Source organism: Camellia sinensis, chromosome 10 (assembly GCF_055761805.1).
Source record: "Camellia sinensis isolate YWXY chromosome 10, ASM5576180v1, whole genome shotgun sequence".
NCBI lineage: Eukaryota > Viridiplantae > Streptophyta > Magnoliopsida > Ericales > Theaceae > Camellia > Camellia sinensis.
In genome coordinates, this window is record NC_138970.1 from 19,873,412 (window position 1) to 19,945,500 (window position 72,089).

The window sequence follows — 72,089 nt, forward strand, 5'->3', positions numbered from 1 at the left end:
TCGTATTGATGACTTGTTTGACCAGTTGCAGGGATCACAAGTGTTTTCCAAAATTGATTTAAGATCCGGGTACCACCAGCTGAAAGTAAAAGAAGAGGATGTTGAGAAAACCGCGTTTTGGACAAGGTATGGCCACTACAAATTTCATGTTATGCCATTTGGGGTGACTAATGCTCCTGCAACATTTATGGACCTAATGAACCGAATTTTTAAGACCTACCTTGATGAATTTGTTGTGGTTTTTATTGATGATATTTTGATATACTCAAATAATAGACTTGAACAAGAACAACATCTGAGGACTGTTTTGCAAACACTTAGAGAAAAGAAATTATTTGTCAAACTAAAGAAATGTGAATTTTGGTTGGATAAAGTTATCTTTTTAGGGCATGTTATCAACAAGGAGAGGATTTCAATAGACACACAAAAGATAGAAGCAATCATAAATTGGCCTACACCAACAAATGTAACAGAAGTTCGCAGTTTCATGGACTTAGCTGAATATTACAGAAGGTTTGTCAAAGATTTCTCAAAAATAGTGGTGCCTCTTATTGGTGTATGTTATGAGATTTAGGTGTTTTGAGATTTTTTATATAATTCATGATTTTTATATAATTTATGTATTTGGTATGCATTTCATAGCTGGATCTGTTTGGAATGTTTGTGTCTTAAGGTTCTAGGGTAATGTATGTTGATTTGTCTCTCAAATGGGTAGCTCATTGACTCTACTTCTTTAGGGGATCATTATCAGGTTGCTTCAACTTTTTCTTCTCCACTGTCTTTTCCTTTTTCTCAGATGAAAAAAATATCATCAATAATTGTTTGTTATTTTTGTTGTTTCTCTGTTTTTTGCTTTTTGGTTTTTGGTGCCTCGTAATTGTGAATGGTATTGATATGTTATTGTCATGATTGTTGGTTTTACAAGAACTAGAGTGCGAACTAACTTATTGTGCAAGTCCAGTGTTCGATTTTGTGATTCTTGGCCACGAGTAATTCAATATGCAATGTGCTACGCGTGTTTGTCAGTGTGCTAATTCCAGGAAAATAGTTTTCTATTTAGATCATGGAAACCAATTTAGGTCTCTGGCTGAAAAAAAATCTTCGTTGGGTGAGTGAACTCCAATAGAATATGAATTGCTTCCTTGGATCAGGTATAATGTTGTTTGAACATATGTTCAAATGAATTGCCTTGATCGATCGCACAACTTCGCGTGGCCTCACAATAACGATTATCATGATGTTTTTGATTGATATATTTTATGAGAAACAATGTTGCAAGTTTTTCACAGGGTTACCAAATAAACAATGTGGCTCTCAAATTATATGACTAGTTTTGTTTGTGAGAGCATATGCGTGTGTCAATCTAATAGGCTAATTCAATCATGCGATAGTTTATTTTGTTTTTGTCATTTTGCTAATCGGTTAGTTCTTAAGTGTTTACACTTGCTTTTTGTTTCAGTTTCTCTCCTTATAAATATGTTTTTTTTTTTTTTTTTGTACAAGGTTTGCAAGCTTGCATTATGAAGGATACAAATGCAGAAGTGGAGTCAGGTGATGGCGATATTTCTCATTTGGAGTCTCGTTCTACTAATCTAGATGACTTTCTCAGTGGTATAACCACCGGAACAGAAGTAGATTATGTTCCAGATCTTCAAGAGCAGGTATTTACCATTTCCGTTTTTTTTTTCCTTTAATTTTTTTGGGTCACATTTACATTTTTAACTTTTTTGAAAAGTGAGAAGTGATCTGTTGTTATTGCTTGTATTAAATATGGGAATATAGCAAACTTATCTGATTGTTTTTCTAATCTTGTATGTCCCACATTTCAGTGATTTTTATTTTTATTTTTTTAAATAATAAATTTCATTTCTATAGTTTCAATTTGTTTCTTGGTACTAGCAATTGCCTATTGCATGATGTCAAAAATGCAATGATATGACGGTTTTTGAGTGATTATTATTAATTTAATTCACTTAATTTCAACAATATTTCTCAAGTTTAATTCATTATATTTTCTTCAATTTCTCTTCGACATTGATTATTTCTTGTTTCACATTAGTAAGCAGGCCTGGCCCTAAGCATAAGCAGGCGAAGCTGCCGCTTAGGGCTCACAACTTTTGATTAAAAAATAGGTCCCCATCTAGGTCCAACCCTTATATTAAATCCTAAAAACAAAATTAGTCTTACTAATCCTCAATCAAATGGAGGGGCTCCAATCTATGTCCAAAATTCTAAAGGCCCTTTTAATTACATTTAGTAAGAAAAAAGAGAGAGATTGAATGGTGTCCAAAATCCAAGATCAAATGGATTAGCTACGTTATTTATTGAATATGATATAGTAGATAAGCTTGATTATGCAAGTTTAATTAGTAATTTTGCAGCTAAAAATGTGTGGAAAATAATGTTTTAAGTGATACTTTGCAGCAGCTGGTTCAATTATTTTGGAATTATAACTTAAGAATTTATTTGGTGGTTTTTTCTTCTTGTAAACTAGATTTTGCTAAATTATGAAGCAACAAGACCAAATTTTAATTTTTGTGAGTTTTGTAATGATTCTTTGAGATATGCAATGCCACCTATTAGAGCAATGGTTACTGATCTGATTTGTAATTATTTTATTTATTTTTTTATTTTTATTTTTTTTTGGGATAAATGATTTGTAAATTTTTTGTCAATTGCTTTTCAAATTGTTTTCTGCTCCATAACTAAGTTAAATTAATTGCTTTAGTGATTAGCATACTTTTGTCTTATTTTATTATTATTCACCTGTTATTGGGAAGCGGGTGGATGGGGGATGCATACTTTTTTTTGCCAATGACAAGATCCAAAAATCTGATAATGTTTACTGTACTGTAGAAGTTTGTTGCTTTAGGAAACTGAGGAATTTCAGATGTTATACTGCATAAAATAAAACATTGTTGAAGCATTTGACGAGTTGCTATTTTGCATGCCATAGTATGACTGTGCAATGATATGGTGGCTGCATTCTTTATTAGTTTCGAGTGTATTTCCGTACTTGGGATTGCTCTGTATATCTGATGGTATATCATTGTCTCTGTCACTCATTTCATTTGTTGGGTAGTATGACTAGATTTCTAGCTCTATAATTCTGAAACTTACAAAGGAAACTAATGGTGTAGTACATGTAATAAGTTCACTGAAACTTACAAAGGAAACTAATGGTGTAGTACATGTAATAAGTTCACTGACAAACATACGCAACCCCTTCGCAACTGTTTTTAAGTTTCATTATTAACAGTTTATGTGCAGGTAACTTGGTTGAAGGTCGAGTTGTGCAGTATGCTAGAGGATAAGAGATTTGCTACATTAAGGTGTGTGGTATCTGCATCTTTCCAAAGATTCTTGTTGCTTTTAGTTAGACTCATATTTTTAGGTTGAAAATGAGACAGTAATTATGTCAATTTGATAAGATAAATTTAGTTGCACAAAGTGGTGGCGAGAGTGGGAGTGGGAGTGGGAGTGGGAGTGGGCAGTGTTTTTAAAGGCTCAAGGCGCACTAAGGCGCTGAAGGTCTCTCGGGGCCTAGGCGCAAGGCGAGGCGCGGGCTTTATTGAAGTAAGGCGCACAGTCTTAGTAAAAAATAGAAAAATTAACATAGCAGTGTAATGGAAAATTACACCCAGCGTAATGTAATGTAATGTGTCAATTTTAAAAATAATTAATGTAATGTAATGTGTCAATTTAGAAAAATAATGTAATGTAAAAAAAACAGAGACCAATAGCAGTGTATTAATTAATTATTTGTAAAAAAAATTTAGTGTATTTTTTTAGTTAATCAATCAATAAGATAAGTCTTATTTTGTATTTCTATTTATTTATTTATTTTTTTTTTAACAGAGACTCAAAGGCATAATTGAGAAGAAAAAAAAAAAAACAGAGCAGAGCAGAGCAGAGCAGACTGAATCAGCAAAGAAGAGAGAAGAAGAAAAAAAAAGACCTGAAATGTCAAAGAAGAAGAAGTAGAAGAAGGGAGGGAGAGAGAGAGATGATCGAAGTCGAAAAAAAAAAAAACAAGCAGACAACATAGATTAAGGTAGAAGAAAAAGAAGGGGGGGAGAGAGAGAGAGTCAAAGTCGAAGAAGAAGAAGAAGCCGAAAGAGAAAGAAAAAAAAAACAGACGACACAGATTAGGGATTCGAACACACACCTGGAAGTCGTAGCGCACCTGGAAGTCGAAGTCGAAGTCGAAGTCGTAGCCTAGTCCAAGTCGAAGTCGAGAGAAGAAGAGACGACACAGATTAGGGATTTCGTTTCAGTCGTATAGGGGTTGTATTGTATAGAAGTTGTAATCCTCTGTGGTTAGAGCCATTCGAACACACACCACAGCCGTTAGATCAAAATTAGGGCGTAAACCATCAATCGCACCTAGGCGCGAGCCTTGCGCCTCTCTCGCCTGCTTCAAGTCGTGCCTAAGGCGCGCGACTTCTTCAAAGCGCCTCGCCTAGGACTAGTTCAGGCGCATAGGCTACGCCTCGATGCGCTTTGCGCCTAGGTGCGCTTTTCACAACACTGGGAGTGGGAGTGGGAGTGGGGATAGGGATGGGGATAGGGGTGGAGGAGCGAGGGCATATAGAAATTTCTAAGGTTGGGAGTGGCTATTGGAGTATGTATATATTTTATATATTAAATACATAAATATATTCTAACAAATATTTTTTACTGCTAAGTGTTTGGAATGTTCTAAATAAGTGCACTTTTTTACTTTTTGGCTAAAAAAGTAGAGAAAAAAAATGTATGTTTGGGGTAACTTTTTAAATTTTTACGAGAATATGTATAATAAAATGTTGTAGTAAAACCGAAATGACCATTCTACACTTGTTGACTTGTTGACTTTTGGCTTTTTGACTTTTGGTTTGTTAATTGCAAAGGGCAAAATAAAAATTTTGCCCTATAGCTTCCAAAATAATAATTTAAAACCTCTAGATTTCCTCCACAAGTTTTTCCCTAATAGTGTGGACTTTTTGGCTTTTATAGTAACTTTTTGACTTTTTAACTTTTTTAGTTTATGCCAAACCAAGCCTGTTGTAATATATGTGTTAAAATATGAATAAATATTAGAGATTGATATGAACTACAATTGTCATTGTTTAGGATGTAAATATTATGTAAATACAAAGCACTAAGATAAGTTTTTTCTTTTATTTATTTTGAGATTTGTATGCTTGAGAGGATCTATCTCAGTTCGAAACGAGTTTCTTCCTTGATGGGAGCAAGTTTATACAAGTTTCTTACTTAGAAGCGCGGAATCGAGTTTATAATTAAGAAATGTCACCCACCCCAGTATGAGTTTCCTTCTACTAAGAGAGAAACAAGTAGTTATCCAGTCTAAGTGCCCAAGCTAGTGTCTTGGATGCCTGGTATGCATTACATGATTGGCTTGTCCAGCAGCACTTTTATGTTTGTCTACGTTTTTGTTGAAGTTCACAACACTAACTTTGTTGGAGGAAATTGTTGATTTAAACTTCTTTGTGCTAGTAGTCTATGTTATCATACAGACATATACCCATTGTCTATTTGTTTTAAGGGCATTAATTTCCCATGGATGGCAGTCAATCTTTACAGATAAAACAACTCCTAAAATGAATGTAACCATTTGCTTCCTGGCATAAATTCTGTTAATTTTTTTGAGATAGATCCATAAGAGTGCTTCTTGTTCTTTTCCAGAGCCGAGGAGCTGGAGGCAGCACCAATAGAGATGGTCAAGCAAGATAATCGATGGCAATTGAGTGCAAGAAAATCGATGGCAAGCTTCTAAAAAAATTCATAAGTTTGCAAGCTTTGAAGAAGAGATTTTATCTTAAGATGGATTTATTTTTTTGCAAATTGTTGAGTTTACCCTGGCTTTGCAGGAAGCTGGATGCTTTTCTATTGTTCTGGAATATGTGCTTGCACTTGTTGCTGCTGCTGCAACATTTGCTCTTCGAATCACTATAATTGATATTGGGGTAGGCCCTTTCTGTATTGGCCAAGTTAATTGATTCTTTAGCTCTCTCTACACTGCTCCTGATAATGAATTAGACTTGACTGATTCTTTAGCTTTCATTTGTACATAAAGTGGGCATTTTAGTGATATCATGCGTTCATATATTGAACTTTGAATTTGCTTTTCTTCTCTCTCTCTCTCTGTCTCTCTCTCTCTCTATATATATATATATATATATATTAAAAATAACCTTTTACGGTATACAAAATTATGTCGTAAAAAGTGTAATAATTTATGACATGTAAGAAAATGCTGTAAAAGATTATATACAGCATACAAAGTATGTCAGAAATAAACTAAAAATAACTTTTTACGGCATATAAAATTATGTCGTGAAAAGTGTAATGATTTATGACATGCAAGAAAATGTCGTAAAAGATTATACATGGCATGCGTAGTAAGTCATAAATATATTAAAAATAACTTTTTACACCATGCAAAATTATGTCATGGAAAGTATGATGAATTATGGCATGACAAAAATGTCATAAAAAATTATATATAACATACAAAGTATGTCATTAATGTTTAATTTATTACTTTTTATAACTTTACCAGCATGCTATAAATGACACTCAACTTTTCACGACATGTCATATAGTTGCATTTGTGTGCATGCCGTGAAAGAGTTTTTACGGCATGCATTGCAAGCCGTAAAAATTCAATTTTGTTGTAGTGGGGAAGCTCCAATTGAAAAATATTTTGAATTCATTGAAAAAAAAAAAAAGTGAACTCACCAAAATATTCTCCCATGAAAGCAGCATGAAGAACAGTGGAACCATCAATGCTTGCCATCACACTATGATCACTGTGAATTCTTCCATCTTTGATGAGAAGATTGAAAACATCCTTCTTTCCACACGAAGCCGCAGTGAATAGAGGAGTCTCTTCTGAATTATTGCTCACCATAACCAAATCTCTCTCATACTTCAACAGCACCTCCACAACTTTTTTCTGACCGAACCTCACAGCCCCATGCAGCGCCGTGTCGCCTTTTTTATTTCCTAGTGAAGTGAAAATAAATGATAAAGTTATCTTTCGCTCAAGTAGTTAGGATTTTTCGATGAGTTACTAGTTAATATGATATTAGAATAGATAATAAATTTTATAATTAGAAATTTAAACCTCATTAGCTAGTCAACAATTAAACAACTTCGATTTTCTCCAATAAGTGGATTGGACTGTTGAGTTTCGTCTGTGGGGCACCCAATAAAATTATTTGGTACAGTTTATGGAGTTTTATTTATTTATTTTTAAATTTTGAAAATTAGTTTAAATAAGTTGAAGAATTGGAAAAAAAATGATTATTTAAAAGTTGGAGGAGAGGTATTTCAGTTTGTCGTTTTTGATTATCTATTTTTCAACTTGCTAGAAGTACACAAAATAGGCCATTCAATGATCAATTCTGCTCATTGTGTAGAATTTCTATTAAAAAAATTTCTAAATTGATCTAAAAATAATAGGATATAATTTTTGCCATCCTTATAAAGACAACACAATTATATGGTTATGGTTAATAGATTAATCTGATTTTTATTTTTTTATTTTGTATTTTTTAATAGATGTATATTAAAATTTAAAAGAAAATAAGCGGAGTAGATGGTCAAAGTAATACTGGTGGCGAGATTTTTGTCCATATTCGAATCACTAATCAAAGAGAGTTTTGCCACATGTGAGAAAACATATTTGAATCACTAATAAAAGAGAGTTTTGCTACATGTGAGAAAACTTATCGAAAAAAATTAAACTCAAATTTTTCAGTGAGTTAATAACGATTCAACATTTACCTATTGCGAGGTCTTCATTCGTTAGTATACCACCCCCAAGAAGCATCTGGAAGGTGAACAAATTGTCGTACATAGTGAGAAAATGGAGGAGAGTGTTGCCTCGCGCATCTATCAATTGCACGCCTTCCTGCCTGAGAAAATTGCAGAGGAGTGTGTACGACTCTGATGAATTGCAATTCGATGCAGCAAGCTTAAAAGCTCGGGAGCGGCTGATGATAGAAGGAGGAGTTGTGTAGCTATTGGTTGATGAGATTGCCATTTTTAGAAATGGAACTTGTAAGATTCCAGAAAGCTTTTATGTATATTCAAATTGTATAAAACAAAGATTACAACCAATACTAATAGTAATCCTAAACCTAATCTATAATAGGAAATAACCCTATACAATCAATCGCATATTCACAATTAGCAACCTACATAATTGATACCTAATACCATAATTACATAATACCATAAGTAATATTCTCACACCCCCGCTCAAACTCTAGGTGTTTTAGCAGAAAATACTGAGAGTTTGTCAAGAAGAAACTGAAATCAAGCAGTTGTGTGAGTCTTCATAAAGAAATCAGCAAGTTGCAATGCCAAAAAGACAAAAGGAAGTGAGATGGAGCCAGACTACAGATGCTGACGGACAAAATGACAATCAATCTCAATATACTTCGTTCGTTCATGAAAAACGGTGTTATGGGCGATCTAAATAGCACTGCGGTTATCATAGTAAAGAGAGGTCAGAGAAGACTAAGGGACACCTAAATTAGTCAAGAGACAACGAAGCCAAACAATCTCAGCAGTGGCATGAGCCATAGCACGGTACTCAGTCTCGGCAGTGGAACGCGTAACAACAGTCTGTTTTTTGCTCTTCCAAGAAATCAAGGAATCACCAAGAAACATGCAGAAGCTAGAAGTGGACTTATGATCAGTGACATCACCAGCCCAATCAGAATCAACATAAGCTACCAAGTCCAAAGAACAAGTAGAAGACAACTGTAAACCTTGAAAGATTGTATCTCGGAGATAACAAAGAATCCGAACCAAAGCAGCCCAATGTGTAGAACGAGGAGCAGAAACGAACTGACTAACCACATGCACAACATAAGCAAGATTAAGGTGAGTGACAATCAAATAAACTAAATAACCCACAAGCTCGCAATAGAAAGTGGGATCATCTAAAGGGACACCATCAGTAGAGTTGTGTTTCACATTAAGCTCAGTAGGTGTATCAGAAACCTTAGTATCAGTAAGACCTGCACAATGAATAACCTCGTTAGCATACTTGGCTTGAGATAGAAAATAGCCCTTTGGAGAAGAGGCAACCTTAATACCAAGAAAAAAACCGCAATGGACCTAGATCCTTCATTTCGAAGGTACGAAAAAGATGTTGCTTAACCTCAAAGATAGCAAAAGAGTCAGAGCTAGTGATGATCATATCATCCACATAGAGTAAAGCAGCAACAAAACCAGTCGAGGTATGTCTCAAAAACAAAGTAGAGTCGGAAGCAGAAATATAAAACCCAAGCTCGGTAATAGCAGACTGAAAGCGATCATACCAAGCACGAGGAGATTGCTTCAAACCATACAAAGCAAGCCGAAGATGACAAACCAACCCAGAGGAATGGAGAAAACTAGGGGGAGGATGTATATAGACCTCCTTAGTGAGATGACCATTAAGAAAAGCATTTTTAACGTCCATTTGATAAAGAGGCCAATGTCGAACAACAACAACAGAAATCAAGGTACGGACAGTAGTCATCTGGACAATAGGTGCAAATGTCGTATCATAATCAATACCATACTCCTACGAGAAACCCCTTGTAACCAAGCAAGCTTTGTATTGCTCGAGAGAACCATCAGAATAAGTCTTGACTTTATAGACCAATTTGTAACCAACCAGATTCTTGCCAGTAGGCAAAGGAACCAACTCCCAAGTGTTAGTCTTCTATGAGGCAAACAATTCATCCTCCATAGCTTGAACCCAATTAGGATCCTGACAGGCCTCCGCGTAAGACTGAGGTTCTAAAAAAGAATGAATAACAGACAAAAAAGTATGATAAGAAGCAGAAAAATATGTATTAGACCAACCCAACCTGTTTGGAGGACGACGCTCATGAGTAAGATGTCGGTGTGCCACAGGATCAAAGTCGTCAAAAGCAGAAGGAGTAGCAACAGAAGTAGAGACAACTGGCAATGGAGGAGCCTAGCGACGAGAATAGACCAACAACGAATGGGAAGAAGAAGCCGAATGAGGAGAAGTAGGCAGAGGGGAAGCAGAAGGAGAAGATAGAACAAGCTCAGGAGGAACAATGGAGATGTACTCATCAGACGAGACCTCAGAAGGAAATGGATCAATATGAACCAAATTTTCTTTGGAAACTAGGGCGGTGAGGGAAGGAAGCTGAAAGTAAGGTAGATATTCGAGAAAGGTAACATGGCAGGAGACATAAAGGCGACAAGAAACAGGGTCATAATAGCGATAACATTTCTGAGTGAAACTATAACCCAAAAAGACACATAGGACAGACCGGACACTAAGTTTGGTCCTATCTTTACAGGGTAAAAGGACAAAACAAGCAAACCCAAACACACGAAGAATGAAGTAATTAGGAAGTTGATAAAACAGAGCCTCATAAGGAGATTGACTAGAAAGAAGGGGGATAGGCATACGGTTGAGAAAAAAAGCAGCAGTAAGAACTGCCTCACTCCAAAACGGAGCCGAAACAGAGGTAGAGAGAAGGAGAGACCTAGCTGTCTCAAGAAGATGACAGTGTTTACGCTCAACTCGACCATTTTGGACAAGTGTATCAGTACAAGAAGTTTGGTGAATAGTACCTAATTTGTCACGACCCGAACCCGCCCTATGGGTTAAGGCCATAACTGGTCAGTATTCATGAGATTACCTACGACCTCAAACCAAATAAGACAAAACTCATCAGAGTAAAGGGGCCAAATGGAAGCAAATTTAAAACTTTGTCCATAGGGCCGTGCTTATATGCACATCATAACATTCCACATTTACATATGTTAATAACTCACAACAGAAAGTATAGTAGCATAAGGTTCTGTACAGACAGGATCATTCAAATCTAAGTCAGCCAAACAAAACTATACACAGATGTATACCAAAGTCCTCGCCAACATGACGAAATGCACAGAATAGCAAAAGGGCGAAGACGTGTCTCGTGCATGAGATGCAAGGGCTGACTTTTCAAAACTTTGATTGTTCCATATAGACTTCACTGAGGCTGGGTCTGGACCTCTCTAGGCTCACCTACAAACACATGAATGAGCATGAGCAAAAGCCCAGTAAATAATATCAAAGAAAGAATATACATTGGAACAATATACCTCAAACGGCCTTGGGCCCAGTTTATATTTCTAACTAATACACACATACGTAGACATATGTAAGTTAAGTAACTATGGTTCCAAACACATCATACGGCCTCTGGCCCAATTCATTAGTATCATTCAGGTCAGACCGGCCTTTGGCCTATTCATACTTTCATGTCAAACTGTTATTCGTGTCAAACTATAATTCGTGTCAGACTGTTATTCGTGTCAAACTGGCCTTTGGTCCATTCATTTATTCATGTCGAAACGGCCTCTGGCCCATTCATTCATGTCAAAACGGCCTCTGGCCCATTTATTCATGCTTGTCAAAACGGCCTCTGGCCCATCCATTCATTCTTGTCAAAACGGCCTCTGGCCCATCCATTCATTCTTGTTAAAACGGCCTCTGGCCCATTTACTCGTTCTTGTCAAAACGGCCTCTGGCCCATTCATTCATTCTTGTCAAAACGGCCTCTGGCCCATTCAATCGTTCTTGTCAAAACGGCCTCTGGCCCATTCACTCATTCTTGTCAAAACGGCCTCTGGCCCATACATTTGGCATAACAAACATTGTCCACCAATCAAATTGACAAAACTTATAAACTTACATAAAAGTAAGAAATTGGACAACAATATATTTCAGGTATCTTTGTCAAGATATTACTCACAGTGATCGGCTGATTGATTTGCCCTAGAGCTCGACCCTACATATTCCATGAACACAAAAGGGTCACAAACAATTCTATCCGTTCTAAATTCACATTTTCCTCTTTAAGCTTCATTCTTATCTCTTTAACTCAATTACAATACTCAATGCATGCCTAAGAGTACTTAGAAGTGAAAGAGGACGGAAAACGAAACTTAGAATGACTTTCCAAAATTTCAGAAAACAGGGTCCTCGCTCGAGCGTGGACTTCCCCGCTCAAGCGGACCCATGAGGTCTACAAAAGTACTGGACGCATTGAATTTACGCTCGAGCGTGAAGTCTGGCGCTCGAGCTGAAGGTTTGTCTACATAGCTCCCGGCTCAAGCATGAACTTCCCCGCTCAAGCGGACACCATGTCTGCAAAAAGTTCTGAGAGCATATATTTTCGCTCGAGCGGCGGTTTCCACGCTCGAGTGGACACCAAAAATTTTGGGTTTTCCAGTAATGTTCTTGAGTCGAAATTTGACATTCAAAGGTTCCAAAACACATGATTTCAGTTCAAAAACATGCAAACACGTTACATTACATGAGAGTATAAAAGTATGACACCAAATTGTTCAAAGTCATCATTTAATTCCCACATAGATCAACATTTCTTTCGTATGATCAAAATCCAAACATTCAAACTTCATTCCAATTCCATAACTTCTTCAATCATGCATGCATGTCAAATTTTGACTTCGTTTCTGTTAGAAATGGTACAAATGATGCTCCAAATCATGAAGCTATACAAAACTACTCATGCATGTAAGGTTTGATGCTCAATTCTTCATATTTAACATGCTACATGCTAGAACACCCAAAATTGTAACAATTATGCACATGCATGTTCATTTTAACTTCAAATTCAGCTCAATCTTAGCCATGAGCTACCATACCACTTGATTTCACAAAATTACATACTCAATTCATAAATCAAGAATTGATTACTCACCTAGGAACTTCAAACACTCAATGTTCTTTGAGTTTTAACTTCCAATTTCACAATCTTGAATCAAAATGCATAACTCCTCCTCCTCTCTCTCTAGAACCGGCCCTCTCTCTCTAGAACTGGCCCTCTCTCTCCCTCTCTAGAGAAATCTCAACCCAAATGGATAAAAGAGAGGTATTTAGTGCATTGTCCCCTTTTTATGTAAGTCCCACTAGTCAAAATTATTAATATTAAATAATTGGGCACTTAATTAATCGTTTTGAATCTAATTATTTTGACCCGAAACAATTTTCAATTAAATTTCACCGTAGGCTCTAAAAATTATGCCAATCACAATGGCGCAATCAATTTCGGTTTTTATGGCCGATAAGGCCTTCAATTTAAACTCCAAAGCAGGTAATCAAACAGATATTCCTCCGGTAAACAGATAGAAATTCAAAACCACATATTTTCACATAATGACACACAACATCATGTCAAACACATAATCACATTCATAATAAGGACCAATTAGCTAATTACGGAACAGGGTTATCACACAATTTGGCCAAGTATTCACAGAATTCAGTTTTAAAGTATTTCTCGCCCAAGTCAGACCGCAACAATTTAATAGTAGACCCAAACTGTGTAATGACCATAGATTGGAAAGTACGATATATCTGGTAGAAGTTAGACTTATAAGTCATAAGATAAACCCAAGTATAACGGATATAGTTATCAACAAATAACACATGGTATGCAGAACCCCCTTTGGTAAGAATAAGAAAAGGGCCCCAAACATCAGTATGAACTAAAGAAAATAATATATCAAATATAGAGGTATTTTTATGAAAAGGTAAGGCTGTCATTCTGGCAAGTTTACACCCTCGACATTCAGTAAGTTTACTAGGAGAAACTTTACCTAATATACTCGACTGAGCTAAAGACCATAAGCGATCAGCAGACAAATGCCCAAATCTAGAATGCCACAAGTAGAAAGGACTAGACAGAGAATCCAACCAAAAAAAGGAAAAGGCATTCGAAGAGGTTGTTATAGGCAGATGCAAGCTCTTCACCACATAGAGGTCTCCAACTCTACGGTCGATCCCAATCTATTGCTTAGACATCCGATCCTGCACAGAATAAGTAGAAGAAGAAAAGATAACATCAAAACCAGAGGCATCACGCTGACTGATAGATAATAAGCTAATAGATAACTGATGAACATAAATGACAAATAGAATAGAGACAATAGGCATAGCAGACAGTAGGACAGATCCAACAAATATAATAGACATACCAGACCCATTAACAGCATTGACAGTAATAGGAAAGGGAGGAAGAGTACAATTTTAAAGTAAGGAGAGATGGGGAGTTATATGATGAGAGGCACCCGAGTCAAAAAGCTAGACAAGCGAAGAAATACCTAAAGAAGACCCAAGCAAACCTGAATGAAGAGAGGAAACAATGGAGGCAGATGGGATGGCTGGGAGGTAGACAATGTATGTTAAAGCTGACTAATCCGAGCAGTCGAGGAAGCCAAGTTAGGATCAGGAGCCGGAGCAGATGCAGTAGAACTAGCGGGAGGTCGAACGGTACTCAAAGGAGAAGCGCAGAACTTGATCGAAAACTACTGAAAAGACGGGGCAAACACAGACGAAGCAAACAAATATCCTTTTTTAGGACAATGATACTTCCAATGGCCTTTCTGATGGCAGAAAGCACACTCATCAAAAGTCAGAGACATCATAATAACTAGAAAAACTGAGGGATTCAAGTGCAATCAAACAGAATAGCCAAACCAGGGGTTCAAGTGTAATACTCAAAAATCTAAGGAGCAAACTGTAATAATCAGGAACTTGTTGGGTCCAAACAAGAATAAAAAAGAACTTGTTAATTTCAGGACCCCCACAGTGGGTCAACTTCAAATAAATCAAATAAGTTGACCAAGAGAAGCAACTAGATGATGTCGAACAGATGGGTCACCCCTCAGAAAAAGCAAAACCAGCAAAAGAAGAGACGAACCTCATCGGAGGGGAGTCCTGTAGCGAGAGAGAAAACCAACAATTGTTAACAAGAGAGAAGGGGCTTTGATCAAACCAGACCCAGACGAACCAAATGATAAATGAAGCAAGAAGCTTCAATCGACACCCAGGGCTGAGAGTAAGAGAGAGAGAGAGATCTCGAGCCAGATTGAACCAAGAAGAAGACTCACGGCCAATGACTGTGAGACTCTTTAACTGACGGCACTAGGGTTTCGCAACCAGCTATGATACCATGTAAGATTCCAGAAAGCTTTCTGTATATTCGAATTGTATAAAACAAAGATTGCAACCAATATTAATAGCAATCCTAAACCTAATCTATAATAGGAAATGACCCTATACAATCAATCGCATATTCACAATTAGCAACCTACCTAATTGATACATAATACCATAATTAATATTCTCACAGAACTCTGAAACTTTTTTGAGTTTCATGTGGATAGGAAAAGAATGAATTGCTAATTATAGGAGTCTTGAGAGCAAAGTAAAGGTTGTCAAGCAATTCTGTTTATAAAAAGGAGGAGAATAAAGAAGATATTAAGTTTTGCAAGAAAAGAATTCTAAAAAATACATAGTTGGGAGTACTGTCCAAACAAAGTACACTTTGTGATGAAATGGTGATTAGTAGGAAGTTTATGCAGCGATTTGGACGTTTATTAGCAAAATGATAATTTTGTTGAATTTTTAAGAATGTTAGATTAAACTTGAGATACCCATAACAAGTTCAACTCCTGACAATGAATTGGATTAGGAAGGATAGAAAACCAATGAGAACCATGAAGAAATAAAAATGGCCAAATAAGAGTCCTCCTCATGATTTTTAAGCAACAGGTATCAAAATATATGTATTAATATTCGCCATAATCAACTTATTTCATTGTCAAAAGTCTAAAATCTTAATACATATCAGATTATAACAGCATGACAAGTCTAAGACTCTTTTATTCTATTTCTAATTTTGAGAATGCATGCAAGAGTGCAAACATGAGTGCACTTTCTATGATCACCTTCCATTGTCATCATTATCATGTACAAGTCTTGAAAATTAGTAAGTGTTCAAATCTTGTTTATTATTCATGTTTATCCAAATAAAAATTGTAAATAGGATAAATTATATTGACACTTCCTTAAGTTTATATTTATTATAGTTCTTCCCTTCACTTTTTAGAAATTACATTTCTCTCCCTGAAGTTTAAAGTTTCATTACAAATTCTCCCATAGCAATTTAATTTTTTAAAATATCAATTTTGTCCTCACTGGTTAAATTACATTGACACCCCTCACATTTTAAAAATTACAATCTCCTCCCTAAGGTTTAAAGTAGTATTACCAATTGCCCCCTCAGTTAGTATTAGTTTCATTGGAAAAAAAAAATTAATTGGAATAACAATTATTTGAAAAAAAAAATTAATTGAAAAAAAATTTTGTTAGTAAAATTTTTAAATTTCTGTTTAAAAACCAACGTAAACTCATTTTTTGAATTTACATTTTTTCTCAAATTTACAAACTGAGACAACAATTTATAAATCAAACAAGTTTTTATGACAGTTTTTAAAATTTTTGTAAATATAAATTGAAAACTAAAAACAAAATGGTTACCAAACAGACCTCAGATGGTAAAAATGTCGTAAAATTAAAAAATAATTAAATAAGTTACCAACATAAAAAATGACTTATCAAAAGATTCTTGGGTTATGTATGGTTTGATTTTTAGAAATTTTTTTTAAAAATTAAAAATTAATTTGGTTAAGAAATAAAAAATAAAAAATAATTATCATTTAAGGGTAAAAAATAATTATGATTTTAATTTTTGGGCAGGTTATATATATACGTATGACTGTTTCAATTTAATTTGTAAAAAATTATTTCTAACCACTCGAAAGATAAAAGTTATATAAAAATGATAATTATTTTTTATTTTTTATTTCTTAACCAAATTAATTTTTAATTTTTAATTTTTAAAAAAAAATTCTAAAAATCAAACCATACATAGCCTAAGAATCTTTTGATAAATAATTTCTTACATGGTAACTTATTTAATTATTTATTAATTTTATGATATTTTTACCATCTGAAGCCTGTTTGATAACCATTTCATTTTCAGTTTTCAATTTATATTTACAAAAATTTTAAAAGCTGTTATAAAAACTTGTTTGATAATTTTTTTTAGTTTATAAATGGTTGTCTCAGTTTGTAAATTTAAGAAAAAAATGTAAATTCAAAAAATGAGTTCACATTGGTTTTTAAACAGAAATTCAAAAAATTTACTAACAAATTTTTTTTTTAAATAATTTTTTTCCCAATTAATTTTTTTTTTCAATGAATTTTTTTTTCAACTAATACTAACCGATATGGCAATTGGTAATGCTACTTTAAACCTTAGGGAGGGGATTGTAATTTCTAAAATGTGAGGGGTGTCAATGTAATTTACCCAGTGAGGGTAAAATTGGTATTTAAAAAAATTAAATTGCTAAGGGAGGAATCTGTAATAAAATTTTAAACCTCAGTGAAAGAAATGTAATTTTCTAAAGGTGAGGGGAGAAACCGTGATAAACATAAACTTTAAGGGGTATCAATGTAATTTACCCTTGTAAAAAATAGCTTGAAGCTGCACTGCAACTTGGCCATGTTTGGTCAATTTAAGGATCTCTTCAGACTAAGGTATTTGTCTCGACCAACTTGTCCAAATTTAAGCTCAAGTTTATCCCAGATAATTTGTGTAGGATTGGTTACTCAAATTCAAAAACACACACACACAAATGTCTTTAATTGATCATTGCATTTTTTGAAAATTAAAAAAATATCTATATATATATATATATATATATATAAAATTACAAATATGAAAATTGTTTGAGTTTTGTATAATAAGCATTCATACAATATACAAAGTGTACGAGCACGAAATAATGTTCCCGTATAATCCTGTTGATCAAGTCTGCGCTCCTCCAAACGTCGTCGCTTTACTCCCTGAAAACACAAACGTGAGCTAGCCGGCGGGTGTATGCCAGATACCTCTCCGATGCCTAAGTCAGCAAAATAGACAAATAGATAAAAGCTCTGTGTATTCCGAAAGTCAAAGTTGTGTTGCCTGTACATAGGTTATGTTGTGAGCTTTTATAGGTTCCGCGTGGCACAATCCTAGTAGGACTCTTATTTCTCTATGTAGAGTCCTCCTAGAAATCACACTCCTGAAAGATAATATTTATCCTCCAACACCCTCTCTCACTGCTTAAATCAAGTGAGATGGTTTTACCTCGGTGGGATGACAATATAACCGAGCTAACAATATCTCTTTGTCATACTCAATCCAGTACCTCCATATGCAACACATAGCTCGGCTTTTGTTCACTTGCATCTTGGTTGCCTGTTGAGACTGAGCTAACTACAACAAGTTTTGACCGAGTTAACAAGAGCAAGGTTCACTATCAGAAGCCCAAACACCTCGGTTCCAAATACTATGATCGAGTTAACTACCACTCCGACCGTGGTGACTGTAACCATATTTGGACCGAGCTAACTACAAGGTCCTTTCACTCAGCCCTTTTTACTGCGGCCCACAGAATGGCTCATTACCACGCCTTGGCCTAGCTCGGCCCTAATGCACATAAAAACTCTCTCTCACAAAGTATTAAATTTAAATTTTTTATTACTTTAGTCCACGCAAATTACATCTATAACTTGAAGGGCGGAGTAAGTTTGGTTTGATTGGTTATTTATTATTTTATTATTTTTTATAATTTATTTTTTCCTGTCCTAATCTCAATTACATTGGGCATTAAATTTTAGTCATTTTATTATAATAAAACTCAATCAATTCTTCATGCATAACGTTGGAGAAATTTGAATTATTGTCCGTCCTAGTGAAGTTCGAAGGTTTTGAACAACGAGTAGCTCTATTGATTAACTAGGTGATTAGGGATGGAAATTTAAACCCGGTCCGACGGGGATTCAATCCCCCGACCCTGATTAGAATGGTTTTTCCCCGAAGAATACTCCCGTTGGGACGGGGACGGTATTCGAAATTAAATCTCCAATCAGTTTCGGGCCGGGGACGGGGATCAGTGTTCAAGCCCCGGCCCGTCCCAGGCCCCGACCCCGAACCCGAATTTTCCTAAAATAAAATTACCATTTTACCCCTCTATATATATATATATAAACCAACCCTTTTCACTCACACAACACAACACAACACAACACAGCAACACAGCAGCATCACCGCCTCTCTCTCTCTCTCTCTAAAACCCTCCGCCAATCTCCATCCTCCCATCACCGCAATCCCCCTCCTCCCCCTCCTCCCATCACCGCCGAGATCTGAGTTCTTCCTCCCATCACGCCGAGATTTGAGTTCTTTCCCGACCTCCGTCACTATCTCTAACCGTTGCTCCATCGTCTCTTTGGGCATCAGATATCTCTCTCTCTCGATTTGTTATGTATATATATATATATATTAGATTTGAGCATCAGATATCTCTCTCTCTCTCTATGTTGTTGTTGATGAAGATGATGAACAGATCTGTTAGATCTGAATTTTTTTTATTTTTTTTAACATTTGAGCTCATCAGATCTGTTAATGGTGATGATGATGATGATGATGAACAGATTTGTATGATAATGATGAACATATCTCTCTCTCTACTATGTTGTTGTTGTCGTTGTTGATTATGAATAGATCTGTTGGATCTAATTTTTTTTTTTTTTGCAGGGAAATTTTCGGGGTCGGGGAAGCCCGATCCCTGTTAGGGGGCGGGGGCGAGGGTAGATATAGGTTCCCCGTGGGGAATCGGGGCCAGGGCCGGGGACGGAGGAATTTCCACTGTCGGGAATCGGGGACCGAGGGTGTGATCCCCGGCCCCGCCCCACCCCGCCCTGTTGCCATTCCTGTAAGTGATTGAGGTTGAGCTTTTGATTTTATATTTTTCTTGCTGATCAAAACAAGATAAGACAAAATAATTTATTTGGATCAAATTTTTTAGTAAATTTTTATAATTGAATTTTAGTATTTTTTACAGAAATATTTCAATCAATATTCAAATTTTAATTGTTTTTATGATTTTTCAGTGTGAATTTTGTTTTCTTTTTTAATTTTATATTTTACTAAAGTTGAATAAAAAACAACTAAAAAAACTCATCCACACACATGCCCTAAAAAAAATAACACCAATTTTGTTTGGACGGACTAGATAAGGGGAAATTGTAATCCATCAGACTATTAATCCTGGAATACGTTGTCCCCGGACTATTTGGTTGGACTGGATTTGTATCCTATGTTTGTTCATGGGATTAGATGTCTGGATTGGACTATTTTTAATAAATCTAATGTTTGTTTGGGATATTATGGAGAATGATAAATGCTCAAATGACTATTTTATCCCTTTCAATTATTTATTAAGTAATAGCAATATTGAACATAGCTTTAATATTTTAATTATTTTTCCCTAGATTAAATAAAAATTAATTTTATTTTATTTTTTGCACAATTAAATAAATTTATTTTTAAAAAATTAAATTAATTAAATATCAATAAAAATATATGTTATTTTTTAATTAAAATTTTAAATAAATTTATTTTAAATAACAATAATAATTAAATAATTAAATAAAATAAATCATCTATTAAAATTTAAATAATGAAATTAAATAAAATATAAACAAAATTTTAAAATAAAACATCAATAAAATATCTATAAAAAAATTATTTTAAAAAATTAAATAAATAAAACAAAATCAAAAAAATATATTTTATTTTTAAATTAAGACATTTAAATTTTATTGAATTTTACTAAATATAATACATAATTAAATATTAGAGGATAAAAATATAATTTTATTAACTAATTTCATAGGATGAGTTATTCCATAATTTCTATCTCACTCCCAAAATAGCATAGTCCCATAAATATAAGACTAATAATTTGGAGGCACTATAACAATGAACTGTTAATTCATCCGAACTAATAATCCAATCTCATGCCAATACTTCCAAAACAAACATCTCATATAGTATTAAACAGCCAAATATTCAAGGTCTTGAAATTAGGGCTTGGCAAAATAATAATAACAATCTGCGAAAATCCACCCGTGCCCACCGTTCTGGATTGACACGGTATCCGGTTCGACTCAGTACGTTTTGACGGTGAACCCATCATAGGTATATATCTCTCATCAATTTATGTACGTACGTATACAATAATACAGTTCAATCGTTACTGAATTGCAAGTCCAAAAAGCTCTGATTTTGGGGAATTCAGAGTACGATTCTCTCTCTCTCTCTCGCTCTCTCTCTCTCTGTGTATATATATATATGTATAGACAACATATATATGATGGATTGGTTGTGAACAATTGGGATTAATATTGTATTGATTATCTTTAATGTTGTTTCAAATTCTGTTTCATCGTTCTATCTATATTCTGTCTATATCTCTTCAATTTATGACCAGAATGATATTGGGATTCGAATTTAATTAAAGTTGTTGTTGTTGTATAAGAATATCAGACATTGTTGCTTCCTAGTAGTGATTTTTAGTTTTAGGTTTACTGAAGGAGTTGTGGGTATACCGTGTTTTATTGATTTTGTTCTCTTTCCTCTCTTTTTTTGGATACTTTTTATAACCCAACAATTTTTTTGAACAATTTAAGATCATACACCATGTTCCAAGAAAAAGGAACCGAAAAAAAAAAAAAAAGTTTTATTGAGGAAACATTGTTGGGATTTGTATCCGAATGTGAACTAGAAATTGAAAAATGGGATTTTGAATTGTGCTAACACTTCCCTAGCTTTTTATTTTTATTTTTTTAAATTGATTGATTTTTATGTGCTTATGATATGATCATATGATTATGATGTTAGGGTTTGACTTCTGTTAATTAGACAGATGAACTTCTCTGGGTTTGTTTAGTGGGCCACGTTTTCGAAATGCTATAGATCTTGAGAAACTGACACTTGGATACTTCAAGTACTAGGCATGAAATTGTTTTAATGTTGATTAACAGTGGGGAATGCTGGACCGAAATATGATGCATTGGAGTTAAAAATCTGAGATGGAATTAAACTAGGCCCTTCATGATAATTTAGCATCATAATTGATAGTAACTTTTCTAGGAGTATTTAATGTTCATTTGGAGCAATATTTTTGAGCAATGATAGTTTGATGTGGTAGGGATTATTCCATCCTATTCCTAAAATATTGTACATCTTTAGAGACATTTTATAGTACTGTAGATATAGTTATAGGAGTTTAGATATAAATGTATGTGCTTAAACAATCATGACCTTAATAGCTTTAACCGGAGTTTATGAATTTGGTGTGCAAAAACTTGAATAATGAGAATGCTAGCGGCTCTAAGTCCTTGGTTCAGTAGGCAAATTTTTATTTTTCCGTTTTTCCTTATCTTATGTAATGAACATGTGACTTTCTTATCTTCAAATTGTGGATTTCAACAACAATTTGTCTTCTTTACATGTCTTTGAGCTTTGTATGTGACAAATAGGACTGCAGAGGAAATATAAGTTCCATTAAATCTTCACTCACATGATAAAATTTAAAACAGATGGAACGTTCTATCTCTTCTCTTGCTTATAAAGGTTCTATTGTTGAAGCAATTACTGAGGCCAAGAGGCAGAAGAAAATTTTTGTAGTTTACATTTCAGGTAATGTTTCGTAATATGATTATTCTTTCATGTTTGGATATAGTGTTAGCATGTCGCTAACGTATGCGTTAGTGATGCTTTATATGCTGTACTAAATCAAATTAGTATGATCTGATCAAACAGAATGTCCAAACATGGAAAAGAAAAGGTGCTGAAGATACACTGAATTATTCCTTTTGTGAAGCTTTTCAAGCTCTTCTTTGTGGATTGTGTGATGCTAAAGGCTTCTAGGAGTGATTTCTAGAATTTTCTTCTCCTTTTCATTCTTCTTAGTAATTTTCTGCATCATGGCCTTTTAACATCACTGAAACCAGTGTAAAAATATTTTTCCCACCATTAAACACAAGCTATAGGATAATTCTCTCTGTTATGGTTCCTACTTCAAAGTGAAATTGCTCATTGGATGGTGATACTAACATGTTGTGTCACTGTTATATCCAATATTTACTCCCTTTGTTGGCTCTATGGTGTTAAGAGCTTGAGGTTGTGGGTTTGAACCTTTGAGGCAAGGAATATCATTTTTTCCTTTGCTTTGTATTTGCTGGTGATTCTACTTTGTAAAATGGCTTTCTTTTGTGCAAATGATTTAGAATATTTCACCATTAGTAAATGTCTAGATGCTTCTAGATCTGAGACTTAATTTTGCTCAATGTTGCTTAATTTTTTTTTTCCCCCACTATTCTTTTCCTTCAATTAAACGATTACTTGATTTGTTCATTTAATGCCTTCAATTTTGCATTTTTAGGCGACAATGCAGAGTCAACCCATTTAGAGGAATCAACGTGGTTGGATTCAAATGTAGGCTTCCTTGCTGTCTTCTTCTTTTAATAAATATTCGAATGGAAAATTTTTGTGATGTTTTATATCGGTGCCATGCTCTTATAGTTGCATGCTGCTTTCAGGTTGCAGAGTCTATTTCGAAGTACTGCATTTTATTGCACATCTCAGAGGGGAGTACTGATGCGGCAAATTTTTCTGCAATATGTATCCTTTGCTGAATGACATTCCTTCTGTGCAATTCCACGAGAAAATTGCACTTCTGAATTCATATTCATTATTCGCTATACGTTAATTGGCATATTTGTAATTAAGATATCTCTTGGTGATAATAGGTTAAACAGTCATAATTTTAGCAAGGTATGATTGGATTTGGCCCATGCCATTTTCCTCAAAATTAGGCCAAGTTTGGGAACTTGTCAAAAAGTTACTCAAAAAGTTAAAAAGTTAACACTATTCACCAAAAGTCAACAATTACGGCTGCACAACTCCCAATTTGAATTTTTCCCTGCAAATCAATTTTTACAATTTTTTATTACACATTTTTCCATAAAAAGTTAACCCAAACATCCATATTTTCAACCTCAATTTTTTAGTCCAAAAAGACAAAAAGTACACTTATTTAGGACACCCCAAACAACCCCTTAGTTTCCTTTCCTTTGAAGTGGCCAAAACGTCTCTAGTATTTCTGCTGAAACACATTGAAGTAACTTGAACAACAAGCTTCTTAACACCAATCATGAATCTGTAACATAACTTGTTTAATTTTCCAAAATATTTGTCAAAACAATAATAGTAATTTAATAGTAAAAGAACGGAGAAGACATCTCGGATTTGTTTGAAAACTCTAGAGAAAGAGGACACAGGACGAACTGAGTAGAAGAGAAAGAGGAGAACTTCCTTCTCTTTCTTTTGGGAACAAAAAAAATAAAAGAGCAATAGTTTGTGTCACTTACAGTTGATTGAAATCTTGAGGCTGCAATTTTCACTAAGTAACTCCTCTTCCTTTTTCCTTGACTTCTACAACCTTTTCTTTCTTAAGGTTTTATTTGAAGTGGAATTCTCCCCTCCCTAAATTTGACCCTTATAAATTTATTTATTTATTTATTTTTCCTGGTATTATAATTTTTTCCCCTTTTTTTATCTTTCACAGTTTCTTGACCTTCAGCTTTACCTTTTTAAACTTTTACTTATTATTGAAAAGGCTCTCTTTATATTTGTTTACTAAAAGAACTTTAACATCTGAAGGATGGGCATTAACTTAGTATTATTATTTTTGATAAATTGCTGACCTTGTTTGGTTGGGATTTTATTCACCTTTAGAATCATATATACATGTCTTTGAACACAATGATTTATTTGACATTTGTTTATGAATTTTGCTTTGCATTAACAATTATTCCATATTTGTCCTCTTTCCCTGTGTAAATAGAGTATAGACCCGAAACATGTTCAGCTAACCTATTCTTGGGCTTGTATTTATGTACATAGGTTTCAGTGTATGTTTCCAAACGTTTAGTGGGTTTCCAATTTTTTCTTTTCTTTTCTTTTTTGCCATGTGGTGATGCTGGGGTAAAATTTCTGGCCACTGCTGTTGTTCTATTTTGTTTCAATAAGTATTTATCTTAAGCTTTTGCTATTATGTGAAAAATGAAGCACGTGTCCTTACATCATCCAGCACAGATCCCCAGAAATCCATCCCTTGTATTACTGCTATTGGATACAACGGTTTACAACTTTGGCAAAATGGTGTGGTTTCTCTATAGAATGGAAATTTATTTATTCATTTATTTTGGGAAATCATACTGGACAATTTATAATTAACTTCTAAATTGAATTAATGTGCAGAGGGCTTTGTCAGTGCTGATATTCTGGCATCTAGCCTTGAGAAGGCATGGTTGAGTCTTCATATCCAGGTAGGTTGTGCAGATGATTCTTACTGTCTTCAGTATATCTTCTAAGCCTGTGTCATACTCCTATGGCCATGACTCTGCTCCCAGTCTTAATTCCAGACACCCATTTGGAATCTAGTTGAATTTTTACTTTACAAGCGTATAGTTAATTGCATTGGAGACGCTCTGTGCCCAGATTTCTAATAATTTTCTTGCGTTCCTGCACTCACTCTATGAACTGGTCTGATAGAACAATAATGCACTTGCAGTTCACGACAAGAGGTAATCTTTTTATTACAAATTGCAGGAAACAACCGCAACTTTCCTAACTGCGGCACTTGCTTCAAAGAAATCTGAACCACAGGGTACTAACGGTTCTGATACTGCCTCAGTTGAGCAAGGAAGTTCTTCAAGCGTGGATGTTCCTTCGCCTTCAACAGATAAACATGATCCACATTCTGAAGCTAGACCAGCAGCTAGCGCGGAGATGGAAAATAAAGAGTCTGATCAGACTGATGAGGTAAACTCGGATTGCTGTCCTTGGGAAGTAGAATGTATATCATGTTAGAATTTCTCTCCACTACCATCCACCTCCACTATCACACACTCCACCTACCACCTCCACTACCACCTTCACTCCCACTCCACCTACACCTACCACTACCACCTTCACCTACTCCCAAAACTTCTCCTATATAATACATCCTTGTAATATACAAAATGTACAACAATCAATCAATACATCAATCAATAATAATACATCAATTTTACATGGTATCAAAGCAAGGTTAAGAATTTAGTGATTCCGTTTCACCGGCGGGCGGCAGCCTCGCCTTGGCCGTCCGCCGGACAAACCCAAATTTTCTAATTCTCTCTCTCCTTCCTCCATTCTTTTCACCCACATACCAGTGCACAAAAAAAAAAAAAAAAAAAAAAAAAAAAAAAAAAAAAAACCTCTTCGCATACATCAATTTTAACAGGTGGCTTCGCATTGGCCCCTGGGCCCGAACGGGCTGCAACTTCGATTCCTCCAGCACCGGCGATTGAGGAGGCCAGCTTCGGTGCTCCGGCGGCGGCGCTCCGCCTGTCACCCTTGTCGAATTCACCCTCGGAGACAATGGTAGAGGATTGGTCAGTGTGGTGGACTTCCACCATGGCAACACTAACTGCCGTGCATACTCTGCTTAGATAACTCATCTTTTTCTTTCTAGTTTCCATCAATTGCTTCTCTCTCTCTCAGTTCGTAGTTGAAACTGTGGGTAACTGAAGGACAAAAAAAAAAAAAAAAAAAAAAGGGAGAGACTTTGCAGAGAGAGATGGCGATCCAATGCCCTCCGGCTTTCTTTGCTCTTCTATAGCTCTCTCTGCTTGCTTGTCGTTGTTGCTTTAGCTGAAGACCCATTTCTGTTCTACGGTTGGACTGTCTCCTATACCACTGCCTCTCCACTTGGTGTTAAACAACAGAGAGGGTGACTCAATCTCTCTCTCTCTCTCGGGCATTCTCTCTCTCTCCACACATGAACCCCTTTCTTTTCTTTTCTTTATTCTCCACCCACTCCCAACACACACGGCCATACACCACACCACTTACTCTTGTTCCCCACCTTTTGCACACACCCATACCCCTTTTCATTTTTTCAATCAATCTTCACCTCTGCACCCACTCACTTTTCTTTTTTAATCACACCCATCCACCGCCCCAATTTTCTTTTTTTTATTAAACTTACTTGGTGCTCTATTTTTATTTATTATTGTATATTCATCATCCCCATGCTTATCATTTCATCACCATCTCCATATTTTTTTTTTTATTCTTCGATTCCCTTATTTTTCAAAAAAAAAAAAAAAAAAAAAAAAAAAACCCAAACAATTTACAAATTTGCACAACACCCATATTTTATTCATCTCCGGGCTCAACCCCGATCATCATTTTACAAAAAAAAAAAAAAAAAAAAAAAAAAAAAAAAAAAAACAACCAAACACACATCACCCACAAACACCCACCCACCGGCGGGATTTTTTCCTTTTCCCTTCTCTACTCTACTGCAGGTCTCTTCTTTTTGCCTCCGTCCTGGGCGGTCCTTGACGGTGTTGCCTCCGTGTTTCCCACTCCATTGGGCATGATCACTACTCCCTGCTCCTCCACTGCAGCATATGGCGGACCTCCAAAACGGAACATCACGGTGGCCTTCCGCTTCAGCTCCTTGTTTTCTGCCCTTAGCACGCTTATCTCTGCTCGCGCATCCTTATACATGCGTTGGAGCAGCGCCAGTTGGCCGTTCAAATGCTGCACCTCATTTGTTCTACTCTGCAGCCGGTTCGACAAATTTGTAACCGCAGTCATGGTTTCCACACATGACTTCAGTGTATATTGATTGGCTTCAACATCTGACTGCCCTGCCATTCTTTGCTCCACAGCCCGCATCGGAAAGTTCAACGGGGCAAACTCCGGGGCGCTTGGTTGAGTTTCCAGTGCCACCGCACCAGTTCTCTCTCTCGTTGACTCGTTGAGGTCGGGAAAGAGGGTGAGCAGCCCGCGGGAAGACGATGAAGCCATTTTCTAGGCACCAGAGTGTTACACAGTATCTCTCTCAGAACTCTCTCTCAGAAAACAGAGTGTTACAGAATCTCTCTCCAGAATTTCTCTCAGAATTTCTCTCGCAGGTTTTTTGCCTCAGCCTCAGCCTCTGTCTTATAGCCGAGGCAGCCACGCGCATCGCGCGCCTCTTCCCACCAGCCGACAACACGGGCGCGCAAGCCAAGGCGCCCACGTGCCTCGCCATCATGTCCGGCACGTCTTTTGATGAATTGGGCACGCCTTTTGATGGCACGCCTTTTGACAAAACTAGGCACACCTTTTGAGGGTGCAACTTTTACAACGGTCCGACATGACCCCATAAACTGTCCCGACATTTGATTCCGGTTAGCTTTTTCAACGGTCCGACATGACCCCATAAACTGTCCCGACATTGATTCCGGTTAGCATCTCCAACGGTCCAACAACACCCCATAAACTGTCCCAACATTGATTCCGGTTAGCATACAGTGTCCTCTACCACGTTATGACACCACCATACAATGTCCTCTACAACGTTATGACACCACCATACAGTGTCCTCTACAACGTTATGGCACCACCATCCAGTGTCCTCTACACCGTTATGGCACACCCATCCAGTGTCCTCTACTACGTTATGGCACCACCTTTCAGTGTCTTCACCAACGGTCTGACACGACCATCCAGTGTCTCCTATCTTTTTTTATTTTTATGTATTTTCTTGTTTTGTTCCTCTCTCCAAACTCAAGTTGGTTAGTTTCTATCCTCCTTGAGTTTGCGGGGGCTGTTAGAATTTCTCTCCACTACCATCCACCTCCACTATCACACACTCCACCTACCACCTCCACTACCACCTTCACTCCCACTCCACCTACACCTACCACTACCACCTTCACCTACTCCCAAAACTTCTCCTATATAATACATCCTTGTAATATACAAAATGTACAACAATCAATCAATACATCAATCAATAATAATACATCAATTTTACATATCAACTGAAGTGTGCTGATATTACTAGCCTATCATGTTTTGTGTGCATGTACAGGAGATAAATTCCAAACTAGGTGATGAGGCATCTACTGGATCAGTTTTGGCTAATGCATTGGAACATGGTGAGGTTGGAAGGTCCATCTCTTCAATTGAAACAGCCAAAGAGTCAATTAATCCTGTGAAGGTAGATCCAAATGACGCTGGAGTTGGCCATACGTCTTCTGTTGCTAGAGATGTATGTCCTGCACAAGAAGGAAAATTAAGTGTGGTTGATCATCATTCAGAAGTTACAACAGAAACTTCTCAAGTGATTGCTAATGCGGCAACTGATGCAGTACAAGACAAAGAGGCTGAAGCTGTAGAGGATGACAAAATTAAATCAGAAGTTACAACAGAAACTTGTCAAGTGATTGCCAACAAGGCAACTGAAGCTGTCCAGGATAAAAAGGCTGATGATGTAGAGGAAGACAAAATTGATGTTTTAGACTCCTGTTCAAGTAAATCAACTGATGTTCATTTAAATATCCGATTGCTTGATGGTGCTAACCTACAAGAGAAGTTCCTTCTAATGAGCACTTTGAGAATGGTAAAAGGCTATGTGGATGAGAACCAAGCAAGTTCCATTGGCTCTTATGATCTTGCCATTCCCTATCCTCGCAAGGTATTCAATGATCAAGGTATGAGCATCAGATATCAGCCTGCTTACTTTATTTACTTGAAGCTTAGCTACTATTTTTGACTGGCATTAAATTTATATCCCGTAGATCTGAAGACCTTTTTGCCAGCTTAATCTACCGATTCCTTTTTGCTTGCTATTTCACCTGCTGAAGTTTACTCTCGTTGAATCTTCTTCTTCTAAAAGCTCTTCTATTGATTTTTCATTGCATTGAACTAATTTTTGATGGTCCAGCACCATCTACAGTTAAGTATGATTGTTTCATACTCCCTCCTTCCCAATTTGTTGGTCCCTTTTGGGGATTCCAACTTTTTAAGGGGGCATGCAATCATTACACTTAAATTTGAATTTCAAAATATTTTTCCATAAATGCCGCTACCTTTTCAAATCTTTAATATATTTATAATTACTCGGAAGAGGTAGTTTTGGAAAATCAAATGTTTTTTACTTTGACTTTTCAAATGGGGCTATCATTTTGGGACATCCCTGAATGGAATGGTGGACCAACAAAATGGGATGGAGGGAGTAGCTCTTTTGCTTGTTTTCAATTAAATACAGATGTAATGTTTTTTCTACTTATCTGGTACTTTCTTGCACCATTTGCAATGATTACACCAGTAATAAAAATGTCGAGAATGTATCTATTAAGAAGCCATGCACTTATTTATGAAGATTGTTGGTTACTGTTTGATCTTTTGTCTCAAAGATGCATTGTCTTGAGTGGTACAAAATTCAAGTGCCTTGCATTGTAGAACTAGAATTTGAACCAAAACCGAAGTTGGTGAGCCTTCTTACAACCTAACATCTTCCCTTATATGGTGCCAAATTCCTAAGAGCTTGGTTTCATGCAGGAGAGGGACCGCTAGTGAACCTTGTTCAATAGTCAAGACAGTCAATGGAAGAAAAAAAAAAAATCCTAAACCACTGGTTATTTCCCATTTTGCATGTTCAATAGTATTCAAGGAGTTCATGTCTAATACATCTCCAACATGGCAGCGGCTCTTTTCTTTAGTGAGTATCCATTCTTCTCGGAACTTGTGCAGTTGAGGAATCCCCACAAGTACCCTAGACTAGTGAAAGGTCTAGACAAAGATGGTAGACAACATCAGGAACTACATTTAGCTATTAGGTGTTGGGATTCCTGATGGAGGAAATGTGATTCTGAGATGCCTTGCATATTGTATGTGAATGGAGTGCTTCTGAAAATTATGTCAGTGGATTTTCCTTATTTTTCATGGAAGTATTACTAGGGGTGTTCATTCATGGGTCGGTTTGGTTTGGTTTGGCACTAAATTTGGAACTAACCCAATCATGATTGGTTCTAAGTTTTTGGACCCAAAACCGAACCAATCTTGCACTAGAACCAATCCAACCCAACCCAACCCAACCCAACCCAATGTACCTCGGGTTGGTTCAAATTGAAACCACGGTTCCACTATATTAAAAATAAGCAAATCAGTCAATAATAAATAATTAAAATAAATAAGTCGTTAACATTTAAACATAGCACAAACAAAGAGCAATATATTGTTTAATGTGAGCCAATACAAATTAAATTTAACTCAAGCTTAAATATAATAAATACAAATTAAATCCACTAATACAACCAATACAAATTAAATTAACTGCAAAATCTGACTAAAGTTTCTAGTACTTCCTTCGTTTACCTAATAAATTTTGTATATGAAAATTATCAAGTATAATCAAATCCATTGCAATAGAGCAATAAGGTGAAGACATGTCAATATAAATAAAATTTTAAAATATATATACATATAGGGAAATTCTAATATACACCCCTTGAAAAAGGGTGCATCATATGCACCCTTAGTTATGTCATTTTCTTCTTTAGTTATGACCAATTTTCTTTTTTAGTTATGACATTATTTTAGTTATTACTCGTGAATTCTTTTGTTATGCCTCATATTTTGTTTGGTTGTGACGTTTTTTTTTTTGTAGTTATAACTCAAAAAATTGAAATTATGACATTTTGTTTTTAGTTATAAGGTGCATATGGAAGGTTGTGCACCATAGTTTTTCCCATACATATATATAAATAGGTTCAATTCTTGGGTTGGTTCGGTTTAGGCACGACCTAAACGAAGAACCAACCTAATCCTATTGGTTTTGATGATTTGAAGATCCAGAACCAAATCAATGCACCCAAAAACCAATCCAACTCAACCCAACCCAAAGAGGTCGGTTTGGTTTGGTTCGGTTCTTCAGTTGACTGGGTAATTTGAACACCCTTAAGTATTACTACATGATGTACTGCTCTAAGCCTAATCAATGTGCTCTCTCTCTCTCTCTCTCTCTCTCTCTCTCACACACACACACGTGCACGCGCACACACACAGGCAATATGTTGGTGGAATAAAGAAATTTAGAATCAATTCTATTCAGGAACATATCATAACCCTACAGAGTCAAGTACTTGCTTCGGTAAATGGAAATATTTTTATATTGGTGGTTATATTGATAAATCCATACTTGATGTAAAGGACTTGCATGTCAAATATCTTCTTCTTCTTCTACTTTATGGGCTTATACTTCTAATATGGATGCAGATTTGAACAAAACATTGTCAGAGTTGGGTTTGTTTGGAAGACAAGCATTGATAGTGGTTCCACATCAAGGAGCTACTAGTTTTTACCGAAGAGGATCTTCATCCCATAACCAAACAAGTTCCACCACTGATCTTGATTCTTCAAACAGAAGCAATGAAGGATATTGGGGATTGATGAAAAGGGTTTTATCTTACGTGAATCCTTTGTCCTATCTTGCTGGTGGTAGTGCCAGCTCATCAAATTCTGCACAGGAGTCTCAAAGCAGCATGTGGCAATACAGTGAGTTTCTCTATCATGTTTTTCATTTAAATCTTAATAAAAGCTCTAGGCTGTAGAAGTCCTTGTACAATTTATGATCGTCGTATACTTCAACTAGTTGTGGTAATGTTATGCATGCCTGAACCAAGCTAAACTTGCGTCCTGTATTTACATATTGTAACCTCGGTATAATCCTTGCTCTAAAAACCATGGCCTTCGACATGCAAGGGGCCACCATTATATAAAGAAATTTCATATGGAATGCAGAATAAGTGGTGGAATAAGTGATGCAAACTAGGATTAATCTTGTACAAAACAAAAATTAATGATAATAATTCATGTATTTTCTCTGTATGTTGTTTTCCTTGTTACCATATATGCTGCAAGATTCTGTATGTCAGATTTGAGATGCCCTTTCTACGCTTCGCGTGATATAGAATTGGTGTTATAGAATGTCTCATTCTAGATATATAATGTCGCATGCAATGTATGAGACTTGATATTGAGTGGGCTACAAAAAAGTTACGTTTTAAATAAGCGTGGTCTGTTTCTTTTATCGTGCCCCTAGACCTTCCCGATTACTGCGATTTGAATATTTACTAGTTGTATTCTCACTATAATGATTTGGATATTGTAGATCCAAATCCGGCACTGCAAAATAACCTGAGGGGCACAGGGAGATCATACACTGTCCACTCATCAGACCAAAACATTCCTGCACCTGGCAAAAATGACAGCAAGAAGAGTAAGCAAGCGACGTCATCCCGTATTGGAAGCAATATCCACACACTAAAGCATGATGAGAACGATAGCCGGTTTAGTGACAAAAATGCCTTCTGGAATGGAAATTCTACACAGTATGGTGGCAATAATAATGATAGCAAGTAAGATTGCAGTCATAGTAGCCAGAACTTCATAGGCTTCTTGCTTTTTTCTGATTTATGTCATAACTATGATAACAAAGTAAAATATATCTTCAATAAATTTGTTAAATGTTTTGTGCTGGATAATATATTTATAGGTATTTGTAAATGTTGGCCTGGCATGTGGTTTGTAAATATCGTATTTTATAATTATGTTGTTGGTCAACATGAATTGCATATATCCTCAAGAGTCATTTTCAGTATAAAATATCATTATTTATTGTGTTGGAAATATAGTTTCCATGCATTGCTTGATTTTATGTAACGTTTATCTTTGTTTTTCATGTTTTGGAAGTATGAATGAGGCGTTTTTAAGTAGTTCAAAACAAGAATCAGTTTGTTGGATTTAACTTTTTCACAGCTTTGTTAGAAGAATGATTCTTTCTTGTCAAGAATGCTGTGTCTGCTTTTGGAATTGGTGCACTTGACAAGAACCAGCACTCGAGTCTTCGTACGGAATGCTCAAGTCTGCTTATGGAATCGGTGCACTCAAGTCTGCTTGAGTGGCAATGTAAGTGATTGCCGTGGAAATCAACTTTTGGTTTGTCTCCTACTTGTGGGTTTTTGCTCTGAATTTACAATGGCAATGCTGAACAGGGGAGAGAGAAATTGGGGCTCCGTTTGGTGGATTACGAGTGTAGTGTTTGTTTAGTATTTTCAAAAATTAATTCCACGCTCACTTTTGAAAACTCTTTCCAAGGTGAGAAAATTTGAACTAACCGATCGTCTCATCGGTCGTCCGGCTGGTTGATCAAAACAATATTCGGGGTTTTTTTTATTTTTTTATTTTTTTTAACACCTGTTATTTTTATATTACAAAAAAAATATTGCGAAATTTTTTAAAATTTTTTATGAGCTTTGAACAAAATTTTGAGTTGTGTGTTTAATTATGAGTTGTAAGTTTTTATATCAAATATCATATGTCACATCACTCATTCAATTTCAATTTAAAACTCTTTTCAAAACTCATAACCAAACAAATTTTTTACACTTAAATCATAATTTCAAAATTTACAAACTCAAAATACAACTCTATTCTTAAATTATAATTTTAAAATTTTATCAAATATTACTTGAATTTTTGGGTTGCTTGCACACGTCATGTTTGTACGTGTCATATGTATTTTGGAATGTTTCAAAATTATTAAATAATTTCTCCCGATAACACATCATCACGTACGACATGGATTACCTGTTGGAGACAGCTCGCAGAATGGGAATTCCAAGCTTGCTCAAGTAAGAACAAGTTTTCACCTGCTTAAAAATGACTTTTTTCTTTCGTTTTTTGTTACTCAAATAATAATACAGAAGAAATATGAAGTGCTTGGATCTTAAATTAGTGAATAATAAAAAGGGAAAATGAATTTTGATTTGAATTTTCTGAATTCACTTTTCAAAACATTAAAATTTTTATTTTTTGTATTTTTTTATTTTTACTAATTTTTTTTTAATATTTTAAGTAATTTTTATTTTAATTTTTAAATACACTTAACATAAATACACTTAAAATATATAATATTTATGGAAAAAAAATATTTAAAAAATTCACTAAATATCCAAAAAACAAAAACAAAAACAAAAATTCAATTCATTTTTCATATTCTTGTGTATTTATTAATTTTTTATAAACATTTTATTTTTTATAAAAAAAAAAATTAAATTGCTTAAAATTTTAAAAATATTCACTAAAAACAAAAGGGAATTTTTTTTTTAAAGTCCTTAGTGTTAAGATTTTATAGCATAAAGGACCCTCAATATTTTCATAATGTTTAAGGTCTCTCAACATCAATCTAGAGAAAATTCAATCCAAAGAAAATTCATCACAGAGAAAATTCCAAATTTTTCTGGACAACAATGAGGACTAGTGCTATGTTTCAGAGAAAATTGAGTTGGTCTAGAGAAATTCTCTAGTTTGAATTGAATTTTCTCTGAGTTAAACTCAATTTTTTCTGGATTGATCTAGAAAAATTCTCTGGTTTGGACTGAATTTCCTCTAGGTTGGTCCAGTGAAATTCTCTGGTTTGAATTGAAATTTCTCTAGATTAATTTGAGAGACCTTAGATATTCTCTCCTTAGCATTTAATCAAACACCTTCTTTGTTAAATCCATGTCCCTAGCTCTGTATATATTTTGTATATTTTCAAAACAAACTTGTGCAAAATCAGAATCAATTTGCAGTGATGCCATTAGGAGGTTAGTTTTAATTTGGAAGAAAAAAAACATGCAAAACAGATATGAATAAATTCTCAAGCATTTACCTTTTCACATTTGGATCATATCCAGTGACATAGTAATTGGGAACACCCAAAAAGCAACCTCGACACATGTAATGAGCATCTTGAAGATCCATTTGGGAAGAGCATATGCCGAGGGAAGATAAAAGAGAAGGATCCTTTGCTTGTAAAAGATGGGAAGCGTCACAATATTGTCATGGCCATTTCTCAAAATCCATTAAATACGATCTTATTCACAGTGAAAAATAAAGAACCGATATATATTCCTCCATCGGTTATTGAATTTCGAATTGACCCATCAGTGGAGTAGTAAAAAGTGCAATATTCACCAACCCTCGCAGCTCAGATCGCAGTGCTGCAGCTTAGATCGCAGCAATTCAGCTTAGATCACAACATTCCGACAACGGTGTGACAGAGATAGAGGTGAAGGTGTAGATCTACATGTGCACAAAGAGAAAGGGTTTGGTTTAGATAGAATGAAGATCAGATAGAGAGAGAGAATGTCAAATTTCTCTGATCTGATATATGGGTGTAAATTTAGGGACCTTAGACATCAAAAAATAATATTGTCGATCTCTTCCATTACTAAAAAAGGAAGAAAGACCTTAGACTAATTTTTCCAAAACAAAATACACACCCGCACACAAACTCACTTTTTAAAAAAATTAAATCTAAAAAATTGAAACCAAACAATGAATAATAATTGGCGCTTTTCCTTTTTTCTTTCAGTCACTTTTTCCTATACAAATCCCTGTACAAAGTCAAGGTAAACACAACCCAAGAGAGAAGAAAGGGAATAAAAATAAAATTCCCTTTACAAAGTCAAGAAGGGAAAATAAAAGCCAAGATCCAAACACAAGCCAAGAGATAAGAAAGAAGGAAAAATAAAAATCAACTTCTCCATATGATATATGTCACCTTGTGTCCATTATACATATACCAATTCTTCCCAGCAAAATTCAACCAGCATTGTTATACCTACCACCCCTCCAAACAAAAGATCATGAAAAGCATATTCAACTTAATATTCCCACCTCAAATTTAACAAAAAATAGGCGGCCTTAATTATAAAGAATAATGATACATACCGTAAGCTTAAAATAAGTCCCTCAACTTCATAATCATTCCCTTCTATTGCATAGCAGTTGCTATTCTTTCTGAAATGTTTTTCTGCCCACTGCCTCGGCCAAAAATGCTGATAAAGTTAGTACTGTTTCATACCGCTATTCATTTAGATGCGTTTCTTCTCTAAGTTGGCCTCAGCCAGCTGTTGCTTCTTCTTCCAGGCTGGAATTTTGCCCGGGAAAGCCCACCTCAATAACCGCTCCCACGTATAGCACACCAAGAACATGAGAAAAGCCCAAAGCAACAGTTTATCCCTCAGTCCTGATGGCAAAGGAACCAATTTCAACCAATCATTCAAGTCCCTCAACAAATCGGAGGTGATGACAGTGAAAAACCCGACAGCAGCCAAAAGGGCATATAAAAATGGTTTGTTTTCTGTTATGCTCTGATTGAACGGATGGCCCATGTAGTTCACAGCAAAAGTCGCCACCTGGATCATCATGCTTACCATGTATGAAACGGTATTCACTAGGTTCGGGTGGAACTCAGAGTCTGGTTCGATACATTCCTCAGGCATGTATTTCTCTGCCTCTCTCACCGATGAAATCAAGAAAAACAGGTGGAGAGAAAACTGACCTAGCAACGAGAGAAAGACGTAGGAACAGAAGATATTGGGGTGGGGCCGCTCAGCTGAGAGGGCGGAGAGTGGACGAGCATGTGAGATAAATAGAAAGAATGCGGCTGTGAATACCCCGCTAATTGTGGCTTGTACGTCGCCCAACTTGACACCATCAAGGTACATGACAGACAGCACATAGGCAGTTGCAAGACAGTTAAGACCAAGTATTTTGAACATCTGGAGAGTAGTTACTAAGGTACTACGGCCCTGACGGATTACATCAGTGGTGGGAGCCACTGATGCGTGCTTTGCAGTGAATGGGGATGCCATTGAAGCGTCGCCGAGCTTGACAATGGGAGCGGATCGACCGTCACCTTCCTCATTTAGTTCCTCCATGAGCTTCTTCAGCTTTTGCTGTTGCTTCTCTGCAGCTGTCAGATTACGGTTACCAGCTGACTGGCTGGCAGATTCTAACCTTGCAACAGCCCTGCTTTTTGAAGGGCCTTCTCCATTTGCACTCGAGGCTTTGCTGGCTTCTATTGCGGGCTTAGGTTTCTTTGACTTGGCAGACTTTGTACTTTCATCTTTAGAAGATTTTTCATCTTTAGACTTTGTACTTGGCGGTGGTATTGCATTCAACAAAGCTACTCCTACATGGGCCTGAAAAGAAAAAGAAAAAGAAACTACATTTAAATAAATAAATAAAAGAACTATGAGAAATCCCCCACTCCCCCTATCATTCTTTCCTGCTAGCTCTAGTTAAAAGGTGAATCAGAAGTATATATGGAGTAGTCACACGAAGATTACAAATAAATATCCAACTTTGAATCATTTCTATAATAATCCTACGAAGGTCACCATAAACAAAAAAAATTATAATTTTTTTTAAGAGTCATTTACCTGCTTCAGAGCTCCAACATCATTAGTTCCATCACCACACATCAATGTTATCCTCCCTACTGTTTTAAAGGTAGTCATGATGAGCTCCTTTTGCTCAGGGGCAACCCTAGCAAAAACCTGATAAACAATGCATAATTTGTCACAAAGAAGCCATTGTCAAATAAGTGTTTACCAGATGGCAAAAAGTCCGAACCTTCACATATGGGATGACTTTAAAAACAGCTAAGGTCCGCTGCAACATTTCAAAGCAATCACCCCCAATACAGAGATCATGAGTCTCTGATAAAGTTTCAACATCTTTCTCACTGTAAATAATTTAAAATAACAATTTCAAAAGATTACCTAAAAAATTAATCATAAAATACAGTAAGTCAAAACAGCAATCAAAAGAAATTTTTGCCAACAAGAGTAAAAGGACATTAGAGCCATGGAATAAAATGACAAACGAACCTTATGGTAAGCAAGTTAAATGGATATGCAAAATGAGGACTAAAATAGAGCTCATGAGAGAGAGAGAGAGAGAGAGAGAACTTAATTTACTGTCTTACAACTAAACCTTACCTGTAACCAATAATCTCAGTTTCATCTGGTGAAACCCACTCATATCCTTCGCCATTCTTTGACCGACAAAGAATCAGGGCTGGTTTTGAAATAATATGAACTTGACTAGCAACATGGCAGGCTGTCAAAGCTTGATCACCAGTGATCATCACCTGAAAGAACCATGTTCCATTAAAATACAATTGAAGTCTACAAGTCAGAAAGTAACCTGTAAGGAAAATTAATGCAATATAACTGCAAATGTAATTTTTTTTCTTTAGTTGATCCACAACATGAGGTTCAGTTGAATATAATGCACACAATTTTAAGGTTCGCCTTCCTAATAGCTTACACTTCTCATATTTGGAGTATTGACATGACGTTTCTCTCGTTAAAACATCACCTCAACCATTTCTTCAATGTAAAAAATCCAATTAATACTACGTATGATTACTACTTGTATCATAAACAATTTGATTCTCTTGAAAGAATTTATGCTTCACTCTATATTAAATCTAACACACGTTTTATGTTTCAATTTTTTTAATTTCCACAATTAAATAACTTCTGCATTAACTGAAGTGTCAAAATCAGAAGTCAAAAGTTTTGCTTGAGAGAAGACATCAATCATGCTATATCTAAAGAAACACAAACTCACCAAGTCATGTGACGATGCTTTCAGCTCAGACAGCACAGTGCTCGAATCTCCTCTAATAGGACAATTAAATACCTGGAATTCAGATAAAAGCATCAAATAACAAGAAAGCTAGAAAAAATATGTATTAAAAAATGAAATACAGCAGCATCTCATCAGCAAAATGATATAAATTTCCTAAAGTAAGTTTGTACACAATTTCAAAATTAAAGGAAACTGAGAAAGATGGCAGCTGCTTTTTACCGCAAAACCAGCAAAAGTAAGCCCACTCTCCACAACATCTCTATCCAAGCTTCTAGCTTCACTGACCTACATGCAGTAAACAAATAGAACATGGCAACTTAAAAATAGACACAAGCATATGGGAAGAGTGTAAAAAAAAATTTAAAGGGCACTGTTTGAGTATTTCTGACTGTATGTCTGCATGAATGTGTCTGTGAGAGTTTGTATGTAAGTGCGTGCGCGCGCGCGTGTGTGTTTGTGAGAGAGAGAGAGAGAGCGGGTGTGTGACTAACATAACATCAATGGTACATCCAAAAGAATTTGCAGAAAGTGAGAATGAACTCTTACTGTCATTTCTGGAATAAACTTATAAGCCAGGGCCAAAACTCGAGATCCTTGACGTGTATATTTCTTGTAAGTTTTAACATATAATGAAGGTAAATCAATGAGCATATCCTGAATGGTTTCTGGTGCACCCTGGACATCATCAACAAGCAAAAGGGCATCTAAGTTTAGTCAACCGTAGATATATTTTTTGTAATCATCCAATTAAAAAAATGAGAGATATATGGCATGTTTCCTAAACTGAATAACCATTTAATTGCACAGGGAGTAGGGACCAAAAAATGAAGTCAAGTGAAAGTAAGAAATTCAACTACAAATGCAATTCAAAAAATACAAAAGCATAATTACTGTAAATGATACACATTTTAAGAAATGCTTCGATCTATTGTTGGAAGGAAGAAATGATAGCAAACCTTACTAAAATATATGAACCATTACAATGTTTTCTCAAAATTTCAAGTCATACGTCTATTTATTAATTATACTTTTGAGCATCAACTCAAACTCTAAAAGTACGGAGGAAAAGAAAACAGGCAACCAGATAACCTTCACAAAAGCAAGAAATTGCTCCTGAACACGAACAACAACTGCCATGCGTTTCAAGTGAGATGCGAAGTGGTGTCTCTGCACAATCTGAACAGCATTGCCACCTCCCCTGAAATTGTTGAAAATAAAATTAGGATTGGGAAAAACTTAACATAATAGCCTTTTACAAAAACCAATGAAGTGAAAACAATTATTCATTAAACAATGAATTATAGACTGCACAAGTAACTATAATGTCACTGTTTCTAGTCCATGTAACCTAAATATGCAAGACAACAAATAGAGGGGAACTGGGGTTATTATCGATCAAACGAGCAACAAGTAAATATTCACACTTATCCCATGTGTTTTGGTGCATTTTGGTATGTTTCGGTGGAAACAATAGAATTTCAGTATTCATTTATGTTTCATTTTGATTTCCTAAGAAACGTAAACATTTCAACCATTTCAATTAAAAAGAACAAAATGGTGCTCCTTGCTTAGGTGACTGATTCACATAGCAAGAGCAGGAGCAGTAGAGGGAGTAAGAGTGGAGGAGCATCAGATTTCAACACATTTAGCGCCCAAAGCACTGCCGGAGCACTTGTACATATGTGTTCGGGTCTGTATCTGTGCAAATGAGCTGGAAATATATTTTCCTTTGCATTAATGAGGGCAGTCGGCCTTTGATTCAGATTTGTTTCACAGGTAAAGACAAAATTTAGCCTTTCATATTGTCCATTAGCATATTTTTTCCCTCAACATTTTCTTTTTACAAGTACAACATTGAAGATACCTAACTACAATAAGAAAAGTGATAAATAACATTAGTTAGAAGAAATCGAGGGTGCAAGAGAGATTAAAGATTAGAACAATTTATATAATGTAAAGACCAAGACAAACAATGACTGAGTACAAATTAAATAGTGACAACTAATGTTGCTGCTTACTTTTTCGGCATAGCCTTCTCATCAGATTTATAACTCCATTCTATTCCCTTAAGTGCAGCCTTCTCAAGAGGATCACCGACCTACAAGCAACAATGAATGATATAGTAACTAAAGCATAAGGCAGTTCAGTTCAGTACAAAAAAGTTCCAATTAGAGATCTGAAATATGAAATTCTCAGTGCTCAATAAACATTTAACAAGGATTCTATATGTATTAGGTAGCCGCCTCTAAGCACAAGGCAGTTCAGTACCAAAAAGTTACAATTAGACAGGACTGGTTTGCTCATGATGTAGAGAATGCAATAAAAGATAGTGTTCAGTCCTGCATCAAATCAATCTAAACAATACCTGCAGGATATGCGAGAAATGTCAATCAAATCTAGTAATAATTTTTTGGCTGATATGACTGAAGCCTCTCACCCAGGTCATTTTGTTTTGACATGTCCAGTTCTTTAAAAAAAGACTTTATTGTTTGGACGGTGCCCCATAATATAATATGCTGGACAACTGATATTAGTGACTACCTTAGCGCTCAAAAAAGATAAGTCAAATTTTCTAGGATATTCCTTTCTGTGGGGAGTTGGTGGATCTTCTTGGCTGCCTTTATGCCATTCCCCACATTGGAGGGGGAGAGGATGGGGTGCAATGGACGAGATCAAAATTTGGAAGCTTTAAAGTAAGAACCTATTATAAAGCCTTGAGCAGTCAACATTGATCTTTCTTTTTTTCTTGGGAAGGAGTTTGGGTCTAAGGCTCCGACTAAGATGGCATTTTTTGTGGGGTAGGTTATGCATGGCAAAATTCTAACTATTGATGATTTGATTAGGAGACACATTAATGTTAATTGGGGTTGCATGTTTAAGCAGGATGAGGAATGTATTATTCACCACTTTATTCATTGTGGGGTGGCCAGAGATTTATGATCTTTGATCTTAGGGAAGGTCCGCATTGAGTGGGACTTCACCAAGAATATGATGGATCTTGTCCATTCTTGAAGGGGATCTAGAATAGAGAAGAAAAAGAAGAAGGTGTGCTCTTTGGTGCCATTTGCTTTGATGTATATTATTTGGTGGTAGGGAAAGTGAAAAAATAGAACTCATAAGGGGGTTGAAGATCCATTTTTTTAGGTGGAAAAAGTAGAATATTAGCATTTTTGTATAGTTGGTTCTCAGATGAAGTGCATTCCATAAATTAATTTTTGAATTTTGCAGTCTCCTTAAAATACACCTTTTTCTTTTCTCTACATGTATACTGGCTGCATCCACTTGGTGCCTCTTTTATAAAATCCTTATCAAAAAAATGTTTAAAACAATGCAGATTTGTTCACAGATTAATGTACAAGTTTGGTGCGCATTTTCATTCATACCAACTTGTTGTCCACGAACACCAAAGCATGACAAGAAGCAAGAATTTCCACAGTGCGGCCAGGAACTCTACTCATATCTGTTTCTAACTCCATGCTGTCAGTCAAGCCAACAACTCCACAAAACTCCTGAAAGCAGAAGTGTAACAGAAAAAAAAAATTAAGAAAAACACATCTATTCCTAAACTCAGTCAGTCAATCCAACAACTCCAGAAAACTCCAGAAAAACACAAGTATAATAGCAAAAAAAATAAAATCATAAATGAAAGGTCAATTAATCAAATAAGCATAAAATATTAGACTTGAAAATGCCATACCATGTCATCAGATGTGAGTGTTCCCGTTTTGTCAAAACAACATATATCAACCTGCAGGAGGATATAGAAAAGTTAACAGAAATATAAATTATGTAAACTACAGCACCAACACGACTGTAAATGAACAAAGAAACACACACTATTGTTTATGAACTTGAACTAATTATTTTCTAGTTTTTTTTTCCCCCCCTTTTTATTGACAAATATTATTTTCTGCAGTTAAGGACTTGTATTCGATGCTAGAAACAAGATACATCGCAAAGAAGGATGAATTCTTCAGGAGAGGAAAAGAGAAAGGAAGCAAACAAGAAAACGTAGCTACAAAAAAATGTACTCCAAAGAGAAAACACCAAGTGCAACACAAAAAACTACCAGGAAACATAGGCAGAAGCTTGAGGTGGATAATGGTCTATGTAACTTTTTTTAGTCATGGCACCACATTCTGACATAATATTAATTACTGAGTAGCAGATGCACCAACAATGAATAGCATGTAGGCATTCCACAAAACTCAAATATGAAGCCAAAACATAGTTGTCAAAACTGCAATAGTTCATATGAGAGGCTGTTGGCTGTTGCTATCTGTTACAGAATCAAGAAACATGTTTTCCCCTTTTTTTACTGGTCAAGATATTCACTAAAAGGCACCAAAGGGTAATCCAGTAACACACCTGCAACCGATATTCGTACCGAAGTCCATGTAACATAGGGTCACAGGGGCATTCATATGTCAACTAATAATCAAATAAAATTATTGAAATTTGCACTACCCACCTTCCCAGCAAATGGAATTCGAAAAGGTTCTGTACAAAATATCCCACGCCGTGCCAGTGCAATAAGAGATGTATTAACAGCTATCGATAATTCCATTGGCAGCTCAGGTGGGATCACAGAAGTAATAATCAATGAACAACTCAGAAAAAGCTTGTATTTGCTCCTTGTAGGATCCTCCAGTCCCTGCATCAAAGACATCCTCATTACCATTCAGAAGTGAAGAAAACATCACTCCACCAATATGAACCATGGAGAAGAAGTTGCCTTATCCGGGAGCCGTACTAGTGAAGTTTATATACCTTTTTAAGTACATAACCAGCAGCTATGACAGCAAATACAACTAAGAACAGTATGAAGAGCCCACTTTCCCAGCTGTTAGCAGTTACCTATAACAAGTATGATAGTATTACTACACAAAAGGGAAGCAGAAACAGAGTAGTCGTAGAGTAACTTTGTAAAGCTGACCAACCCAACTAAGTATCAAAAGTTATATACCCTCTCCGTAGAAAATAAAATAGTTCGCATCAGTTTTCCTTGGCTTGTTTCAAACCCAGTTCGTAAAACAACCGCCAAGCAGCCACCATCAGGGGTTTTCATAAGAAAGCTCTGACTCCAATGAGAAAAAATAGCAACAAAATGGAATTGTAATGAGAAGATTTTTAACATTGAAAGACAAAAATGAGAGAAGAAAAAAAAAATCAATAACATGAACAACTTTATCTGGGGTATGCTGCAATATCTTTGTCCCTCCAAAAAGAACATGGGTTTTATCTCGCCTAATTGATAACTTATCCTCAGCTCCTCTACCCATGATCGAAACCTGAAAAGATGGTCATGCTTTGAAGAGCTAGAAAAATCTAGTGATACAATCATACAACCAATAAGCAAATACAGAATAGCTTCACATAGAGCATAGCTGCCATCTAAACAATTAAATGCAAAGTCAGATGCAGATGCAGATCTTATCAATGTATATAGACATCCTTAACATTTCCACACTAACAAAGACACAGATGCACTCTCCTTAACGAATGAGTTACTGACTTTATGGTACAGGAAAACCGTGAAAAATTTAGAAGATCTATATATTCTCTTAATCCACGAAACCCCACCCTAAGTCAACCACATAACCAAAAACAATATAAGCAAAAGAGCAAAACTTAAACATCTCTAAGAAATTAACACTCAGGTGAAATAACAAAAAGAATTTGCAGTAAAACTAACAATTACAAGCAGAACAACAAAAACAAGAAAAACAAAAGCATAAAGTGACAAAAAAATATGGCAGAAATACAAACATCTAACCACCACAAAACAAGAACAAACAGCCTTAAGTTATCAGATCCAAAACTAGTAAAGCTTAATGACCAACAGCAGATAAAATGAGCAAACAGAAAAGGGAACCACCTTCCATTGGGGAGTAGATTCGCCTGTGAGAATTGCTTCATTTACTATAGCGCTTCCAGCTAATATAAGCATGTCTGCTGGTACAGACTTATCTTCTCCATTCTCACCAGTAGAGCGTCCAATAGACACAACATCCCCAGGGAGAAGATCCATCCCAGAGAGTTTCACCCACCTATAATCCTCAGTGGTCAAAAGTCAGCACAAAAAATCTGCAAACAGGTAGGAGGGAAATAAGATAAAAAGGTAAAATAAACATTACTGAGATAACGCACTTCCCACAACGATGCACCATCACAGTCTGGCCATCCACTCTTACACGTCTAAGCTCAGTCAGAGTCTTCAACCGACTTTTTGCCATTGTTGACTCGAACATAAACAGCATAAATAGGGTGAACAAACTGTAATACCAATACTCATCCAAACACCAGAGACCCACACAGAAGACCTAAAGGTAAGAAGAAGTAATGAATAAGGTTGTGAAAAGAGTAAAAAACTGACCAAAATGGAAGGCTAAAATGAAAGGGAAAATCGGACTGGGGAATTATGAAGGCAAACTTTGTATCAGAACAAACCTGAAATACGAAGAAAGGCTCCATGCAGTGTTCTTTCATTAATTTCTGGAAAGTGGGTTGAGGATACTCAAAGCTACATGGCCAAGAAACATCCATATTAGAAGCACAAGCAACTAAAAAGATAAAACCAAGGTCCCACAGAAAAAATTGTTTAACCATAACAAGAAAAGTACTCAATGGTTAACTAGATATAGGTTTACTAACTAGGAAAAAGAAAAATAATAAGTCAGTTCAATCTGACATAATATCCCAACCAAAAAAGAACTAATGTGCCAATGAAAAGTGCATAAACAAAAAAAATGCATCAAAAGTAGGGTAGAGAGAAGACTCAAAGCAAGGCCCATTAGCAAGAGGGGGAGAAAGCAACCACGTGCACCTTGGGCAATTAATCTAGATATACTAATCAAGCAATATATAATCTAGTAATTTTATCTCTGTAGTAGCATGAGTAGGGATGGCCCCAGGGCGGGTTTGTCATCCCCTGCCCCTGCCCCAACCCCACTACGGGTGAAATTTTTCAACCCCATTCCCACCCCCACAGATACCCGACCACATTTCAAATTGCCAAAAAAATTGAGAACCATTTAATCCTTAACACACTAAATAATTTCCTAAAACAAAATAAGGGAATGACAATTTGACTTTTTATTTATTTATATTTAAACAGAGCTATAGACTTTTCGTATTTCTTTCTGATATCTAATTATATTATATATATATACATATATATTATTAATTATATCGGGTTGAGTTTGGATAGGGGGAGGCGATACCCGCCCCCCCACTGCGGGTGACCAAAATTTAATCCACCCCCGCCCAGCATAAGTGTTGGGTTGGGTAAAATCCGCCATATTCGGGGTGGGTATGAGCGGGCCCCCGCGGGTCAGGCTAAAATGGCCATCCCTAAGCATGAGTACATCATCTTCCTACATCAGGTGGCTTTTGAAATAAGCTCCAAAATTATTCATAAATATTTGGACCCACCAAAAAATCAAGATTAAAAAGCCCTAACCACAAGAATGCATAAAGGGCAGTTAAGTGTTATGCTTCTCAATGCAGCAGAACTGGAAGTAAAAAATAGCAATATTACATTTCAACAGAGCACAGTGCTTTAGTAAAAGGCAATACGCCCATGAAATCAAGCAACCCATTTAAATAGTGATAATTACAGATTCCAGTTGAAAGAAGCAACTATAGAACTTTTTCTCGGGAGGAAAAAAATTAACATCTTGAATCTTGATTCTCTAGTATGGAAATAGTTTAAATTCACAAAATCATAAGTATCAAGTAAATTCAAATAGTTACAAATATTCAAAAAATAAAGATGTAACAATAAAAGGAATAGAAACCCACACATTGCGTCCCCATTTCTCAGTTGCAACATTGACTTTTGCTTCAGAACCATGGCCAGTACTTTTGAGATAGTAGCCAAATGTTTCCTTGGAAGGGTAAGGAAGCTTACAAAAGGTCTCACTTTCCTTTGAGTAGATGAAACATTGCTTTCTGAAATCAAAATAAATCTCTTCCTCCACTGAGGATGAAGAACCTGCCAGCTGTGCAAGCCAAATGTGTTTTAAAACAGAGAAAATATTCAAACACTTATTTTTGTTTGTCTAGACAGAAAATTTGCATACAGCTTCATTAAGTCTTTGATAAAAGGACAGGTAGCATCTATAAGGACAAACCAAGAGTTTTTTTTTTTTTAATGAATAAAAAAAATAATCCACCAAGGGTATCAAAAGAGACATAAATTCACAGATACCAAAAAAAAAAACTAAACTAAAACCCTTCCCACAAAGCTGGAGTGCCCAATGAAATCAACCAAAGAAAAACAAAAACAAAATCCACAAAACTTCCCTCTCAAAATTCAAATTTCAAAACTAATAAGTAATAACAAGATGACCTATATATCGCAGTCTATATTTCCTCAAAAGTATGTAGATTCCATAAGCTACAAACATACCACACCGAACACATCAGCCCCGCTTCCCAAGTACCCAACTAGAGTAGTAAGACTGGGTGCCATAACCCCATGGGCTCTTAAAATCAGAACTCCACAAGTCCTTATCACAAACAATGAAGTAATGAACGATAAATGATTCTTGGTTCCTCCACCCACAGACACATTAAACGCCCATCGGGGAGCATCAAAACCTGCCTCTCAAATTATCCAAGGAAAGAATGACATATAGGGGTGCCATCCGAATTTGGGGGGGTCGCTTTCCTCTTCCTCTTCTTTTTTCTCACAAAACTTATTCTTTGATTACTGTTCATAACCCTACAACCACCTTGATTTGAACCACTTAACCCTATCTAATCAAATCATTCCAAACCTACTCCTCTACCCTTTGGCCTGTAATCCCACACCTAAAACCTATAGTGTCCAGAGTGTTCCAGCCACTATTTTCTGCAAGTCAGTGGCAGTGCTCTCAACCTTCTTAACGGGAGAGGCAGTGGGATTAAGGATACTAGTGAATCATCCAAATAGAGTGAGGTGATGAAGGGAATTTCAGGCTTTGGAAATTTTCCTGGCAGTTTTTTATGGGAGTTCCGATTGATGGATGAGTTTACTAGAGGATATACAAAAGGTGAAGATTGACGAGTAGAATGAGCTCCATCCAAAAAAACTAAAAAGACAGAGTTTGAGAGTGAACCCCTCCTGCCAACGCCAAGTAAAATTGAGTAAACCTCTTCGCTTAAGCCATCTCTAAAGAAATTCTAACACTATTTACAATATATCCTTCCATCTTTTGAAACCTCTCATTCAGTCGGCCAAGGATATCCCCCAATCGCTATGCTTACTTTGTTTTGAAACTATCAAGAAAAATCTAATCCAAAATGATCTTGACCACAAGGCACTTACTACATCTTAAAGCTTACTCCGCCTAACTATTTAGAAAGTATACAAGTGTTAAAAGAGTAAGGTCTGGGAACAGCGGTAAATGTGAAGAATGGGACCTCATCTTGAAGCATAGAAGACATGGATGAGGGATAGAGATCAACTTTCACAACTGAAACACTCTTGTCTAAAGTAAAAAGCTTCCAAGACTTCTCTTGCAATTAATAAAAAATAAAAACTGCTTTAGGTCAATAACAAGGCTATGTATTGTCAATCTTCTTGATCAGTGAAATGTAGTTTATTGACCTTTAGAGATAAACAGGCGTAACTGCACACACACTTGCTACATTTTCAAAGATGAAATAACAGAGGCATTACATTATGCAGATTTACAAATTCTTTTTACACATTAGATTTTTTTTTTAATGAATTGACAAAAAAAACTACTACAATGGCATCATGCAATCAAAAAATGGAAATTCAAAATACGTACGGATTTGTTGTAAGCTCTACAAAATCCACAAAAAAAATAATAATAATAATAAATAAAAAATAGAACTTAAGAATATAAACTCAAAAGACAACCTTCCGAAAATGAAGTGGCACAACTTCTTTAGAACCACAGAATTTAGCCGGAGTTATTTTGCATGCATCTGCTTGATGAATATCTTTAACCTGTCAAAAAAACACCAAATATGATATTAATGAGATATTGTTCAACCATAACTTGTAAGCCTTAGTTGAATGCTTTCGACCCTATAAACTGAAGCATTTACTTCTAACGAAAGTTCTATATTGCCAGTTTAAACATTACAGGCCAAATTGTGAACTATTTGGGTTTGATCCAACAACGCTATCACTGGACTCATACACTACCATCCATAGCAATTTTTGCTTCCATTGGGCTGGCACCAGATTCGAGTATGTGTCCAGTTGACCAACACCACTCCTTTCAAGTTTGACTTTAAATTGAACTTGTACAAAAAAAAAAAGTGTAATTTCAAATTACAAACACAGTTTAGGTGGCATGGGATGTCAGTGTAAGATGTCACTCAATGGAATGACAATATCAAACAGGTATGTACCAAGTAACATAGAACGCACAAAAACTTGCAAAAATGAATGGTTCAACCTCAAATTCTGCAAACTAATGTTTTTAATGATTGCCACTACCAACGAATTTTGTTGAACCCACAAACATGATTTAGTATTTGTAATTAACTTTACTGTAATTTAAATGTTGCTATTGGCAGGAAATACTATATTTCTGAATTCACTACTTTCTTACTACAAATATAACTGAATACGAAGAATTTTACTAAATGTAGCCAATAAAACATATTCCTACAGATAATCTTCCTACTTCAAAGTCAGAAATCGGGTTTTTTTTCCCCTATAAATTGAGTACTGGTTTGGATCTCATGAATTGTTGCTGAACTTTTAATTAGTTAAACAATTTATTTGAAATCTTTTTCTTTTCTTTTTTTTTTTTTTTTTGTGCCTTTTGTTTGTTTTGATTTGTCATGATTGTTATAATGAAATTTCAATTCATTTTTTCAGGGCATGATGAGATTCAATTAATATGTAGTGCCAATAATTGTTTCTCATTCCATCATCAACTTCTCAAAAACAAAATTATCAAAGAAGGGACAAAACTAGTTGAAGCTTTATTGGCACTAATGTTAGCGTTTAGAATAACAATATAACAAAACTAAATTCTAGAATGATACATTAGAAAAATAACATATATAATTGTTTGCAGCAGATTTTAGTGTATCACATACCTTAGAATATTGGACAAAGCATCTGAAATCCACCGACCAACCCGTAAAGAGGAACACCAGAATATGAAGAACAGCAAGACCACCAAGAACAATTGCAGCATCCACAAAGTCCAAGCTAGGTAGTATCGTGACTATCCAAGCAGCATAAAGTACCGCAAAAGGCCATACATCTAAGCGCCATGACCAATGTCTCTTTTTCAACAAATCAACAGAATCCACCACTTTCCCACCAACATGAAACCTCACCGACATCTCGAACTCCCCACCCACTAACCAACCCAAGTGTAGCAACTCAAACCCAAATTCCAATTGGGTTTTCTTTTGTTTTTTTTTTTTTTTTTTTTTTTTTATACACTTCTGCAGATAAAGAAATATAAAAATAGTTAACCAATTGCAATAGACCCATCACAGTTACACAACCATGATCTGTGTTAAGTAACCAATTATCCCAAAAAAATAAATTTACTAGTAAATGGGTCCAACAATATCCATAAGTCACCAATTGAAACTATTGAACAGTGCTAGGGTTTTATGTCGGTTTCAAATACAAATACAAGTTAATTGGTGGAACATGAGACTTGATTGATTCTGTGAATGAAATTCAATTCAATTAATTGGGTTATTATTGTCACAGAGAAAATGAATTGAATACCCAAGTATTGTGAGCTACATATGTGACACAATAGATAGACATAGTTAGATGCAGAGAAAGCTTACGATGAATCAGATGTGTAGAAAGATTGCAGAGAAGAGAATGTTTTTGCTCAAACCTTGAACAATCGATCAATGTCTTCAATGATTCCAGATACAGACAGAGAGAGAGAGAGACAGAGAGAGAGATGAGAAGTGTGAGAAAAAATGAGAGAGAAAAAAGTGTAAAGAGTCCTCGATTCCCTAACTTGTGTGAGGGAACAAATCTGAGCGAGAGATTTTAGTAAAGGGTCATCACGTGACTGGGAGATGGTGGGGATGTAGGGTTTTAATTTTTTTTTAAATGAATAATGTTATATGTATCAATTAGTGTATCAACTAGTTTACCAATTGATAATGTGGTATAATTTAAGATATTTTTAATATTTATAATGTAATTAATGAGTGGAGTCAATAATAATATTATAACTAGTGTACCAACACTAGTTAGTACACTAATTGATGCATGTAGTACCACCATTTTTAAATTAAGATTATTTACCTATGATCTCCTGAATTATTAAAAATATATATATTTTTATAATTTAGGAGGTTAAATTAAGAGAAAATTAGTCTAAGATCTCTCTTTCATTATTCACAATATTATTTTATGATGTATAAGGTCCCTTCAACTCTCACACCCATATATCACAGAGCAATTTGACTCCCAAATTAAACCTCATTTTTTTTCCCCCTCTTTTTCACTATAAACTCTCTCTTCCTCTACTAAATTCACCTATTCTCCTTTCTTTCTCTCTTCTCTACGTCTCTTTCTTTCTCTAAAATGTTCTCTCTCTAAAGCAACAGTCGCGATCTTTCAGATCTTCTATAACGCATCTCTTCTACACCCTCTAATCCTCCTCGTCTTCTCCACCGCTAATGGCCACAACATCATAGCTCTTCTCTCCGGCTGTTTGGACTATAACCACTTCATCGCGAAATCTGTAACCACTTCATCGCGAAATCTGTTGTTGAAGAAATCATCGTCATTCATTCAGATCCAAGTAGACCTTTGCTTTAACAACTCTCCGGCGTCACCGTCTGCTCTCTACTGGTCTTCACCATTTTTTCTATAAAAAGAGACACAGATTTGCAGGCAGCAAACAGATAGAGAGAAAGAGATATCGACAGTGGTGCTGGATCAAATAAAGATCAGATGAAGACCGAAGCTTCCTCGTCGGCACGATTATCGCAAAATCCTTCAGTCAACACAAATATGAGTTTGAAGAAAACCCTTTGCTAGTATGTGAGTTTGGTGAAGATGTCAAGATCAACACATATGTATATATGTATGCATTTATACTGTTTGTTTGTTTGTTTTGTTTATTTGGTACACTCAATGAAATTTCACTAAGTTGTCTCAGTGAAATTTTACTGAATCAACTCAGTAAAATTTAAATAAAACAAACTCAGAGAAATTTGTTTAATTTTATCTGTCTTGTTTAATTTTCTCCATGATGTTCAATTTTCTCTGAATTTCTCTAGTTTGGACTCAGAGAAATTTCAATTTTCTCTGGTGTGAACCCAAAGAAATTCTTTGAAAAGTCTAGAATTTCTCTAGAGAGAATTTCTCCGAATCGATATTAAGGGATCTTAGACATTATGAAAATATTGAATGTTCTTTATGTTATAAAATCTTAATATCATGGACCCTAAAAAAAATCCCCTTAAATTAATACTTCTCAATAGTTTAAAAGATTTATTTGTACGTTTTCATAATTTAAAGGGTCAAAGTGATCTTTTTAATAGTTTCGAGGTCTTTGTATAAATAACTCTTTAAATTACGATTGGTAGTATATTTGATAAAATTTAAAAATTAATTTTTTTTATTTTTTAATTATTTTGTGAAAATATTATTGAATTATCATTTTTCTTTGCCCTATATATATAATTTTTTTTTTAACATAGAGCTTGATTATAAATTCAATAATGCTAGTTTGATTCTATAATATGATAGTATTTGGGCCTATTTTGATAATTAGGGGGGAAAAAAGTCAATTTATTGACTTAATTGAGTTATATCACCTCTTTATTTTTATTTTTATTTTTGTATATTTAAAAAAAAATCAATAAGCCAAAAAGAAAATCACATTCCAAAATTGGCCTTAGTCTAATGTAATAGATTGGATCCATCTAAAAAAAATGTAATGGATTGGAAAATTTTCAAATAATAATAATAATAATTTGACAATTGTAACAAAACAAATTCTCAATTTTTAATTTTATCAATTTAAACCATAATTTTTTTTTGAGAAATTTTTTTTAAGGTCCCTAATAATAGTAATTTAGAGGATAGAGGACACCAAAAAAAGGGGTGATGTATCAGGTCCCTCACGTATATCGCGCATATTTTTAATTATTTCGTGGACCAAAATACCCTTCACAAATCAACACAGAAACTAAACTAGATTCCGACAACTGAGTTTCATTCCAAACATCCAACCATCTTCACGAGCAAGAGAACAGCAGAATTAGGGTTTCAATATCATCTTCACCATCGACATTAGAGTTTCATTATCTTCTGCAAAAATCTTTCTCATTCCTTCCTCACAAATTTCTCTGACCCCGTTTTCACTGTTTATCGTCATTTCAGTTCATCTTCGTCATATTGCATCTCATCTAAAGGCATATCAATTCATAATTTGCGTTCCTAACTCTAGTAAATTTTTCTACAATCTAACGAGTTCTTCTCTGGAAACACAGTTAATTGCATTTTATATTAACCTTCCATTAATTAGGGTTTTAATTTCGTAATAAAAAGTTACATGAATTTGAACTTATTCTTGAACATGTTTGTGTGATTTTATCTATAAATTTCTCTGGCATTTAAATTTCTCTGGTATTTGCTTGATGTATGTTTCTTCTTTGAATTTTTTCTGCCATGTTTATTTTGAAAAAAGTTTATTTCTCTTTGTTTTGATCTTATTCTTGAACATGTTTGTGTGATTTTGTCTATAAATTTATATGCTCTGTAAATTTTTCTAGAATGTCTATTTTTCTATGAAATGTGTAATTTTCTCAAGAATTTTCATTTTCTATGCGTGCTAAATTTATGTTTCTTTTTTGAATTTTCTCTAATTATATTTTACATCTATATGTAATATTACTCTCTTGTCTGTGTTTAAGTTTCTCTGACATTTATAATTTTCTCTGGCAACATCAATTTTCTCCCTTATGTGTCTCTATCACGTTTAATTTTCTCTAGTTGCGTATGTAAATTTCTCTGACATTTTAATATTATAGACTGAAAATCTCCTCTGGAATGTAAATGTTATCTGGAATGTGTAATTTTCTCTAGACTGTGTAATTTTCTCTGGCATTTTCATTTTCTGTGCTTGCTAGGTTTATGTTTCTTTTTTGAATTTTCTCTGGCTATATTTTACATCTATATGTAATTTGTAGAAATTTTTGTAAATTTCTCTGTCATGTTTACGTTGCTTTGGTTATTTTCTATGGGAAAGAAAATTAGTTATGGCCACATGTATTCCACATGAAAACACCTAGTATTCTCTTGTCAGTGTCTAAGTTTTTTTGGAATTTATAATTTTCTCTAGCTACATTAGTTTTCTCCCTTGTGTTTGTCTGTCATGTTCAATTTTCTATGGTTGTGCGTGTAAATTTATCTGACATTTTAATATTATGTGGCTTGCTAGATTTATATTTCGTTTTTGCAAATTTCTCTGGTATGTTTATTTTGTTCAATTATTGGTTTCAATATTGTGTAATTTTTTGTGGCATGTTTACGTTGCTTTGTTTATTTTATCTTGTTAATTGTAGAATGGAAATTTTCTTTGGCTTGCCATGTTTACTGTTCTATGTCATATTCATTTTTTGTGCTTGCTAGATAAATGTTTCTTTTTTGAATTTTCTATGGTTATATTTTACTTCTATATGTAATTTTAACAATTAATGAAAATTTTTCTGGCATGTTTATGTTGCTTTGTTAATTTTCTCTGGGAATGGAAATTTTTTGTGGCAATATGTATTCCATAGGAAAACAATTAGTACTCTAACATTTAATTTTCAGTGTCTAATTTTCTCTGACATTTATAATTTTCCCTGGCCACCTTAGTTTTCTCCATTATGTGTAATTTTCTCTGGCATGTTCAATTTTCTCTGGGATTTAATGTTGACATCTTTATGTTTACATCATTGTTTGGAAATGGCAAAACATAAAAGCAGGAAAACACCAGAAACACCGAGCAAGAAACAGAAACTCTCTCAATCTTCTTATTATCTTAGATAATAAAAAAAAAGAAGCAAAACACCACAAACTCCTCGCCAAAACACACAAGTCCAAGGTGATAAAGCAACTAGCATCAAGATGAATATCCCAACTTCAAAAGACTCAAGCTCAAGGGGGAAAAATCTGTTAAACTCCAAAGAAAGAGAGCTCATTACAGCATTTAATACAGATCCAATCTCTCATTTGTTATTTCCTTTTTTCAAACACTTAAATTCAATTCAAACCAACTTGAAGAGCTTCAAAAGACCCCATTCTGGTATTTGATCCAAGTTCTAACTACTTAAAGGATAAATCCAAGGAAGTTTAGGAAATCTGATGATGATGTAGGTGCAATAATCCAACGTTACAATGAAAAAACGAAAGCATTCACAGTTGGTAAAAAGAACTTGACCTTTACAACCAATGACATGACCTTAATTTTTGGTTTGCAATGAGGTAAATGAGCCATGTCATTACGATACTCAAAAAAGCAAAAAAATACATTTCTAAGGAGAAGATTCCCAAAGAATACAAGGCTCACTGGTCCTGTTCTTAAAAATGCCTTGGTCAAAGCAATGAAAGGCAAGCAACCAACTGACTTCAAAGATGTAGCAATCATTGTTACCTTGTACTTGTGTCTCACCCTATTTTTTGCAACAAGTGGGGAATTTAATAGGGTGGGTTTTTATAAAGTATGTGGAACCTCTTGAATTAATGAAGCAGTATGATTGGCTAGAAGCAATCACATCAACATTGATCGATTCTATCACAACATTGCACTGATTAAGGCCGAAATGTACATCATTGAGGCCGTTAATTAGAATCTCTTAACTTCACTTGCTGGTCAAACTGTATATTTTATGTGTGTTGAGTGTCAATCAGGTTGTACATCGTCGGAGCATAAAATGAGCAAAAAGACAGAATTTGGGCAAAGTTGACTTTCCCGCACGTGCGTTGACTTTTTCCGCACGTGCGTTGACTTTTCCGCACGTGCGTTGACTTTTTCTGGGAAAGTCAAACCGACGTTTTAAACCTGTTTGGACGAGATTGGAAGTATAAAAGGGCAAGTAAAAGGCTGGATTAGGGTTCGGAAGTTGTTTGGACCTAAAGGGAGAGGCTAGGGTTTGGAAAGGAAGAGAAACAAAAGCTCCAAGATGTCTCCCATGGTGGTTCCTTCTCCTTCTACCTCCTCCCACTCCTCCATGAGTGGCTAGTCTCCTTTTCTAGGGTTTTGAAGAAACCCTAGCCATGTAATAGGTTTTTCTTTTTTGATTTTATATTATGTAGAGGTTTGAACCATTGTATGGTGTTTTAGAAATTTTTTATATATAATTTTCATTATCTTTTCAAATATTTGACTTTCTGTGATTGTTGAATATTATCCATACATGAGTTTTCTATTCCTTCACATTCAAGGTATGGGATGAACCATGCTACGAGGAACGAGTCGTATCACTACCCTAGTTTAGAGTGAACGATTCGTATTACTTGAGATGGTTCGTGCTCGTACATTGAATGTGATAATCTTCTTGTTAAATGCTTTGAGCTTGTAGTTGCGAAGCATTAATCCATTCAAACCATAGCATAATTAATTTCAATTGGAAACCCTAATTATGTGGTTAGTGGTGAATTCTCTACTCTAGGATTTTTCCCCAATTTAGTAAGTCCAATTTCATTTATTCTTGATAATTTAATTCATTAGTTTAATTTATTCGTTATTAAATTAGGTTATAAACAACCAATCTTTTTATCAAAATTAATTTAGGAATTTGACAATTAAATTAGTTTAATTTCACAATAGTCCCTGTGGATCGATACCTGGACTTGCCATTATTCTGATTGAATTTGGTATAGTTTAGTATTTAATTTTGGTGTGTTCAACGACCCATCAAATTTTGGCGCCGTTGCCGGGGAACTTCTGACGAAATTAGTTAATTTAAAGTTACATTCTTATTTTAATTTTTAGTATAGGATTTTATGCTTTTGGCGTTGCTAAGTGTGCAGAGCGTTTGAAATTGGAGCTATCACTGAAGTGCAAGCGGAGTGTAGCCGAGCTTCAAAAAAAAAAAAAAAAAATCACAGCGCTAAAGTGAGTAAACAGAAGCAAACACTCACAAGCAAAGCACCAAAGTGCTAAAACGGAAGTCAAAGCTCAAACAGAGGTTGAAGACAACGTCTACACGTCAAGCATCCGTAAGACGAGTAAAGCGTTTTCGTTAAACCGCTGTGAGTATTTCTTTCTTTGGTAATTTGCTTTCATACTTAGTGCACAGAGTCAAAACTTGTTGTGTGTGTTTGGGTAGTGTATGCACAGGCGTCGTTCTTGTCGCCCTGAATTGTGGAGTTTGGACCTTGAACTAGAAAGAACCCTTAGGAGACTTAGGACCTCTGCCCGAATTCCTAGGCTTGAATATTCATACATTGAGCCATTAGAGATGGCAGATCCTAATGTCCCGAATGTGCCCAACCGGACACTTAAGGATTATTTTACACCCACTGCATATACATCACCATCATGCATCCAATTGCCCAACACCATTGCTGCTCATTATGAGATTAAGTCCAGCACCATACAAATGCTCCCATCATTCCATGGACTAACTCATGATGACCCTTATAAGCATTTGAATGAATTTCTGGAAATTTGCTCGACCGTAAGGATCCAGAATTTCACAAATGAGGCCTTAATGTTGCGATTGTTTCCATTCTCATTAAAGAATAAAGCCAAACACTGGCTAAATTCTTTACCTGCTAATTCAATCACAACTTGGGACCAATTACAGCAACGGTTCTTGGAGAAGTATTTTCCCATAGGTAAAACCAACCAACTTAGGCGAGCCATCACAAACTTTGCTCAAATGGATGGCGAGCAATTCCATGAGACTTGGAAAAGACTTCGAGACCTTCTCCAACAGTGTCCCCACCACCAAGTGCCTAATTGGCAACTTGTTCAAACATTTTATTATGGCTTAACTGAGCCACACCGCCAAATGGTGGATTCGTCCTGTGGTGGGACATTTATGTCTAAAAATGATGCCAAGGCATGGCAATTGTTTGAGAACCTAAGTGATAATTCCCTTCACCATGCCTCCGTAGCCCGGCAAGTCCGGCAACCCATAGTTGGAGCCCCGAAAATGCATTTATGAGGTCGGGCAAAACCTAGAGTTAGCCCAACAAGTAGAGGCATTGTCCCGCAAGATGGACCAATAATTAGCTACGGGACATGCTCCTACCCAACATGATCAGCCTCAATTTCACGAGACATGTGTTATTTGTGCGAGCCCTGCTCATGACTTGAGTGAGTGCCCTTCGGCATCACAATTTCCGGAGTTAGTCCAAGAGCATGTGAATGCGGCTCAAGGATTCTCCAACCCGGGTAATGACCCATACTCCAACACATATAATCTGGGATGGAGAAATCACCCTAATTTCTCATGGAGGCCCCCTTCACAAGGCATTTCTTACAATCCTCCACCACCAAGGCAGAATTTCAATAATTTTGCCAACCAATCATCTTACCGACCACCGCAACCGTATAGACCCCCACAACCATACCGTCAACCACAACCCCCACCTGTTCCTCAGGGCAACTCTGCCTTTGAGACTCAAGTGTTGGAAGTTCTTTCAGAACTTAAGGGGTTAGCACCGATAGTTCATTCCCACACTCACTCTATTGCCAAGATAGAGACCCAATTGGGTCAAATGGCTAACAACATGAATCGGAGAGAGGAGGGAAAATTACCAAGTCAAACTGTGGCCAACCTGTAACACGTCCGCGAGGGACCCCGCTACAGTTCGAACTCGATTTGTGTCACGGTTCTTAATCTGAACCAAAGAGTCCAAATCCGACAAATCGTTTTGAGAAAACAAATTTTTAGAAAAGAAGTGCCAAACATGGACTGCTTTGCCAGATACAAAGTCGCCACCTAAATATTTTTTATAGGGGAATTTAGGAAACCCTGACTCGGTGCCAAAGGCCACGTGTCCGTCATCACCAAAGTTGCCTCGGCTCGGGAGCTTGGGTACGATTGGGGAAGGTCATCTATGAGCACCCCCTCTCGCCCGATCCGAAGATTGGCCTCTACTAACCGTGATATCCTTTTTTGAAAATGTTATGTGTTCTTATTCCGGTTATTAGCCTAGAATTACTATGTTATGCGCACAGCAAACAAGTATAGACCAAATCGCCTAAATTGGAACAAAACATTACATGTTTGTTTTGAAAATAGTTTGCTACTCGCAAGTAGGCTAAGATGCAGGTTTTGCCACCCTCAAGTGGGCTTTTAGAAAAGATGGTTTTGCCACTATCTAGTGGGCTTAAAACTCACAATTTTGATGCATTTTTCCAATTTAGGTAATTCAACCTCCATCCACAGGCATTCAAGCAGTTATATCACATAAGCAGCTAGCTTCATGGTAATCATGCTGTTATGGCAACACTCACACGCATGCGGTATGCTAAAGCATAAAAGCTCACCTAGTACTCCAAGCCAAAACATAAACCAGTTAGTAATCACATGCATGATCCTAGTTCATATTTGAAATGGCTAATGCAACACATGCAAAGATGCAATCCAAACAGGCTCGGCTATCCTAAACATGGCATGTGAAATGCTGCAACTAACAAATACTCAACTTGGAATTGAAATACGAGTGCAGTTAGCATGACGTACCGAGCCTGGTGCATGTAAGACAAATGTATGGATGCACGCATGCTAAGCATAAGGTATGCTAATTTAAATATGCCCTAGTCTACCATCATAAGCGGGTAAATAAAAGGGAAAAAAGACGTAGGGTTGGAAGACATACACACACTCACGCACACTTATTACACAATTGCCCTCACTCAGAGGGTCCGAAAGAATAATACAGTTCGAATAACAAATCAACTATCCTAGCTAATTAATTATTACAGACCCTTAATTAATTAACAAAATAAATGCAGAATAAAGACGGCCGCAGCCCTGCCTCAGGATACGCGAATGATGCATGCTCGATCCATCTTGCCCGGAAACCTGTACCATGCCACTGCTGCCTCTGTTAATTCTGCCCTGCTCCTCTGAAAATCTCCAAAGTCTTGGGACATGTTCTCTGTACACTGTAGAACACCATCGACTAAGATAAATAACCACCGGCCATGGGAAATTTCCACCGGCTGTTTTCAAGTCTATCGGCCACCAGTCCACGTCCGGTCAGCATTCTACAGTGCCGATCGGCTAAAACTTCCTGCAGAAGCTGGTTTTTGACAGCAACAAGGACAAGCAGTGCATGGCATTGAATTTCAAGCACATGTAAGCATGGTCATGTTCCCTATCATGTATTGAACTCAGGGGAGCATGGTCCTTGATCCTTGGGCCATCAATTGGGTGTGATAGCCTAAGGGACCAAACTTGCCATTTAATGTAAAATGTATGCAACACACAAATGAGGACCAAGACCCTATCATGTCAAAGTCAAGGGCCCCGGTGACCGAGGGTTGAGATGTGTTTCATCACTTGTAGTATGAACACCTCTCACCCTCACACTAGGTTTGACACCTCAAACCAAGCAATGCAATGCATGTTGTGCAAACATGGCTCAAAAATGCAACAAGAAGCTAAGATGCAAAACATGTCAAATGTGATGCAATGCAAACTATCATGCAAACAACATGGTAATGCCACTAGCATGCAACACTACAAGCAATACTACAATGCGCACTAGATAAGCAAGTATGTAAGGAGGTGGGCATACAACAATGCACAAACCATAAGGACACCACAACATGCAATGTCATGAGCATACTACAAGATGCAAATATATGATCCATGGACTTACACTAAGATGGAGGACCCTCAGCCACATCCCAAAACAGTGCCTAAAAGTGATGGAATGATGGGCAAATACTCATGCAAACTTGCATACCAAAAAGCATAAGGCTAAGGCATAAAAGAAGCCTTCTACCACAACTATCATAACCACACATGGTATGAATGAAACAACCAAAAAAAAAAAGTTTTAATGCATTAAAACACGCCCCAAAACCCTCATGAATGGCAACCCAAGTGACTTAAACATATAAGCATGCACAATGCCCATTTCAAGGCACAAAACTACAACATCTCAAGGCATAAAAGGATGATAAATGCTGTCATACAAGCATGATATAGGGACTGAAATAGCATGAGAGGTGACTCCAAATCATTTAAACAACCTAACCAAAGCATGCTAATGACTCATTTGCTCAAGGCCAAAGTTCTAGAATGCAAAGGAGCTATGCAAAACACGACGAACATGACAAAAATAGTGGCCAACAAACCTAAAGCATGACAAATCATGACCAAAAACTTCAATAAGCTCAGCCAAATCATGAAGATATACTAGGCTAAACACATGGCATATTTCTAGGCAAGATAAAGGATTACAAAGCAAGTACAAGATGCATGTTAAAGGGTACAAATCCGACCAAAGACAGAGATATAACATGACTAATAGGCACCCAAAAACCTCTGAGATGGGACCAAAAACAACCAAGCATGCATATTGCCCTTTTAAGCCAAAACAAAGGTAAAAGAAGGACAAAGGGGAGAGGGGTGTCCCTCCCCTACACAAGACTTCAAAATCACTCCATCACCACTGAAAATCCATTGGATTTCAGTGGTGAGAAGACCAACACAACAAAGTAAACAAAACTTAAAGAAAAGGGCACCAAAATAGGCCAAAAGAGGCCTAAGGGGGGGAGTTCGACCCCCAATGCCAAAACACCCTTAATGAAAGATGTTAAGCACAAAAATACAAGACTTTTTCATGTTATACACAAAGCCTAAATCAGCATGCAAGACAGCTAGAAAACTAGTGCAAGATTGGGGAAACTAAAGCAAATGTCTCACCCTTGAAGAAACCTTGAAGAACAGATGATCCAGCCACTCTCTACTGATCAAAATCAGCCCAAAACCTCAACAAACAACCCTCAATGCCTCTCAATCTCGAAGCAAGGTGTAATGGTGTGTGTGTTAGTGCAAAAGTAAGGTCAAAATGCACTTTTAGGCTTCCAAACACACCCTAAGGATGAGAGAGAGGGAGATATAGAGAGAGAGGATGATATATCAGATATATAGATATAGAAGCTCTGGTTTTTGATTCAAAAGCTCTAACCCCCAACAAAGGGAGAGGATGAGAGCTTATATAGGCAAAGGCCAAGGTTCTAGGCTTCTCCAAGAAGCTAGATGAAAGGGGGCAAAGGGGTGCAAAGGGTTCTTGGCTTCTTGGAGAAGCTAAAACAGCTGGCCAAGCTTCCCCAAGAAGCTTGGCCAAAGGGTTCAAGCTTCTAGAAGGAAAGGGGGGTTCAAAGGTTCACACCAGCCAAAAACTGCACGGGGAGGAGTGATGGTGCATTCCAGCTGGCACAGCTGGCATGCACCATGCCTCAAGGGTGCAAAGGAGTCACATCGGCTAGCAAAAGAGGTCACCGGCAAAGTAAAGTGCCGGCCGGCCAAATATAGTGCCGACCGGCCATTGGTTTTAAGAAAACATGGCCGGTGGCACCCATAAATAGCCGGTGATGCTAGGGGAAGGCCGGTGGAATGTGGGGATAGCCAACAAGCCATTCCCCGCCCTTCAAGGCAGAAACACAAGTGTTTGGTGCCAAAACCAAACACGGAACAGTCGAGTCGAGAGATCCTAAGGCAAGGCACGCAGCCAAGACTTTCGGGAACTCAAGACGAAACACAAACAAAGAGGATCACCGAGTGTTCAAGCGGTAACGTCCAAGCCTTGAGGACGGTCAAAAATGGGGTGTCTACACAACCCTAAGGGACAATACGGGGCAGAGAGTTCGGGTGGGAATGGTAAGCAACATGAGCAAGTGCAGGCGGTGGTTGCTTTAAGGAGTGGTAGGGAGTTAGAGCCTCAATCAGTTGCGTCTAATGCAACTAGAGTTAGGAAGGGTGACCACGGTGGTTCACCAAGTGAGAGCAAGGGTGAGGGGGAAACACTTAAGAGGGATGAGTTAGTCCCTAGCACTCCATATATGCCTAAGGCACCCTTTCCCCAGTGCCTTGATACACCGTCCCCTTTTAATAAGAAGGGGGCATCTATAGAGGCAATGATGGGGGTCTTTAAACAGGTAAAAATCAACCTCCCCCTGTTGGAGGCGATTAAGCAAGTACCATCATATGCCAAATTTCTGAAGGACCTTTGTACGCAAAAGCGTAAATCTAGGACACATGTGTCCCAAAAGGTCCTACTCACGGAGCAAGTAAGCTCCATCTTGTTGAATGACACACCTCCTAAGCTTAAGGACCCAGGTGCCCCAACCATTGCATGCATTATAGGGGACCACTTCATTGATAGGGCCTTATTGGATTTAGGGGCTAGTGTTAATTTGTTGCCGTACTCTGTGTACGAGGAATTTGGGCTTGGCGAGTTGAAGCCCACTACTGTTACTCTTCAGTTGGCTGACCGGTCCCTCAAAGTGCCACGTGGCATGATTGAGGATGTGCTAGTTAAGGTTGATAGGTTCTACTTCCCTGTTGACTTTTTGGTATTAAATATGGAATCGGTAGCCAGTTCTAGGAAACAAATCCCGGTGATCTTGGGTCGACCTTTCTTGGCTACGGCCAATGCATGCATTAATTGTCGGACCGGGGTTATGGAAATTTCATTTGGTAACATGCAAGTGAAACTTAATGTTTTCCAAGCATCACAACAACCTCATGAGAGAGAGGAGTGCTTATTAGTGGATGTTGTGGATGAGATTGTTGAGGAGGCTTTGCCCTCCATTCTTGTAGAGGACCCTTTGGAGGCTTGTCTAGCTCATTTTGGGTTTGAAAATTTTGATATAGATGGGTCAGTTGAGGAGGTGAATGTCTTGCTTAATTCTTCTTCTATACCGGATTTTCCTCCATGGAAAGCCTGGTTTGAGTCACTTCCTCCTCTGTCGAGAGAGCCTGCCACACCATCTTTGGTCACACCACCTACACTTGAGTTGAAGCCACTTTCGGCCACACTCAAGTATGCATTTTTAGGGCCCCAAGATACTTTACCGGTCATCATTACATCTGACTTGACTGCAGCGCAGAAGAGTCAGTTAATGAGTGTTTTCGTGGCACATCGGAGTGCTATAGGGTGGTCAGTGGCTGATTTGAAAGGGATAGATCCCTCCGTGTGCATACATTATATACACCTAGAGGAGGACACCAAACCTTCTCGCGAAATGCAACGGAGACTGAATCCTAACATGAAAGAGGTGGTGAAGAAGGAGGTTTTGAAATTGTTGGATGCGGGTATTATATACCCCATCTCAGATAGCAAGTGGGTAAGTCCCACACAAGTAGTGCCCAAGAAATCGGGTATCACTGTTGTTGAGAATGAAGGAGGAGAGTTAGTCCCCACACGAACCACTACTGGGTGGCGAGTGTGCATTGATTATAGGAGACTAAATTCCTCGACTAGGAAGGACCATTTTCCCTTACCTTTCATTGACCAAATCCTAGAGCGGTTAGCGGGCAGGGTTTCTATTGTTTTCTTGATGGCTATTCGGGGTATAATCAAGTCCCGGTGTACCCTGTTGACCAGGAAAAGACCACATTCACATGCCCTTTTGGCACTTTTGCTTACAGGCGCATGCCCTTTGGGCTATGTAATGCACCGGCGACCTTTCAACGGTGTATGATGGCCATTTTCTCCGACATGGTGGAGAAATTCTTAGAGGTTTTTATGGATGACTTTTCGGTGTTTGGACCGTCTTTTGAGGAATGCCTTAGGAACTTGACTAGAGTGTTAGAACGATGTACTGAGGCAAACCTAATATTGAGTTGGGAAAAGAGCCATTTTATGGTTCGTGAGGGTATAGTGTTGGGACACATTGTGTCCTCTCGAGGTATAGAAGTTGACAAGGCTAAGGTTGACCTCATTGCAGGCCTTTCTCCACCCAATTTCGTGCGTCAAATTAGGTCTTTCCTAGGGCATGCAGGTTTTTACCGTAGGTTCATCAAAGACTTTAGTAAGATATCACATCCTTTGTGTAGTTTACTAGTTAAGGACGCGCCTTTTGTCTTTGATGAAGCATGCTTAAAGGCATTCGAAACACTAAGAATGGCCTTGACCACCGCCCCAATCATGAAATCACCAGATTGGTCTCTTCCATTTGAAATCATGTGTGATGCCTCCGATTATGCTGTCGGGGCCGTGTTGGGCCAAAGGGTCAATAAGGCACCATTTGCTATATATTATGCTAGTCCCACTCTCTCGGATGCTCAATTGAACTACACTAATACCGAGAAAGAGTTGCTAGCTTTGGTTTTTACCTTAGACAAATTCTGGTCTTGTCTCCTAGGTTCCAAGGTCATAGTCTTCACTGATCATGCCGCTTTTCGGTATTTACTATCTAAGAAAGAGACCAAACCTAGGTTGATTAGATGGATTTTGTTGCTTCAGGAATTTGATTTAGAGATCCGTGATAAGAAAGGATCTGAGAATGTGGTGGCAGATCATCTCTCCCGAATCCTCGTTGAGTATAATAGCGACCCTCTTATTTTGCATGATTCGTTTCCGAACGAACAACTTTTTAAGCTGTCACAAGCGAGCCCCCCGTGGTTTGCACATATTGTGAATTACTTGGCCATTGGGCAAACTCCGCAGAATTGGTCTAAGCAAGACAAAGACCGATTCTTTTCACAGGTCAGGTATTACTTTTGGGAGGATTCGGAGTTGTTTAAATATTGCTCCGACCAAGTGATCCGACGGTGTGTGCCGGAGAGTGAGGTGCATAGCATTCTTACATTTTGTCATTCTTCTGCATGTGGCGGTCATTTTAGTGGGCATAAAACGGCCGCTAAGATTTTACAAAGCGGGTTTTATTGGCCCACAATTTTTAAAGATGCCCATCAATTTTGTAGAACTTGTTTGCGCTGTCAGCAAATGGGTTCGATGTCTCAGCGTGACATGATGCCAATGTCCCCTATTCTTGTGGTAGAAATATTTGATGTTTAGGGGATTGATTTTATGGGCCATTTCTCGTTGTCGTTCGGGTTTGAGTACATTCTCTTGGCAGTAGATTATGTGTCTAAGTGGGTGGAGGCAATAGCTACCCGAACAAACGATCATAGAGTGGTAATCAAATTTTTGCATGAAAATATCTTTAGTCGTTTTGGGTTTCCTAGAACCATAATAAGTGATCAGGGTACACATTTTTGTAACCGGTTCTTTGAGTCGGTAGTTAAGAAATACTCTATCACCCATAAAGTTGGCACTCCATACCACCCTCAAACTAGTGGCCAAGTAGAAGTCTCAAATAGGGAGGTGAAGCATATAATTGAGAAAACGGTGAGACCGGATAGGAAAGATTGGTCACAACGGTTAATTGATGCATTGTGGGCTTACCGCACTGCTTATAAGACACCCATTGGGATGTCACCATATAGGGCGGTGTTTGGTAAAGCTTGTCATCTCCCGGTTGAACTTGAGCATCGAGCATTGTGGACCATAAAGAAGTTTAACTTTGATATGGCCGCGGCTGGGCTCAACCGGAAATTGCAATTCAATGAGCTGGAGGAAATCCGGAATGATGCATATGAGAGTTCGAGAGTTTTTAAAGCTCGGACTAAGGAATTCCATGACAAGCACATTAATAGAAAATCTTTTGAACCCGACCAAAAAGTGTGGCTTTTTAATTCAAAATTGAGACTCTTTTCGGGTAAGTTAAGATCAAGATGGGATGGCCCCTTTAAGGTTGTTGAGGCATTTAGTCATGGCGCCGTTGAGGTGCGAGATCCAAAAACTGGCCACACTTTCAAAGTGAATGGCCAAAGATTGAAACCATATATAGAGGGGATTGGGAATGGGGATATGATTGAGTCCATTGCTTTGATGGACCCATTTTACTATGATTGATAAATTGATTTCTTGTTCTCTTTTCTTTCCCTTCTATGCTATTATGTTTTTCTTTGTTCTCGTTATGCTTTACTTGCGTCTAGGAGACTTTAAATCCTCTAAAGGTGTAATTCCTTTGGTGTTTGCCGTGCCCGAACGGCATCTGATGGTCTGGTATAGCCACCTAACCGTGTTTGTAGTGAGTTCCTGAGAGACCAACTGAGACGGTGGAAACTAGAGTTCGAATGGCAAAACCTAGAATACAAAGGTTTGGGATTTCCGAGACTAAAGTCTGGTTTAAATACCCAGGGGTGTGGAGATTGCTTCAAAACTACCTCGGCTTGAACTCTGTGTGGCAGCCCCATAGATTGAGGTAGCTTTATGCGCCTCGATTCTGGATACCAAATCAACCTAGTCTGTCACCCTGTTGGAGAATAGGGAAAGTTACAAATACAGTTAGGGAGAAAAGTAGTACCCATAATTTTCGCGTGAAGATTATACCTTTAATGGGCATTCCGTATGTTCTTTTGTGCTATATTTATTCCGGATGTCAATTGAAGGTAGAAATGTTTATTCTCTGTGTTTAAAAAGCATGCTTTCATGTTTATTTTCTGTGTTAAAAAAAAAAAAAAATGAAATCGCCGCACGTGCGGGAAAAATTTGGCAAAACCAACCTTGCACTCTGCTAAATAAGCAGGTGCGGAGGGGCGTGCGTTGACCAGCCGCACGTGCGGCTTGACCCCCGCACGTGCGGGACGCCGATCTTTTCAAAAAAAAAAAAAAAAAAAAGAAATGAAATCGCCGCACGTGCAGCCTGGGCCCCGCACGTGTGGGAAAAATTTGGCAAAACCAACCTTGCACTCTGCTAAATAAGCAGGTGCGGAGGGGCGTGCGTTGACCAGCCGCACGTGCGGCTTGACTCCCGCACGTGCGGGACGCCGATCTTTTCAAAAAAAAAAAAAATTGTCCAGATTTTGTTTTGCTTTTACTGTTATTATTATTATTATTATTATTATTATTATTATATACCATTTTAAAAAAAATTAAATAAATAAAATGAAATAAAATGTTTGGCTTTGTTTTATTTATTTATTTATTTTTCTTTTATAATTTATTTATGTAAATAAATTTTAATAAATATATAAATAAATTTTAAATGTAAACAAATAAATATACAATTATTTTATTTATAATGTATATATATATATATATATTAAAATAATAATAAAAACAATATATTTTATTTTATTTTATTTTTATTTCCTATTTTCGTACCCCCAAAAAAAAAAAAAAAACCCAAACATTATCTACACCTACACACTCCCAATCCCACTCCATCTGAGATTCTCTCTCTCTCTCTCTCTCTCTCTCTCTCTCTCTCTCTCTCTCTCACTTTCACAACCCCACACAAACCCACCTTCTTCTCCCTTCCTCCTTCTCCCTTCTTCTTCTTCCCTTTTCTTTTTCTCTCTTCTTCCTCACTACCATCATCTCACCGTCGGCATCACTTCCCTCTCCGTCCGACAAAACTCCGGCGACCATCATTTTTTCCGGCGAACCTCCATTCTTCTTCTCTCTTTCTCCACTTTTTCAAGGTAAATTTTTCTTTTTCTTCTTTTCTTTCTTTTGCGTAGATTTGTGAAGGTAGAAATCAATTTGTAGAGTTTTTGATTTTTTTTTATTTTTTTATTTATTTATTTATTTATTTTTTATTTTGATCTAGTGTTCATCTAAAAAAAAAAAAATGCTTAGCCATGACTAATCTACTTCTTTTTAGTATTTTTAGTGGTCATTATGATTTTATTTTATTTTATTTTATTTTATTTATTTATTTATTTATTTTCATTCTTATTATTTTTATTTTATTTGTGTTCCTTTAGTTGTAGAATGCATGTTTATTTGTTAAAAAAAAAAAAACTTCATAAACAATGGTACTAACACTAATCCTAATTTAGTTTTTTTTTTATTTGTTATATTTGTTTAGTTTAAATTGCTTCGTAGTGATTCTGGGTTAGTTTAATTAGTTAGTGAAATTTGGTTTTATTTTTATTTTTCTTATACTTGTGTAGTTAATGATTTTATTTTTATCTTATTCTATGATGTCATTGTTCATATAATTACTAAGTAGTTTAGTTTTTATTTTATTTTGTTTTCTGAAGTTTTATTTAATTTTCTTCTCTTCAATAAAAAAAATAAAATAAAAAAAATAAAAATAAAAATAAAAATAAAAAATAAATTTAAAAAAAAACAAAAAAAAAAATAAATAAATAAATAAACATGTTTAGTTTTGGTTGTATGATTCTATACTTTAGTCTATTTTGTAGTTTAGTTATTTTATAGTCTAGTTTAGTTTAGTTTATTTTATAGTTTAGTTAATTTAATTTAATGACATTTTACTTCATTTATTTAATTAATTTCGTTTTTACATAATAATAATAAAAAAAAAGTGGGAATTGCATGTGGTACATTAATGGGCAAATTTGTTCTTTCATATTTTATTTGATTCTCATGCTGGTTTCACGGGTATCTGTATTTATTGTTGGTGTGTGCAGGATATGAGTCGCCGTGTCTCTGCTCGGGCCTCCAAAAAGGCCAGGGGTGCATCCTCTTCGGCACCACCACCACCACCGTCACCACCATCCTCGCCACCACCACCAGGTGACTTGCCACGGCCGGAGTGGGGTTCACGCCCTCTTCACAAGCTCACGCAGTTCAACCTGCCATTTTTCCAGCGTGACGAGGACACTACTTGGGCTATTGAGCAGCTCCGACTCCGGCAACAGTTGGGCATTTGCGCTGTGACCGCACCCACTTATCCTCGTCTGGTACGCCTATTCTACCAGAACCTGCATGAGACACCCACCGCAGTTGGACTGCTCTCTAACATTGATGGTCATGTTGTCCACATCACCTCAGCCATCATTGCCACAATGTTAAAGTTTTTTGCCAAACCGGAATATCAGCCTTTCCCGGAAGTTGAGGATCGCCAACCCATACATCGCCTCATCCAGCAATACTTCCCGGGAGCCCATGGTGACACCAGTTTCGCATGCTTGCGGCGGAGCAAGCTACCTAGCCGCTTGCTTTTCCTTGATTCCGTGGTCCATAAGAATGTCCTTCCACTTGGGCATCGAGTTGAGCACCGTTTGGAGTTTGTGCGGGTTTTACACGGGTATCAGCTTGGCTATCAGGTCCCGCTTGAGGATTTCATTTTGCTGCATTTGCAGAAATTTCTACGTGAGGCAGCTCGGCCTACTCCTATGCAGAACCTGACTTGGCCACTACCATTCGCCAATTTGTTGACACTTGTGTTTGAGCTGAACCACCTCCCCATTGCTGAGGATGAGGAGATTGATAGAGGGTATCCGACATTCGGCCAGCGGGAATGGCAGCACAGCATATCTCGCATCCCGCAGCCGGTAGGTGCCCCAGTTGACGAGGCCCAGGACCCCGTACATGACCACCCCGCTCATCCTGTTCCCCCCGTGCCTCCCCAAGGGGACCCACTCTACATGACTCGCGAGGAGTACTTACAACTTCAGCACTCTGTCGATCAGGTCCACCGTACTCTTCGTGATCACCACCAGAGTCTCATGGAGTTGCGCACGAATTTTCAGGCGCATCGCGACTATTCTCAGGCGCGCTTCGATCAGCTACACGCCAACAACCTCGCCATCCGGCAACAAGGTCAAGATGACGCCTTCGAGACGCGCACTTTGATGCAAGCCTTGTTTGCCCAGCATTTCCCACCACTACCACCACCGGCTTCTCCGTAGTACCCGCCTGTATACTGCTTTGTCTCTTTTTCTTTTATTTTTATTTTCCTTTTTCTTTTTCGTTTTTTTCTTTTCTTAAAAAAAAAAAAAAAATTGAAGTTTGTATATGTTACTCTCTGCCTACCTGGATGTGCACCTACAATTCTGGTAATTTTCTCTCATTTCTCTTTCCTTTTCCATTGAGGACAATGTTATATTCAAGTTGGAGGGTGAGAGTTATATTTTATTTTGTGCATTCCTATTTGGCTCATAATTCATGCTTATACCTGTTTCACTTGACTGCATTACTTCACCTGATGTAACTTTTTGCTAGTAGGGTGATGATATTTGCATATGTTATTTGGAGAGCATAGTAGACTTGTATGAAAAGGATTTATTGGGTAGATACTTGCATGCCATGTTTGCACGAGGAGAGTTGTCTCTGTTTGTGATTTTAGTACACTTGTCATGAGTATGTCTTAATTCACATGAACACACTATCATAGCGGTGATCTTTTTATTATAATCCCTAGTGTACATCATTGATAATAGCTATAGTTGCAGAAAAGAATAAATGAGGAGCCAAGATTCTTAAAAAAAAAAAAAAAAAAAAAAAAACACTTGACTGGTTTGGGTTCGTAGCCTTTTTAACTCGAGTTATTAAGTCCGTAGGGGTGTCTTTACACCTAATGCCCTAAAACCGTCTGGTTTGGGAGTCATTGGCCCAAAACTTTCTACATGGGTTAATTAGAAAGCTTAAGGGACTTGGACATTGCACAGTTAAGGAAAAATAAGAAGAATGACTTGTTCGGATTCGTAACCTTTTCAACTCGAGTTATTAAGCCCGTAGGGGTGTCTTTACACCTAGTGCCCTAAAACCATCTGGTTTGGGAGTCATTGGCCCAATGCTCGTTATATGGGTTGATTAGAAAGCTTAATGGATCAAGGCATTGCACAGTCATTTAAAAAAAAAAAAAACTTTTGAAAATCTTGGCTGCAACAGGTTAGTTTTTCTGTATATGATGGGTGTTATTATGAGTAACACTGGGCTATTATAGTGGATAGTTCACTAATATGGAGATTGCACTTTGCACCGAGGGTACTCATGACTTGTCTACTAGCATGCACAAGTATAGGGAACTTTACTTTTGTATTAACTGAATTGTGGTTTGGACGCAATAGGTTCTTTCATGCTTGCCCACTGTGTCTTTAATGACTCATGATGTCTGAATATCACACTGTAGTGGCAAATAAGTTGATTGTTAGGTGGAGTAGTGTAGTCATTTGTTGTTGAGTATATATGACTATGTTAATGTTTGTGGGTATCATTTCTGGAAACCCTTACGAGATTTTACTCGTCCACTTGGGGTAACCTTG

At 36.6% G+C, this 72,089-nt stretch overlaps 2 protein-coding genes across 4 annotated transcripts; one reads left to right on the forward strand and one right to left on the reverse strand.

Moving 5' to 3' along the window:
- The first annotated feature begins 20,626 nt into the window (after window positions 1–20,626).
- LOC114280653 (Ubiquitin-like superfamily protein) lies at window positions 20,627–33,314 on the forward strand. Of its 2 annotated transcripts, none has more exons than XM_028223027.2 (10): window positions 20,627–21,034; window positions 22,337–22,436; window positions 23,182–23,234; window positions 23,339–23,420; window positions 24,897–24,962; window positions 25,062–25,129; window positions 25,413–25,625; window positions 28,714–29,335; window positions 31,902–32,180; window positions 32,797–33,314. In XM_028223027.2, the coding sequence occupies exons 2-10, from the start codon at window positions 22,337–22,339 to the stop codon at window positions 33,045–33,047; spliced, it is 1,734 nt and encodes a 577-aa protein (XP_028078828.2). In that variant the 5' UTR covers window positions 20,627–21,034; the 3' UTR covers window positions 33,048–33,314. The 2 variants fall into 2 exon arrangements, with proteins under 2 accessions (XP_028078828.2, XP_028078829.2); XM_028223028.2 differs by having other exon boundaries at window positions 20,680–20,933.
- Window positions 33,315–36,195: 2,881 nt separating this feature from the next.
- PDR2 (phosphate deficiency response 2) lies at window positions 36,196–51,143 on the reverse strand. 2 transcript variants are annotated; one of them, XM_082890977.1, is made up of 22 exons: window positions 50,910–51,143; window positions 50,193–50,549; window positions 48,994–49,083; window positions 46,923–47,122; window positions 45,570–45,642; window positions 45,270–45,442; window positions 44,998–45,169; window positions 44,306–44,410; window positions 44,086–44,196; window positions 43,890–43,976; window positions 43,591–43,773; window positions 42,817–42,867; window positions 42,503–42,628; window positions 41,138–41,217; window positions 40,209–40,317; window positions 39,666–39,794; window positions 39,339–39,404; window positions 39,099–39,170; window positions 38,462–38,613; window positions 38,094–38,205; window positions 37,901–38,017; window positions 36,196–37,660 (listed from the first exon to the last, which is right to left on the reverse strand). In XM_082890977.1, exons 2-22 carry the CDS (start codon window positions 50,442–50,444, stop codon window positions 36,548–36,550), a joined length of 3,573 nt encoding a protein of 1,190 aa, XP_082747103.1. In that variant the 5' UTR covers window positions 50,445–50,549; window positions 50,910–51,143; the 3' UTR covers window positions 36,196–36,547. The 2 variants fall into 2 exon arrangements, with proteins under 2 accessions (XP_082747103.1, XP_082747104.1); XM_082890978.1 differs by having other exon boundaries at window positions 50,963–51,094.
- Between the last annotated feature and the right edge of the window lie 20,946 nt (window positions 51,144–72,089).

What these genes read in the sequence shown, in the direction of transcription:
- LOC114280653 (XM_028223027.2), top strand. Translation starts at nt 22,337, where the DNA reads ATGGAACGTTCTATCTCTTCTCTTGCTTATAAAGGTTCTATTGTTGAA. An exon ending in TTTTGTAGTTTACATTTCAG is followed by an intron (nt 22,437 to 23,181) that starts GTAATGTTTCGT and finishes TTGCATTTTTAG; the next exon opens with GCGACAATGCAGAGTCAACC. An exon ending in CAACGTGGTTGGATTCAAAT is followed by an intron (nt 23,235 to 23,338) that starts GTAGGCTTCCTT and finishes TGCTGCTTTCAG; the next exon opens with GTTGCAGAGTCTATTTCGAA.
- PDR2 (XM_082890977.1), bottom strand. Translation starts at nt 50,444, where the DNA reads ATGTCGGTGAGGTTTCATGTTGGTGGGAAAGTGGTGGATTCTGTTGAT. An exon ending in GCTTTGTCCAATATTCTAAG is followed by an intron (nt 49,084 to 50,192) that starts GTATGTGATACA and finishes TTTTTTTGACAG; the next exon opens with GTTAAAGATATTCATCAAGC. An exon ending in CTGGTTATGTACTTAAAAAG is followed by an intron (nt 43,774 to 43,889) that starts GTATATAAACTT and finishes TCTTTGATGCAG; the next exon opens with GGACTGGAGGATCCTACAAG.